At 46.3% G+C, this 72,089-nt stretch overlaps 3 protein-coding genes across 3 annotated transcripts in view; 1 reads left to right on the forward strand and 2 right to left on the reverse strand.

Annotated features, from left to right (window-relative positions):
• Positions 1 to 9,935: 9,935 nt before the first annotated feature.
• NIFK (nucleolar protein interacting with the FHA domain of MKI67) lies at positions 9,936 to 21,572 on the reverse strand. The gene is made up of 6 exons (XM_077449714.1): positions 21,403 to 21,572; positions 17,286 to 17,414; positions 16,960 to 17,068; positions 14,664 to 14,875; positions 13,926 to 13,988; positions 9,936 to 11,141 (listed from the first exon to the last, which is right to left on the reverse strand). The coding sequence occupies exons 1-6, from the start codon at positions 21,505 to 21,507 to the stop codon at positions 10,272 to 10,274; spliced, it is 1,488 nt and encodes a 495-aa protein (XP_077305840.1). The 5' UTR covers positions 21,508 to 21,572; the 3' UTR covers positions 9,936 to 10,271.
• A 2,055-nt stretch (positions 21,573 to 23,627) lies between these two features.
• Positions 23,628 to 38,073, forward strand: TSN (translin). Its single transcript, XM_077449715.1, has 6 exons — positions 23,628 to 23,791; positions 24,752 to 24,845; positions 25,222 to 25,318; positions 28,527 to 28,642; positions 33,833 to 33,912; positions 36,985 to 38,073. The coding sequence occupies exons 1-6, from the start codon at positions 23,726 to 23,728 to the stop codon at positions 37,231 to 37,233; spliced, it is 702 nt and encodes a 233-aa protein (XP_077305841.1). The 5' UTR covers positions 23,628 to 23,725; the 3' UTR covers positions 37,234 to 38,073.
• Positions 38,074 to 58,631: 20,558 nt separating this feature from the next.
• Positions 58,632 to 72,089, reverse strand: part of LOC143925105 (uncharacterized) — a 171,612-nt gene continuing 158,154 nt past the window's right edge. The window contains exon 7 of the mRNA XM_077449718.1: positions 58,632 to 62,046. Within this exon, the coding sequence (XP_077305844.1) occupies positions 61,242 to 62,046 (805 nt within the window). The 3' untranslated portion in view covers positions 58,632 to 61,241. The remainder of the gene's footprint in view (positions 62,047 to 72,089) is intronic.

Here is a 72,089-nt window from a genome sequence, read left to right on the forward strand (position 1 = left end):
ATGTAACACACCTCGGTGCTGTCGGTGTGTGTATAGCAGGGATATGCAATTAGCGGACCTCCAGCTGTTGCAGAACTACAATTCCCATGAAGCATAGCGAGACTCTGACAGCCGCAAGCATGACACCCAGAGGCAGAGGCATGATGGGACTTGTAGTTTTGCAGCAGCTGGAGGTTCACTAATTGCATATCCCTGGTGTATAGTATCGGAGGCCCCGGCCTCCCCTCTCCTGACCCATCATGGGGTGTCCTTGGATTGTGTGGAGCTTGTTGTCTATCTCTGGGTTGTCACAGTCTCGGGATGAACCCATCCATGAGGTGGTCAATGTTGGAGAAGAACAGACAATGGAAGACACTTTGTAGCAAACGTTTTATTACCGGTCGTGAAATCCGGCTGAACGAACTCACCTGTCAGATGTTTTTTCGGAGTGATCTCGCCGGGTGTAGAATATTAATGACTTGTCACTATAGATGCGGAGAATTCCTGAAATGAAACCCGGATTGTTTATGGAGCACTTTCATGACTTCTATGTTCTTTAATAGCACATTAATGCTCAAAGCGGGAAAGGTTGCGATCAAAGCCGCCTCCATCATTGGGGATTAAGGCCGCTGTTTATAAGTGGGTTTGGCCGGTCGTTCTGCAGGAAAAAAAAAACAAGGAAGGTGCGATCAGTGAGGAGAGCGTGGTGTAGATGTTCTGTTTTGTCCCATGCTGGGATTTGCATGTTGCTTGTTGATTTTTTTAATATTTGGACAGGACTTACTTCACCTTGCAAAAGTATTCACCCCCTTGGCATTTTTTGTGTTTTGTTGCCTCACAATCTGGAATTAACATGGATTGTTTGAGGATTTACATCATTTAATTTACAGAACATGAAGATTGAATATTTTTTTATTTTATTTTATTGTGAAGCAAACAAAAAATAGGAAAAAATAAAAGAAAAAGTCAATGTGCATAACTATTCACCCCCCTAAAGTCAATACTTTGTGGAGCACCTTTTACGGCTATCACAGCTCCAAGTCGCTTTGGATAAGTCTCTATGAGTCTTCCCACATCTTACCACTGGGATTTTTGCCCATTCCTCCTCCTTGCAAAACTTCTCCAGCTCCTTCAAGTTGGATGGTTTGCGCTTGTGAACAGCAATCTTTACACCTGACCACAGATTTTCTATTGGATTGAGGTCTGGGCTTTGACTAGGCCATTCCAACACATTTACATGTTTCCCCTTAAACCACTCAAGTGTTGCTCTAGCAGTGTGTTTGGGGTCATTGTCCTGCTGGAAGGTGAACCTCCGTCCTAGGCCTCAAATCACACACAGAGGGGTACAGGTTTTGCTCAAGAATATCCCTGTATTTATCACCATCCATCTTTCGCTCAACTCTGACCAGTTTCCCAGTCCCGACTTCTGAAAAACATCCCCACAGCATGATGCTGCCACCACCATGTTTCACAGTGGGGATGATTTTCTTTGGGTGATGTGATGTGTTGGGTTTGTGTTAGACATAGCATTTTCTTTGATGGCCAAAAAGTTAAATTTTAGTCTCATCAGAGCAGAGCCCCTTCCTCCATACATCAGACCAGATCACCTTCCTTCATACATCAGAGCAGAGCACCTTCCTCCATACATCAGACCAGATCACCTCCCTCCATACATCAGACCAGAGCACCTTCCTCCATACATCAGACCAGAGCACCTTCCTCCATACATCAGACCAGATCACCTTCCTCCATACATCAGAGCAGAGCCCCTTCCTCCATACATCAGAGCAGATCACCTTCCTCCATACATCAGACCAGATCACCTTCCTCCATACATCAGAGCAGATCACCTCCCTCCATACATCAGACCAGATCACCTTCCTCCATACATCAGACCAGATCACCTTCCTCCGTACATCAGACCAGATCACCTTCCTCCGTACATCAGACCAGATCACCTTCCTCCATACATCAGACCAGATCACCTCCCTCCATACATCAGACCAGAGCCCCTTCCTCCGTACATCAGAGCAGATCACCTTCCTCCATACATCAGAGCAGATCACCTTCCTCCATACATCAGAGCAGATCACCTTCCTCCATACATCAGACCAGATCACCTTCCTCCATACATCAGACCAGATCACCTTCCTCCATACATCAGAGCAGATCACCTTCCTCCATACATCAGAGCAGATCACCTTCCTCCATACATCAGAGCAGATCACCTTCCTCCATACATCAGAGCAGATCACCTTCCTCCGTACATCAGACCAGAGCCCCTTCCTCCATACATCAGACCAGATCACCTTCCTCCATACATCAGACCAGATCACCTTCCTCCATACATCAGAGCAGAGCACCTTCCTCCATACATCAGACCAGATCACCTTCCTCCATACATCAGAGCAGATCACCTTCCTCCATACATCAGAGCAGAGCACCTTCCTCCGTACATCAGAGCAGATCACCTTCCTCCATACATCAGAGCAGATCACCTTCCTCCATACATCAGAGCAGATCACCTTCCTCCATACATCAGACCAGAGCACCTTCCTCCATACATCAGAGCAGATCACCTTCCTCCGTACATCAGACCAGATCACCTTCCTCCATACATCAGACCAGATCACCTTCCTCCATACATCAGACCAGATCACCTTCCTCCGTACATCAGAGCAGATCACCTTCCTCCATACATCAGACCAGATCACCTTCCTCCATACATCAGAGCAGATCACCTTCCTCCATACATCAGACCAGAGCCCCTTCCTCCATACATCAGACCAGATCACCTTCCTCCATACATCAGACCAGATCACCTTCCTCCATACATCAGACCAGATCACCTTCCTCCATACATCAGACCAGATCACCTTCCTCCATACATCAGACCAGATCACCTTCCTCCATACATCAGAGCAGAGCCCCTTCCTCCATACATCAGAGCAGATCACCTTCCTCCATACATCAGACCAGATCACCTTCCTCCATACATCAGACCAGATCACCTTCCTCCGTACATCAGAGCAGATCACCTTCCTCCGTACATCAGAGCAGATCACCTTCCTCCATACATCAGACCAGATCACCTTCCTCCATACATCAGACCAGATCACCTTCCTCCATACATCAGACCAGATCACCTTCCTCCATACATCAGACCAGATCACCTTCCTCCATACATCAGAGCAGATCACCTTCCTCCATACATCAGACCAGAGCCCCTTCCTCCATACATCAGACCAGATCACCTTCCTCCATACATCAGACCAGATCACCTTCCTCCATACATCAGACCAGATCACCTTCCTCCATACATCAGACCAGATCACCTTCCTCCATACATCAGACCAGATCACCTTCCTCCATACATCAGAGCAGAGCCCCTTCCTCCATACATCAGAGCAGATCACCTTCCTCCATACATCAGACCAGATCACCTTCCTCCATACATCAGACCAGATCACCTTCCTCCATACATCAGACCAGATCACCTTCCTCCATACATCAGACCAGATCACCTTCCTCCATACATCAGAGCAGAGCCCCTTCCTCCATACATCAGACCAGATCACCTCCCTCCATACATCAGACCAGAGCACCTTCCTCCATACATCAGAGCAGATCACCTACCTCCATACATCAGAGCAGATCACCTTCCTCCGTACATCAGACCAGAGCACCTTCCTCCATACATCAGAGCACCTTCCTCCGTACATCAGAGCAGATCACCTTCCTCCATACATCAGACCAGATCACCTTCCTCCGTACATCAGACCAGAGCCCCTTCCTCCATACATCAGACCAGATCACCTTCCTCCATACATCAGACCAGATCACCTTCCTCCGTACATCAGACCAGATCACCTTCCTCCATACATCAGACCAGATCACCTTCCTCCATACATCAGAGCACCTTCCTCCGTACATCAGACCAGAGCACCTTCCTCCATACATCAGAGCACCTTCCTCCGTACATCAGAGCAGATCACCTTCCTCCATACATCAGACCAGATCACCTTCCTCCATACATCAGAGCACCTTCCTCCGTACATCAGACCAGAGCACCTTCCTCCATACATCAGAGCACCTTCCTCCGTACATCAGAGCAGATCACCTTCCTCCATACATCAGAGCTGATCACCTTCCTCCATACATCAGAGCTGATCACCTTCCTCCGTACATCAGAGCAGATCACCTTCCTCCATACATCAGACCAGATCACCTTCCTCCATACATCAGAGCTGATCACCTTCCTCCATACATCAGACCAGATCACCTTCCTCCATACATCAGACCAGATCACCTTCCTCCATACATCAGAGCTGATCACCTTCCTCCATACATCAGACCAGATCACCTTCCTCCATACATCAGGCCAGATCACCTTCCTCCATACATCAGAGCAGAGCACCTTCCTCCGTACATCAGACCAGATCACCTTCCTCCATACATCAGAGCAGATCACCTTCCTCCATACATCAGACCAGATCACCTTCCTCCATACATCAGACCAGATCACCTTCCTCCATACATCAGGCCAGATCACCTTCCTCCATACATCAGAGCAGAGCACCTTCCTCCGTACATCAGACCAGATCACCTTCCTCCATACATCAGAGCAGATCACCTTCCTCCATACATCAGACCAGAGCACCTTCCTCCATACATCAGACCAGAGCACCTTCCTCCATACATCAGAGCAGATCACCTTCCTCCATACATCAGACCAGATCACCTTCCTCCATACATCAGACCAGATCACCTTCCTCCATACATCAGACCAGAGCACCTTCCTCCATACATCAGACCAGAGACCCTTCCTCCATACATCAGAGCAGAGCACCTTCCTCCATACATCAGACCAGATCACCTTCCTCCGTACATCAGACCAGATCACCTTCCTCCATACATCAGAGCAGATCACCTTCCTCTATACATCATACCAGATCACCTTCCTCTGTACATCAGAGCTGATCACCTTCCTCCATACATCAGACCAGATCACCTTCCTCCATACATCAGACCAGATCACCTTCCTCCATACATCAGAGCTGATCACCTTCCTCCATACATCAGACCAGATCACCTTCCTCCGTACATCAGGCCAGATCACCTTCCTCCGTACATCAGAGCAGAGCACCTTCCTCCGTACATCAGACCAGATCACCTTCCTCCATACATCAGAGCAGATCACCTTCCTCCATACATCAGAGCAGATCACCTTCCTCCGTACATCAGACCAGATCACCTTCCTCCATACATCAGACCAGAGCACCTTCCTCCATACATCAGACCAGATCACCTTCCTCCATACATCAGACCAGAGCACCTTCCTCCATACATCAGACCAGATCACCTTCCTCCATACATCAGACCAGATCACCTTCCTCCATACATCAGACCAGATCACCTTCCTCCATACATCAGACCAGAGCACCTTCCTCCATACATCAGACCAGATCACCTTCCTCCATACATCAGACCAGATCACCTTCCTCCATACATCAGACCAGAGACCCTTCCTCCATACATCAGAGCAGAGCACCTTCCTCCATACATCAGACCAGATCACCTTCATCCATACATTTTGGGAATCTCCCACATGCCTTTTCACAAACTCAAAACGCGCCATTTTGTTTTTTGGTGAAAGTAATGTCTTTCTTCTGGCCACTCTGCCATAAAGCCCAACTCTATGGAGCGTACGGCTTATTGTCCTCCTATGTACAGATACTCCAGTCTCTGCTGTGGAACTCTGCGGCTCCTCCAGGGTTACCTTAGGTCTCTGTGCTCCTCTCTGATTAATGCCCTCCTTGCCCGCTCCGTGAGTTTTGGTGTGCCGCTGTCTCTTGGCAGGTTTGCGGTTGTGCCATATTCTTTCCATTTGGTTATGATAGATTTGATGGTGCTCCTAGGGATCATCAAAGATTTGGATATTTTTTTTTTTATAACCCAACCCTGACTTGTACTTCTCAGCAACATTGTCCCTGACTTGTTTGGAGAGTTCCTTGGTCTTCATGGCAGTGTTTGGTTAGTGGTGCCTCTTGCTTAGGTGTTGCAGCCTCTGGGGCCTTTCATAAAGGTGTGTCTATGTGATGACAGGTCATGTGACACTTAGATTGCACACAGGTGGGCACCATTTCACTAATTATGTGACTTCTGAAGGTAATTGGTGGCACCAGAGCTTTTTATTGGCTTCATAACAAAGGGGGTGAATACATACGGACATGGCAATTATCAGTTTTTTATTTCTGAAAAATTGTTTTATGTATAAATTTTTCTAATTTTACTTCACCAACTTAGACTATTGTGTTCTGATCCATCACATATAATTCACATAAAAAAACTAAAGGCTGTAATGTAACAAAATAGGTAAAAATCCAAGGGGGGGGGGGGAATTGCGTGAATACTTTTGCATGGCACTGTAGGCTGAGTGTGGCACAGGATCTGCCCAGGCCTTCTGTAGAGGCTTCGCTAGGATGATGAAGGGAATTGGGGACTCTTTGCCTTTTGCAGCAGGAGCCCTGAAGGTCTCTCTTTTATAAACTGAAAGCTCCTATTCAGGGAGGGGGGCCCAGGAGGAACAGACCATGCATTGGAGGGAGCCACATTGGACACTGCTCCTTAATGCTGGCTTTATATACTGGAGGGAGTCCACTATTCGTTGTTAGAATCATTTGTTTTCGTAATAAATTTCATATATTTGGATTCGGTAAGTATATTTGTTATTTCCCCAATCGATTGAAATTTCATAAAACAGCTATATTCATTCTGTTTTAATCTATTAGATTTTTTTTTCTATTCTTTTATTTTCTATTCAGTTTTATTTTATTCTATTCTTATTTTCTATTCAGTTTTATTCTTTTCTGTATTTTTTATTTAATTTTTTTTTAAATTTTTTATTTATATCAGGAAATGGGTCCACACAGACCAACAGAATACAAACTATCCACATCATTTACAGTTGTATTTTTTTCTATTCTATCCTTTTATTTTCTATTCTATTTGGTTTTATAAAAAAAAAAATTCTAATATTTTATTTTCCATTCTGTTCTTTTATTTTCTACGTTTTTTTTCTGTTCTTTTCTTTCCCTATCCTATTCTATTTTATTCTAATCTATTATTTTCTATCCAATTCTGTGCTGTTCTATTTTTTTTTTTCTCTGTTCTATTGATTTATTTTCTATTCTTTTCGATTCTATTTTTTTTATAGACTATTCTGTTATATTTTATTCTACTGTAATCTATTCTATCCTATTATATATATTTATTCTATTCTATCCAGTTATATTTAATTCTTTTGATTTCACTTTTACGCCTTACTGTATTTATTTAGATAAATAAAAAAGGGTGATCGGCGCAAACTATATACCAAATATTGCTACAAAGATGGAAAATCCTGGTTTGATATGTATTCTACCTCATAAAGTGCAATAAATCATGATATCAATACTAATGGTGAATCCTAATGCAAATTGCTGCTGTGCATGCAATTATTCTGTGCTGTTCTCTTTTTTTTCTCTGCTCTATTGATTTATTTTCTATTCTTTTCTGTTCTATTTTATTCTACTGTAATCTATTCTATTATATATTTTATTCTATTCTATCAAGAATAAGAACATTGTTTAGTCATCTGCTTGTTAGAGCTTACAATCTATAAAAATCAACCCCAATGTCCATAAGCTGTACTGTGCAGCTGTGTGCAAGAGGCCAAAAACAATAAAAAAAAAAAAGTAAACCTAATCAGTCTTAAGTAAGCTCAAACTGAAAATAAATAAATAAATAAATAAATAAATAAATATATATATATATATATATATATATATATATATATATATATATATATATATATATATACACACACACACACCTCTTAAAATTTTACATCATAAATGATCCATCATGAATGAATCTGAACCAGGTGAGGAGGACAAAGACAAGTGTGTCTTGTCTACAGTCAGGCATGGTGGTGGGGGTGTCATGGTCTGGGGCTGCATGAGTGCTGCCGGCACTGGGGGGGCTACAGATCATTGAGGGGACCATGAATGCCAACATGTACTGTGACATACTGAAGCAGAGCATGATCCCCTCCCTTCAGAGACTGGACCGCAGGGCAGTATTCCAACATGATAACCACCCCAAACACACCTCCAACACCACCACTGCCTTGCTAAAGAAGCTGAGGGTAAAGGTGATGGACTGGCCAAGCATGTCTCCAGACCTAAACCCTATTGATCATCTGTGGGACATCCTCACATGGAAGGTGGAGGAGGGGAAGGTCTCCAACATCCACCAGCTCTGTGATGTCATCATGGGGGAGGGGGAAGAGGACTCCAGTGCCAACCTGTGAAGCTCTGGTGACCTTCATGCCCAAGAGGGTGAAGGCAGTGTTGGAAAATAATGGCGGCCACAGAAAATATTGACACTTTGGGCCCAATTTGGACATTTTCACTTAGGGGTGTACTGACTTTTGTTGCCAGCGGTTTAGACATTAATGGCTGTGTGTTGAGTTATTTTGAGGGGACAGGAAATTTACACAAGGAAAATATATTTAAAAAAAAAAAAATCTATTATGGTTATTATTATTATCTGTCAAAAATACAGTCATCTGGGTACACGGGTCCAATATTTCAGAACCTCGGTATCTCTGCTTATACAACAAACTTCTAGTGTACATTTCACGTACAGAAGTCTTCTCTTTTCTCACTTGTGTTTCACATGTTGGGCTCTACAAATGTCAGCACTAAACCTGTACTGAGAGATAATGTTCTGTAGTCTTGTCTTATGGTGACAACACTGTTCCTCCATAGACAGCGTACAGTAAGTGAGCGTGGTCATCCTTCGGCCAAGGAAGTGTTACTGGCTGGATCACAAAGTGAAAAAGAAAAAGGAAAAAAAAAAAGAAGACAAATGCAGTCATCACATCTAAGGACTGGTAAGCAGCAATATAATAAAATTTTCTTCTATGGTTTAGATTCATACACTCATACCCCTTAGACCCCTTTCACACTGGGGCGCTTTGCAGATGCCACAGCTCTAAAAATAGCACCTGCAAAAGCGCCCTGGAAGAGCCTCTCCAGTGTGAAGGCCCCGAGGGCTCTCACACTGGAGCGGTGCGCTGGTAGGACGGTAAAAAAAAAGTCCTGCTAGCAGCATCTTTGGAGCGGTGTATGCACTGCTCCTGCCCATCGACATCCATGGGGCAGCGCGGCTATACCACTGGCAAAGCAACACTAAAACGACGGTAAAGCGGCGCTAAAAATAGCGCAGTTTTACCCCCGAGGCCGCTCTTGCCCCAGTGTGAAAGGGGCCTTACTGCTGGCTCTTAACATATAAATAAAAGGCAACATTTTTTTGTTTTGGATGGAGTGGAGAGGGATTAGCTTTCTGTTCCTCCGTTAGGGGGATTCCCCCTCTCTATTTGTCTCATTTACCATTATTAAAAAGAAAAAAACACTAAGTTTGGGGTTGTCCTCAGAAAAGTAATAGATGGAAAATCTTCCAATGGGGACAGTAGTTCTGGTGACCTAGGGGGCCTCCCAAGGAATTTCCTCAATTTTAAAGGATTTCCTTTCACTTCCTGTTTTGGCTGCAGGACAGGAAATGAAGGGAAATCTCTGCAACGGAGGCACAGATGGCGAAATAAAACCTTGCTCTAGCCAAAACAAAAAAAATATATATTTTTTGTGCCTAATTCTACTTTAAGAGACTTATTCATGGGCTTCCTGATCATGTAATCATTGCAAATGGCTGATCATGTAATCGGGAGTCCGATTGTCCCCGTTTTACCGGGAGCTGGTCGGTGACAACGCAGTCAGCGTGCCAATGAGCACGGAAATAGGGCCCACCTCTGAGCTGCACATGCATACAGGCAGGACAGAAATGGGTTAAGAGCGCATGCACACGATGGGGGGGGTCACAATAAAAGGAAAATAAAACAAACATTCTCTAAATATGTCAAAGGATTCCGGTTTATTAAAAATATCGCACATATCTGTACACCTTACAGACTCCATGCTAAGCAAAGTCCAGAGTGACAGATGGAATGACAGAGAGGAGTCTGGGTAATCCGCCGTCTCACAGATATTTTTCCTTTAGGAAATATTCTTTAGGTCCTGAAGGGAAAATGGTGAAGTGACCTATGAGAACTGATAGATGACATGACACTGGCTGCTGTGGTCCTGTATAGGACTACAAAAACGGGAGCAGAGTCCAAAGCAGCCATTAAGTTACCGATTGGCTCCCCGAACCGCTGTCTACAATCGTCTTTGCAGCTCTTGTTCTCACATCTAATTGGTCTGTAGTTTCAGTCTTTTGATCTTCATTCTCTGTTCTGATTTGCTGGGCTTTGGTTTCTTCTTTGACGTCGTTTTCACTTCCGGTAAATTCACATCGATCTCCTCATCACTGTCTTTGGGGGTTTCTGGAGGGACAGGCTTGCCGAGCTTGGATTTCTTCTTTGCCGATGATTTCGGTAAATTCACGGCGATCTCGTCATCACCGTTCTTGGGGGTTTTAAGAGGGGTGGACTTGGTGGGCTTCGATTTCCTCTTTGGTGTCGTTTTATCTTGCGGTAAATTCAGGACGATCTCGTCATCATCGCTCTCCCCGATGGTTTCCGGAGGGGAGGACTTGCTGGGCTTTGATATCTTCTTTGCAGACGTTTTCACTTCCGGTAACTTCACAACGATCTCCTCATCGCTGTCTTTGGGGGTTTCCGGAGGGGCGGGCTTGCTGAGCTTGGATTTCTTCTTTGCCGATGATTTCGGTAAATTCACGGCGATCTCATCATCATCGTCGTTCTTGGGGGTTTTAAGAGGGGTGGACTTGGTGGGCTTTGATTTCTTTGCCGATGATTTCACTTCTGGTACCTTTGTGGCGATCGCGTCATCGTCGCTCCTGGGGGTTTTAAGAGGGGTGGACTTGGTGGGCTTCGATTTCCTCTTTGGTGGCGTTTTATCTTCTGGTAAATTTAGGACGATCTCGTCATCATCGCTCTCCTCTGGGGTTTCTGGAGGGGCGGACTTGCTGGTCTTTGATGGCGTTTTATCTCCTGGCAAATTCAGAACGATCTCGTCGTCGTCGCTCTCTTCGTGGGCTTCCAGACGGGCGGACTTCCTTCTTTCCAAGATGTTGGGTGTACACACTGGGGTGGGGTCCTGAAAACAGAAAAGATTAGGATTACTTCACCAGGGAAAAAAAAAAAATTCAGGAAGTCAAGACAAAACCAAAATGCTTGTTCAAGGGTGCCAGGATAAGGAGAACTTATCATAAGTATGATTAATTATATAATAAAATAAAACAATAACAAAAAATAAAATAGTAAACAACAACAGCCCTCCAAATTTCCACTCGCCTGCCCACATTGGGCAAAAGGAAAGGAACTGAGGGCGAGTGTAGAGCTGAAGGGAGGGGGGGGGGGGGGGCAGGGTTGTACGGGAGCAGATTCTGCCCCAGCCTCTGATGTCCCTGTAAAAAACCTGCACTGCTTCTGCCAGGAAACTGTGGGGAAGGGAGAGGATAGGAGGAGGAGAGCCAGCCGGATCACAGAGGGGACCTCACCAGTGCCCATCAGTGCCGCCTCACCAGTGCCCTGGGATCACAGGGAGACATGGGGAAGAGAGTTGGCCATATTACACTGAGATGATTTATAAAAAAAAAAAAAAAAAAAAAAAAACACACACTTTTTTTTGTTTATAGCCGGCATGAAATGATAAAAAGAGTGGTCTTACCACAATATGGTACTATGCAAAAATGCTCCATAGAAGTATACCCAATGCAGGCTCAATCATCAAGCTGAATTGCAGCAGATGTGAGCCCAATGACGAAACGTGCAGGACGGGACCGAGTGACAGTTATGTTTTTTTCACTCATAACCACTTAAAGTGGAAGTAAACTCCCCTATGGTTTTCAGCCAAGGAAGCTGCCATCTTTGCCTCTGTTTAATCTTCAACTGCTATGGTGCTGCACATGTGATTCGTTATGACATCAGCCATTGGATGGTTTAATATTTTTTTTTTTTTTTTAACTGTTTAAAATCGGTGGGTTTACTTCCACTTTAAGCCCCGGACCAATTTGCAGCCAAAGGACCAAGCCCCTTTTTTGCGATTTGGCGCTGCGTCGTTTTAACTGACAATTGCGCGATCGTGCGATGTGGCTCCCAAACAAAATTGGCGTGCTTTTTTTCCCCCACAAATAGAGTTTTCTTTCGGTGGTATTTGATCACCTCTGCGGTTTTTATTTTTTGAGCTATAAACAAAAACAGAGCAACAATTTTGAAAAAAAAAGCAATATTTTTAACTTTTTGCTATAATAAATATCCCCCAAAAATATATACAATTTTTTTTCCCTCAGTTTAAGCCGATACGTATTCTTCTACATATTTTTGGTAAAAAAAAAAAAAAAATCCCAATTAGCGATTATGGATTGGTTTGCGCAAAATTTATAGCGTTTGCAAAATAGGGGATAGTTATAGTAATGGCGGCGATCAGCGATTTTTATTGTGACTGCGACATTATGACAGACACATCGGACATATTTTTGGAACCATTGGCATTTATACAGCAATCAGTGCTATTTAAATGCACCGATTCCTGTGTAAATGACACTGGCAGGCAAGGTTACCACTAGGGGGCAGTGTAGGGGTTATGTATGACATTTTTTTTTTTTTTATTGTAGGGGGGGGTGTGGCCTGGCATGTGACATCACTCATCGTCCTTCCCTATAAAAAGAGATGATCGGTAACAGCCACACAGGGAAGCACGGGGAGAGACACCAGCGGCAATCGGGTCCGCTAGTTCCACGGCCGCGGAGCACAGGACCAGCTCCCGACCCACGGCTGGGCACATAAAAAGCAACATACAGGTACGTGCTTGTGCCCAGTCGTGCCATTCTGCCGACGTACAGCAGTGTGAGGTGGTACTTAAGTGGTTAATCACTTCCCGACCGTCACATGTACATATACGCCATCAGGTTGGCAGCCCTGCGCAAAATGACGTACAGGTACATCGGCTCCTTTAAGAGTCTTAGCAGGTGAGTGCACAACGGGGGGGGGGGGTACCCGATGCACGTGGCCGGTGGTTGCGATGACGACACACAAATCCCAGTTCTGTCAGGAGAGGAGAGACAGATTGTGTGTTCCTGTTAGGAACAGCGATACGTCTCCTACTCTAGTCACACACACTGAGGGAACACACTTAACCCCTTGATCACCCCCTAGTGTTAGTCCCTTTGCTGGCAGTGACATTTATACAGTAATCAGTGGCTATTTTTTTTTTTAGGTGTGTGTGTGTGTGTGTGTGTGTGTGTGTGTGTGTGTGTGTGTGTGTGTGTGTGTGTGTATATATATATATATATATATATAAATATAATCACTGGGCCCAAAAAAAGCGTCCGATCTGTCCTCTGCAGCTGCTTATACTGGTAAACTAAATAAAAGCCATATCTATGCCCTATTTTGTAGGCACTATAACTTTTGTGCAAACCAATCAATATACGCTTATTGCGATTTTTTTACCAAATATATATATATATATATATATATATATATATATATATATATATATATATATATACACACACACACATATCGGCCTAAACTGATGAAGTAATGTGACTTTTAAAAAATTTGGGGGATACATATTATAGCAAAAACTAAAAAAAAAAAAAAAAAAAATTATTTCTTCAAAATTGTCGCTTTTTGTTTACAGCGCAAAAAATAAAAACCCCAGTAGGTGATAAAAAGAATGCTCTATTTGTGGAAAAAAAAAAATATATATTTTGTTTGGGTACAGCGTCACGCGACCGCACAATTGTCAGTTAAAGCAACGCAGAGCCGTATCGCGAAAAAATGGCCTGGTCATTGAGGGGGCAAATCCTTCCGGGGCTGAAGTGGTTAACATCGGACGCAATTCATGTTTCAACCTCTCCACGTTCTGCCTCACCTCACTGTTGAATGTATCATCGGCGTCCTCGGGGGGCGTCTTGGATTTCTTCATCTCAGCAGCCTGCAGAATAAGAGGGGAAAAATGGCAGTTAGTTACCAGTAACTGCTTTTCTAGGATATCTTCCATGACGGAAGGCCGACTTAGGTTTGCCATACCGGACGATGACCACAGAAAATACTTTGTTATCCAATATATATTATTATCCAATAATAATATAAATAATATATGTTATCCAATACTTGGATGGACAGAGAAGGGTCTGATGAGCCAATTGTCTACAAATCCTGATGTAGGAACGCTGCTAAATACCCGCATGGTGCCCCTCAATCAATACAGGGTCAGCCAAAGGGAACCTGTCATATCTCAGTTTATTAGAATAGGTGAATGTATCAGAATAGAAATACAGCTGATATCATTGCTGACATATACATGCAGGGCCCAGGGCTGTCATCTTTATCCTTTTACTACACGAGCTTCTGACCTGGAACAAGCATGAGCATATCAGACCAGTGAATGGCTGAGGAATGGAGGATAAAGAGGACCAGAACATGCACCTTGGAAAATAAGTCAGCACTGGAAGCGAACATATTTCCACCTTTGTCTTAAGGTAAGACACATCCCTAAAGTGGCCCCCCCCCCCCCTCACACACACACATTTGCGCTCTCAGCTGCTCAACCTGCAAAGTCATCATAAAGTGGAACTCCGCCACTCCCCAAGATCCATGAAACACTTACGAATCCCGGGAAGTCGTAGTCTATTCCTTTCTCTGCCAGTCGCTTCCTCAGTTTCCGCTCCTTCTCCAGCATGCCCTTCATCATCTTCCGCTGCTGCTTCTCGGTGCGTTCCATGTTGTAGCGTCCCACCGCCGGCAGACACGGTTTCTTGAACTTGGAGTTGCATCCAATAAACAGTTTTGGGTGAACTTTCTCCAGGGGTACAAATTCACCTGCCAAGAGAAAAGGGGGGGGGCTTATTTACCAATAGTGGAGGGCAATACCGCACCCAGCACCCCCAAATCATTACAGCAAAAGAGAATAGATACACCCTACCCCGATCCCTCCCCTCCTCCAACGCATCCCTATCGTCTACCTGTGTCCCCATCCTATTTGTTATGGTAGAACTACACTGGGAACCTCCGCCCTCTATTTCACACTCTTCTCTTTTAATGTTTCTCAATCGTCTTTCCGAGAACAGACTGGGGACAAAAAAACAAATCGGGCCCAGACATTTTAGACCAATTGCGGGGGCGATTAGTGACGGAATATTCACAGAGTCGGTCCTCCGCACTGTAATGTAAAGGGTCACAGTGACCCCTGTAGTCATGAACCCCTCCCCACTTCTCTCTTATCACATTGCCCCTTCCTGTACTCTCTGCCTCCCTTACACAGCCCTATCTTCGGCGAGGCAGGATTCAGCCTGCGTCACCTCCCCCGGGCTAGCCTATTCCGCCAACGACGTCCTCCTATCAGCAGGGCAGGAGGAGCTGGCAGATCTCCAGCTCCTCCCACCCCCTACTCTGCCAATATTGCTGCCGGGAGAGGCGACACATGCGTGGCTGGGTAGTGGCAAATGCAGTCTGTGTTGGCCCTGTCTGGAACACGGTCGCTGCTTTACTTCTACTGTGGCGGCCCGGCCATCCACAGGCCACGGACCAGTACCAGCCCTGAGGCCCAAGGGTTGAGGAATCCTGCATTAGCCAGTCCAGGCTTGCATCTCTCCATGTTACCGCCTATCCCAATCCTGAATGAGCGGGGCCAGGCAAGTTTGGGGGGGGGGGGGGGGGGGGTGTGGCTGGTGATCAGGACACAGGGTGATGCTTGTACTCGTGAGCAATCGGCGCGCCGCTTCCCGGGCCAACTCCGCCACTGGTGATGAATGGCAATCAAAACTCTGGTACCCGATAAATCTGGGTGACTGGAACACGGATTCTGGCTGACCCTGGTATGGGTGCTGGCTATCAAGACATGGGTTCCGGATGACACCGGTATCAGTGATGGCGACCAGTATATTAAAGAGGTGCTGCCACCAAAAAATCAAAAATAGTTTAAAATTCTTAAAAAAAATAATAATACTTGGAAAAAAAAAATAATTTTTTTTTACTCACCTCTAAATGCCTGTTGCTAGGGGGTCCCTTGTAGTCTGCCTTCTTCCTTGCCCGGGCTGGTGACATCACTTCCCCTCGCGCCGCACAGTCATCTGGGACCTGTCACGTGTCCCAGATGACTGTGTGCGGTGTATCACGGCGCCCTGCACCGCTAGCGCATGTGCAGTGGGTGCCCAGCTGTGAAGCCACAGCCGGGTGCCCACAGTAAGAATGATGGCGCCTCGAGCGGAGCGGGGAACGAGGGGGGGGGGGGGCTTTGTTCCCCCGCATCGCTGGACCCTGGGACAGGTAAGTGTCCGATTATTAAAAGTCAGCAGCTGCAGTATTTGTAGCTGCTGACTTTTAATTTTTATTTATTTTTTTAAGGGGCACCCCACTTGTGATCTGCACTGTCCAATAGATTACAGTGCAGTACCCATGCACACACACTAGGGGGTGCACAAGCAATTAAAAAAAAATATATATATATATATATATATATATATATATATATATATATATAATGTTTGAAAACATTGTTCTGGCCTGGGAAGTGCGCCATCCATCTGTTCAGTTGCAATAGGTGATCACCATATGGTTATAGAGGGTCTGGAACCCCCCCCCCCCACCCCCAGAAAGGTGCCAAATGTGGCCAAGGAGGGGGAGGAAAGCAAACAAGTGGAGTCTCCGCTTTTGGATGGAACTCGGCTTTGAAGAAAGGTTATTAGTATGGAGGGGGAAGGTATTTTCCCGACTTCCCTCATCTGGTGAGGGGCTGCACGCACGGGACCACTGAATCTATTGTGGTATAAAAGAACACGCCCCCCTCCAGGCTATCCTCCAATCCGCACCACTTTGTAGCTGGCTGCCCCTCCCCCACACCTCTTAGCGCCGCTCTGTGGGGGGAAACATTCAGATTCTGACACGCGGAGGAGCCGAGGACTTACATTTCAGGAGCCGCTCACAGAAGAGATAATTGTTCATGGTGTCCGCCACAATCTTGGCCACATCCTCACATTCGAACTCGATGTAGGCGTATCCTTTATGGTTCCCAGTCTGCCAATCACAAAAGACACACGTTACCCCCCAAATCATCATTTTATAATATTATAATCTACATTTAATAAAAGTGTCCCCACAAATGCTTTAATAAGATCGCCGGTGGGACATTCTTCTACAAGGCGCCGGTCTTTTTTCGGGGGATGGCGGTAACAGATAAATACGCTCTATGACGAGACGTTTTTCCCGCACTGCTGAGAATTGGGAGTCTTACCTTCTTACTCCTGGAGAGGCGGAGCCGAGTGACCGTCCCGAATTGGCTGAAATATTCCCTCAGCTGCGGCTCAAACAGCAGGCGGGGGATGTGTCCGATGTAGATTATGCCGGGGGTGAGCGTCTCAGTCTGAGGGGGAAGAAAAACAAACATCATCATCACATAGACAGCCACAAACCCAACACAGCCCCCGCAGAGCGCAGACAAGGAGCGTCTGTAGGACAACAAACCCCGCCCACATTTACCACCACCCACCTGAATTCCCAGGTGTGTCAGCTGACCTAACCCACCCCCAAAATGGTCATGTGACCTCTCCAGCCATCCCGGGGGTTGAGCCTGGAATTTATTTTATACTATTAAATGGCGGCAATTGGCGACTTATAGGAGGGACTGAGATATTGCGGCGGACAATCGGACACTAACTGACACTTTGTGGGAACCAACGACACTAATACAATGATCGGTGCTAAAAATATACACTGTCACTGTATTAACGACACTGGCTGGGAAGAGGTTATCAGGGGGTGAGCAAAGGGTTAAAGTGGAAGTAAACCCTTCTATCGTTTTCAGCCAAGGAAGCTGCCATCCTGACCTCTGTTTAATCTTCAACTGTCATGGTGCTGCACATGTGATCAGTTATGACACCAACCATTGGATGGTTTGACAGTTTGGTTGAGAGCACCACCAATGTGACAGTTAGTAGTTCTGGCATGCCGGGAATGCAACTGTTTTTTGAAACGATTAAATCGATGGGTTTACTTCCACTTTAACTGTGTGCCTAGCCAGTGTTTGTGTGTACTGAGTGGTGCTTTCACTAACGGAAGCAATGGATTCTATTAAATGGCTTTCCAGGGAAACAAAATCCATGACTTCCTCGCCGGCAGGACAGAGCTCTGCCTTGTTTGTCCTGTGCGTCTTCCCGATTGGCGGGTGCCGGCGGGCATCCATTAGTCGGTGTTCTGGCAGATAGTGTCCTGCCATCATATAGTGTCCGCCCCGTACTGCGAATGCGCAGTACGGAGCAGAAGAAGCTTTGGAAAATCTCCGAAGATGAACGGCGCCTGCGCCTTGAGTGGAGGTGGTGGCCCCACCATCCAAGCGGACATAGGGTTGGGAAAATTAGAGGGCCCCTCGCGGGCTCGCCACGCTTCGGGCTCGGCCTCGCTGCGCTTGGCTCTTTTATATTCCAACTCTATGTCCACTTGGATGGTGGGGATAGAACCTGGACTCGTGGCGCAGGCGCCGTTCATCTTCGGGTATTTTCGGAACCTGTGTGTGCTGTGTACTGCGCATGCGCAGTACACAGCGGACACTATCCGATGGGGGACTGTATATGATAGGACACCGGCACCCACTGATCTGCATCTGCCATGTCTAATCACAGCCGGGTTGCCGTTGCCACGCACGCCCCCCTACCTGGGAATGCCAGGTCACGTAGCTACTACACGATCTAGTGCCCCCATACATGTAAGTCATACAGTTCTCCGGCAGTAAAGGGCGAAGGTCCATTTTTATGATCAGCAACATTATAACCACCCACCCAATACTGAGCACATCCCCCCGTTTACCACCAAAACTGCCCTGACCCCTCAAGGCATGGGCACCACCAGACCTCCCCAACGTACGCTGTGGTGTCCGGCACCAAGCCGTCAGTCGTGGGGCCTCCATGGATCAGACTGGTTTTTCGGGCACAGTCTACAGACGCTCGGTTGGACTGAGATCTGGAGGTCAACTCAACCCCTCGGACACGTTGTGCCCCACAAACCATTCTTGAATAATGTTTGCAGTGTGGTGGGGCGCATTATTCTGCTGAAGGGGGCCACCACCAATGTTTAGGTAGGTGGTGCGTGTCCAGTAACCTCCATATGAAGGTTTCCCAGCAGAACAGCCAAAAGCATCATTATCGCCTCCACCGGCTTGTCTTCTTCCCATACACCAGGGATATGCAATTAGCGGACCTCCAGCTGTTGCAGAACTACAATTCCCATGAGGCATTGCAAGACTCTGACAGCCACAAGCATGACACCCAGAGGCTGAGGCATGATGGGACTTGTAGTTTTGCAACAGCTGGAGGTCCGCTAATTGCATATCCCTGCCATACTGCATCCTGGTGCCACCTCTTCCCCAGGTAAGTGACCCACCCACCCGACCATCCACATCATGGAAAAGAAACCGTCATTCATCAGACCAGCCCTCCTTCTTCATTGCTCCGTGATCCAGTTCCGACGCTCATTGAGGGCACTTGTGGCTGAGGACACGGGTCAGCGTGGACATCTTCACCGGTCTGCAGCTACACAGCCTCCATACAGGGCCTGGAAAAAGTATTCATACCCCATTGAGATTCCCCACATGTTGTCATGTTACACCCAAAGATGTAAATGTATTTTATTGGGATTTTATGTGATAGACCAACACAAAGTGTCACATAATTGTGAAGTGGAAGGAAAATAATAAATGATACAAATAAATATGTGAAAAGTGTGGGGGAGGGGGCATTTGTATGGCGCCCCCCGGAGTCAATACTTTGTAGAACCCCCTTTCTCTACAAGTTTTTTTGGGGGTGTCTCTACCAGCTTTGCCCATCTAGAGAGGACATTTCTGCCCATTCTTCTTCTTTGTAAAATCTCTCAAGCTCTGTCAGATTGGATGGAGAGCGTCTGTGATCAGCAATTTTCAAGTCTTGCCACAGATTCTCAATGGGATTTAGGTCTGGACTGTGACTGGGCCATTCTAACACATGAATATGCTTTGATGTAAACCATTCCATTGTAGCTCTGGCTGGATGTTTCGGGTCGTTGTCCTGCTGGAAGGGGAACCTCCGCCCCGGTCTCAAGTCTTTTGCCGACTCTAATAGGTTTTCTTCTAAGATTGTCCTGTATTTGTCTCCATCCATCTTCCTATCAACTCTGACCAGCTTCCCTGTCCCTGCTGAAGAAAACCATCCCCACCACATGATGCTGCCACCACCATGTCTCACGGTGGGGATGGTGTGTTCGGGGGATGGGCAGTGTTAGTTTTCCCCACACATAGCCTTTTGCTTTTAGGCCATAAAGTAGAATTTTGGTCTCCTCTGACCAGATCACCTTCTTCCACATGTTTGCTGCCCCCTCCCCCACATGGCTTCTCACAAACTACAAACAGGACTTCTTATGACTTTCTTTCTCCAATGTCTTTCTTCTTCTCACTCTTCCATAAAGGGCAGATTTGTGGAGAGACGACTAATAGTTGTCCTGTGGACAGATTCTCCCCCTGAGCTGTGGATCTCTGCAGCTCCTCCAGAGTTACCATGGACCTCTTGGCTCTTCTCTGATGAATGCTCTCCTTGCCCGGCCTGGTCAGTTTAGGTGGACGGCCATGTCTTGGTAGGTTTGCGGTAGTGCCCATACTCTTTCCATTTTCCGATGATGGATTGAACAGAGCTCCATGAGATGGTCAAAGCTTGGGAGATTTTTTTTTTTTATAACCTGACCCTGCTTTATACTTCTCCACAACTTTATCCCTGACCTGTCTGGTGTGTTCCTTGGCCTTCATGATGCTGTTTGTTCATTAAAACACCTCTGAGGGCTGGGGGGGGAGAGGAGTTGATGGCTCTGATGGGGACATGGAAATATGGGGGGAGGGGCCTCTATTGGGGGACACAGATTTGATTCTCCAGCTTTTAGGTGGCAGCAAAACAAATACGGGAGCTCCATCCACCCCGCTGTCTGCGGTCAAATTCCTTTCTATTCTTCTACTGCGGATTTATTTAGAGATGATTTTTCCAGCCTGCAGAAAGGAGGAGACCCCTCATCTATCACATAAAATACATTTACGTTTTTGGTTGTAACATGACAACATGGGGAACATTTCAAGGGGGTATGAATACTTTTTCCGAGGCCCTGTAGTCAAAACTGCGATGGGCATCAACTTCAGGGAGAACATGTTCACTCGCTGCCTAATATACCCACATTGTGATGTCATTGTACGGAGACAATAAAGATTATTCCCTTTACCTATCAGTGGTCATAATGTTATGGCCGATCAATAAGATATGAAAACAGAGGTCTGTATATATTATATATACACGTGTAGCTTCCCCTCCCCCATACACGGCCCGATCCCCTCCCCCCCCGGGTACCTGTCGGTTCTTCTTCCGGATATTCCTCACTCGCTCCTGGAACTCTCCCTGTAATTTGGGGTTCAGGGACAGAAGGGGCCCCACCGACTCCTTCTCCTCCGACATCTTCACCACTCAACACGTGGGATCACCCGGAACTGTCCGCACAGCGACCCCTTCCGGCACCTCCGATACAGGACATCCGCCACACACACATCATCGTATCGTCAGCGACACCTGCCGGCCACTTCAGGGAATTACATTCCCCATAGACGCTACATGAAGAGCGACACCTGCCGGCCACTTCAGGGAATTGCATTCCCCATAGACTCTACATGAAGAGCGACACCTGCCGGCCACTTCAGGGAATTACATTCCCCATAGACTCTACATGAAGAGCGACACCTGCCGGCCAATCTGATGAATTACATTCCCCATAGACTCTACATGAAGAGCGACACCTGCCAGCCACTCCGATGAATTACATTCCCCATAGACTCTACATGAAGAGCGACACCTGCCAGCCACTCCGATGAATTACATACCCCACAGACTGTATATGAAGAGCGACGCCTGCCGGCCATAATGAGGAATTACATCCCCCACAGACTCTATATGAAGAGCGACACCTGCTGGCCACTCCGAAGAATTACATCCTCCATAGACTATATGATGAGCGTCACCTACCGGCTATTCCGAGGAATTACACCCCCCATAGTCTTCTATATGATTAGCGCCACCTACCGGCCACTTTGAGGAATTACATCCCCCGTAGACTCTATATGAAGAGCGACGCCTACCGGCTATTCCGAGGAATTACATCCATTCTAGTTTACATGAGTGGAGTTTTAAAACAGAAATGTTTGTGAAATGTATTCATGTTTTAAAACTCCACTCATGTAAACTAGAATGGATGTAATTCCTCGGAATAGCCGGCAGGTGTCGCTCTTCATATAGAGTTTACGGGTGATGTAATTCCTAGAAGTGGCCAGCAGGTGGCGCTCATCATGTAGGAGTCTATGGGGGGGTGTAATTCCTCGGAAAAGCCGATGTCCTATCATATACTGTCCCCCATCAGATAGTGTCCGCTGTGTACTGCGCATGCGCAGTACACAGCAACACAGATTCCGAAAATAGCCGAGAATGAACGGCGCCTGCGCCGTGTGTCCAGGTTCTATCCCCACCATCCAAGTGGACATAGAGTAGGAATATAAAAGAGCCAAGCACAGCGAGGCCGAGCCCGAAGCGTGCCCACGAGGGGCCCTCAAATTTTCACAACCCGGTGTCCGCTTGGATGGTGGGGCTACCACCTCCACTCATGGCGCAGGCGCCGTTCAACTTCTGAGATTTTCTGAAGCTTCTTCTGCCCCGTACTGCGCATATATGGGGAGGACACTATATGATGGCAGAACACTATCTGCCAGAACACCGGTCATTAATGATAATAAAACATTTTTTTTATAACCTACAGGCGTCAAAAATGACTCTATACTATATTATTTGGTATTATTATATTATTTTTATTTGTTATTATTTTATTATATATTTGTTATTAACAATTATTATTACAATTACCATTTTACTATTATTATTGTTTAGAATTTCATAATGCTGAAGTTGTCTCCTTATTCAGCCAACTTCTTATTCAGGTTGTATCTGTATTTCCAAAGGTGATTATTTACTAAACAATCATCTGCAAAGTTTATAATGAAATCGTGAACTTTCACAACAATTCCGTCTCCCCCTGCCATGTATTTAAATGGGAAATTCTGAACAAATAACTTTTGCTACATGAGAACCATCTTGGCTCACCCAGATGTGACTTGTTTTCATATAATTTGGCATCCTTTCTATTATATTTTTATTATATTGTATTATTATTATATTATACAAATTATTTATTACATGTAATATAATGTATTTGATATTTAAATGAATGTATACTAATTATGAATTATATTAATTCATACTAAATTAACTTTTTTTTACTAAAACATGTATTACATTTTGTTATTTATTATATACTTACCATTAATTTTTATGTATTATTTATTTGTGTTATTTATAATGCTATTTCCTATTATTTGTTATTTCTTAATAGTATAATTTCAAAATATTTTTGTACTTATAATTTTTTATGCATTTTCATTACTTATTATTTTTATCATATTACATTTTATTGTTATCATTACAAATATTATGTATTATGCCTTCCGTCCCGGGCTGATGACGTCACCGGAAGTGCCGCTCTGTCTCTCCCGCTCTCGCTGGTAGAGGCCGCTCAGCCAACTCCCGCCCCTACGTGTGACGTCACCCCCTGAGTCTCCGGTGAAGCGTCTGCAATATGTCGGTGATAGAGATGTTCACCCAACTACAGTGCGGCCTGAGCGCCGACCAGGACATCCGGGAGGTGAGAGGGGGAGGAGGGAAGTACAGGTATGACACTGAGGTGGGTGATATTTGGGGGGAGAAGTTGAACATCCAGCAGGGGGAGGAGAGGTCAGTACAAGAAGGGGCTTATGATTTAGCATGGGAACTATATGGGGGGGGGGAATAACTAGATTATTGGGGAATGGAGGGGGGGGTGGGGTAGGTTATCTGTTGGGGGGGGGGGGGGTGAGGTAGGTTATTGGGGGTGGAGTAGGAATGGTGGGGGGGGGGGGGGGTAGGTTATCGGGGGGGATTGGAGGTGGAATGGGGCAGGTTATCGGGGGGGGGGGTGAGGTAGGTTATCCTGGGGAGTTTGGGGGGGGGGAGTGAGGTAGGTTATCTGTTGGGGGGTGAGGTAGGTTATTGGGTGGTGGAGTAGGAATGGTGGGGGGGGTAGGTTATCAGGAATTTGAGGGTGGATGGGGTAGGTTATCGGGGGGGGGGGGTTGGGTAGGTTATTGGGGGGGATTGGAGGGGGGTTGAGGTAGGTTATTGGGGGGGGATTGGATGGGGTAGGTTATTGGGGGGATTGGAGAGGGGATGGGGTAGGTTATTGGGGGGATGGGGTAGGTTATCGGGGGGATGGGAGGGGGGTGGGGTAGGTTATCGGGATGGGGTAGGTTATCGGGGGGGGGATTGGAGGGGGGATGGGGTAGGTTATCGGGGAGGGGGGATGGGGTAGGTTATCGGGGGGGGGTGGGGGTAGGTTATCGGGGGAGATTGGAGGGGGGATGGGGGTAGGTTATCGGGGGGGGGGATTGGAGAGGGGATGGGGTAGGTTATCGGGGGGGGGGGGGGATTAGAGGGGGGATGGGGTAGGTTATTGGGATATTGGAGGGGGGGTGGGGTAGGTTATTATGGGGTAGGTTATCGGGTGGGGTAGATATCAGTGTGTTCCCCCATCCGATGTATAAAGCTGTGGTGTTCTTCTTCTGTGTAGGAGATCCGGAAAGTGGTGCAGACTTTGGAGCAGACGGCTCGGGAGATCCTCATCCTTCTCCAGGGCGTCCACCAGGAGGCGGGAATTAATAACAGTGAGTGCGCCCCGCTGTCTGCTGACTCTGCCCTTCCCCCTCAGTCCTCAGAATCCTTCTCTAGTGAAGGGATCAGCCGGCAAGCGGCCTATCCAACGTATTGTGTGTGACAATGTGTGTGTATCCCCTCCCCCCCGCATTGTCATTCCGATCCTCCCCCCAGGGGTCATTTCTTTTCCTCTCTGGTCACAATTGGGCGGGTCAGTTCCGGGGGGGGGGGGGGGGGCGGAGATGAAATCGCCGGGAGATACAAAACTACAAAATATAAATCCGCTCGCCAAGTCTCTGCAGAAAGCAGGAAAATTCTGGGCGGAGTCTTTGTCATAATTAACGCCCCCCTCCCCCCCCCCCCTGATCTGTTTTCTTCTTTCCTCAGTTCCTGCGAAGAGCTTGAAAGCGCGAGAACACTTCAGCACCGTCCGGACTCAGCTCAAAGAACTGGCCACTAAGTTCCCCTCCGAACAGTATTACCGGTAAGGGGCCGATGCAGACCATTCACGGTGGGGCATCTCCCACTCTCCAGGGGTCAGTACTGGGAAGGTTTGGGCGGGGGGGGGGGGGGGGGGGCGGCTGTGTTACTTCTGGCTCTGTTGGGGTGACAACCAAGAGGCAATTTCCCCTCACCTTGAAGAGATTGTCTCTCACTTCCTGTTGTGTCACCGGGACAGGAAGTGCTGTGCTTTGGAAGAAGTGTTGCCGGCACTGCCTACAGGTGGCGCTGCTTCACCTCTGAATACACGGAGAGCTGAACTGACTTGACGTCCACATTGGGACATGGATGGTAGCCCGACGGACAGACATCCGTTCACAGGATCAGTAAATGGCTCAGGCTTCAAGTCCTTTGTAGCCACCTGTCTACCAAGGTACCTTTTATAAACATTGTGGTAGGCAAGTGGTTAACCCCTTCCCGCCTGGTCTATTGTAAAATGATGGCCCGGCAGGTGCCCTGCTATTCTGTAAGAATATCATATTATGTCCTCCCAGGATCACACCTAGCGCCCCCCACGGGCCGATATATCGAGATAAGAGACTTGTTTCCTCTCTGGGTAGTCGGCCAAGAAAACAGTAAAGAGATACAATGTTTACACTTATGAATGAGCTCAACTCTGTGTGTAGAAGTTCTCAGTTTAACCATTTAAAGACTAAATCTTTTCTGACACTTGTTGCTAACAAGTAAAAATCCTGTATTTTCTGCCAGAAATCACTTAGAACCCCCAACAATTATATATATATATATATATATATATATATATATATATATATATATATATATATATATATTTTTTTTTTAGCAGAGATCCTAGGGAATAAAATAGCGGTTGTTGCAATATTTTATGTCACACGGCATTTGCACAGCAGTCTTTCAAATGCAATTTTTTTGGGAAAAAAATACACTAATGATTTAAAAAAAAAAAAAAAAAAAAAAGCTAAAACCGTAAAGTTAGGCCATTTTTTTTTCGTCCAAAAGTTTTGACTACCTGTTTTTATTTAATATATAGTTTTTTTTTTTTTTTTTTTTTTTTAATTTTTTTAAATTTTTTTTTAATTTTTTTAAAATCTAAATCATACAAGTAAACTCATTGGAGGTTTGTTTTGTTTAATAAATGTTTTTAAATGTAAGAAATTTTCTGCATCACTTATGAAGGCTGCTTTCACACTGGAGCGGGGAGGCGTTGATGGTAAAACGCTGCTAGTTTTAGCGGCGCTTTGCCATCATTTTAGCGGTGCTATTCGGCTGCTAGTGGGGCGCATATAACCCAGCTAGCGGCCGAGGAAGAGGTTAAATGTGCCTGTGAAGCACTGCTGCCAAATCGCATTGCATGCACTTCGGCAGTGGTGCCCATTAATATCAATGGGCAGGAGTGGTGGAGGAGCGGTATACACCACTCCAAACGTGCTGCTTGCAGGACTTTTTTTTTTTTTTTTTTTTTTAACATCCTGCCAGCGCGTCGCCTCAGTGTGAAAGCACTCGGCTTCCGCACCGACTGCAGGGGAGCCGTTTTGCAGGCACTTTACAGGTGCTATTTTTATCCCAAAAGCTCCTTAAAAACGCCCCAGTGGGAAAGGTGTGTTTTGATTTTATGAGATGAAGGGGGATTGGAAAAAAAAAAAGGAAAAAAATCGACCTAACATATCGGCCCAAAAAAAAAATCGGCATCATATATCGGCCACCATGATTTCTAAATATCGGCCAGAGAAAAACCCATATCGGTCGACCTCTAATACTGTCACCAGTCAGTGTCCCTGATCACCGCCACACCAGTTATATGAGGATGCTGTACTGCACTGGTGACATTAAGTAAAAAAATAAAGACTAGTGAAAAAATATTTTTCATTTTTCTTCATTTTGCAAAAAAAAAAAATTAAAATTGTGACAAGAAAATAACAACTTCAAAAATCTCGCCATGCCTCTTACTAAATACCTCGGACTGTCTACTTTCCAAAAAGGGGCCATTTGGGGGGGTATCTGTACTCTCCTGGCATTTTTGGGTCTCAAGAAATTAGGTTTGGCTGTCAGTACATCGATTTTTTTTTTTTTTTTTTTTTTTTTTTTTTTTTTTTTTCAGATATATATCCCATAGTTTGTGGACTCTATAACTTTCCTACAGACTAAATAATATACACTGATTTGGGTTATTTTCACCAAATAAAATGTAGCAGAATAAATTGTGACCTAAATTTTATTAAGAAAGATTATTTTTTTGCAAAATTTTATTACAAATTATTTTTTTTTCCAAAATGTTTTTTTGCTTGTTCACAAAAAAAAAAAAAAAAAAACCCCAGTGGTGATTACATAGCACCAAAAGAAAGCTCTAAAATGTCATATGGGTACAGCGTTGCATGACCGCGCAATTATCAATCAAAGTGTGAGAGCGCGGAAAGCTGAAAATTGGCCTGGGCAGGAAGGGGGTGAAAGTGTGCGGTATTGAAGGGGTTAAATCAAGGTCATGGCTGCAGCTTGGTACCGGCTTCTGATGAAAGTGATCAGGCATTTTTAGATCACTTTTATGGGGCTCTCAAAGTGCAGCCCCCTCACAAGCGGCATCCGGTGCTTTCTGGGCTCTCCCGTTCAATAGACACGGGGGGGGGGGGGGCGGATGCTGATTGGCTCACCCCTCTGCCAGCCACCCGCGATGTTTCCTGAGCGAGGCAGAATACATGTAAACAAGGCAGATTGCCGTTCTGACAGGGGAGAAGTTAGAGATCTTGTGTTTCTGCTAAGCAGGAACACGGATCTCTGTGTTCCCCCAGTCAGTCCATCCCCCACACAGTTAGTAATCGATCCCTAGGGACACACTTACCCCTTTGCTCACCCTAGGTGTTAACCCCCTTCCCTGCCAGTGTCACTCGTACAGTGACAGTGCATATTTTTAGCACTGATCGCTGTAATAATGTCACTGATTCCCCAAAAAAAAGTGTCACTTGGTGTCAGATTTGTCCGCCGCAATGTCACAGTCCTGCTAAAAATTGCTGATCGCCACCATTACTAGTAAAAAATTTTTTAAATTGCAATAAAAATATCCCATAGTTTGTAGACATGATAACTTTTGCGCAAACCAATCAATATATGCTTATTGGGATTTTTTTTTTTTTTTTTACCAACAATGTGTAGCAGAATTCATATTGGCTTAAACTGATAAATTATCATGGTGACGCAGCTTTTTCTTTGTCTTTCCGCAGGTTTCATGATCAGTGGCGGTTTGTCCTGCAGCGTCTCGTGTTCCAGGCCGCGTTCCTGGTATACCTGGAGAGCGAGCAGCTGGTGACCCGGGAGGCCGTGTGTGAGATCCTAGGAAGTAAGTCGCTGCTGTCACACCCTGCGATAGAGCGCTCACCCTCTTTACTCCTCGGTACTTACCTTCCATCAACCACTCCAGAACCGCGCTAGAACAGAACGACGGCTACAGCGAGGCTCACTCATTCCAGAAGGGTGTCAATGGATCTCCTCCCAGAACCCTCCCCCCCAGCATGCGCATCCGGCACGCTCTGTGATCGCTGTGTCCTTTTGGAAACAGCTGATCACAGATTGAGGTACAGGACCAATCACAATGGCCATTTACCATGTGATCAGCTGTGTCCAATCACAGCTGATCACATGTAAACAAAATTGGCGGTTATTGGTATGCCTTTCCTCACGCGCTGTCACAGAGGCGGTAACAAGTGTGACAGGGGGACATCTACACTGAAAATCAGAGAGAGGCCTGGTCATCACCGCCTCCTGTCATCGCAGCCTCATCCACGCACATCAGTGAAAAAGAAAAATTACTTATTTGCTAAATTTTAGAACAGAAACTAAAATTTTTTTTTTATTTGTTTGGCAATAAATAGAAACCCAAGTGGTGATTAAACACATAAAAAAAAAAGCTCCATCTGTATCAAACAAATGATAGAAATGTCATATGGCCACAATGTTACATGACTGCGCAATTGTCGTTTAAAGTGTGACAGCGCTAAAAACTGAAAATTTACCTGGGCAGGAAAGGGGGGGGGGGGGGAGTGCCCGGTATTGAAGAGGTTAACAGAAACTTGTCATGAAAGAAAAATGAATGGTGGTCTTTGCTTGTAACGAAAACGTCCCACACTCCGCTTGAGTGCTTTCGTCATATACCGCTTCCTCCAGTCTGAATATAGATATTCCAAACCGTTGACAACCAATAACTAGACAGTACTCGTTTTGGCTGCTGAACATCAAACCGTTTATTAGAACACAGAATACAGGCTTTTAAACATTTTGAGTAGGAGGTTCCGCCTCCTGCTCATATTACTCTAACAATACACCTGTAACCAGAAAGCTAGATGAACATGAGCTAATTAAAGCGGAGTTCCAGTCAGAAAACTAATTTTAACATTATTAAGCTGCATTCAATACAAGGAACAACCTTTGGAAAAAAAAAAAAAAACATTTTTTTTTTTTTTTTTTTTACTCACCGTTTCACGTCTGTTGCTATGGGGTCCATTGTAATCTGCCTCTTCCTCTCTAAGGCGCCTGATGTCATTTCCCTCGCCACCTTCGCTCGCTAGTCCTCCTGGGAGATGTCTGTCCTCCTGGGAGATGTCTGTCCTCATTTCCCAGGAATCTCTGGGCAGCGCCGAGGGCATGTTATCGCGTTACGTTGTCATAACAACAGGGCGGGAACCTTCCTCCGTCGCCGCCAGTTGTTGTGGTAACGTTACAAACAATCGGCGCTGCGGCCACCGCTAAATCACGCATTGCGCAAGATCAAGAGGTGCATGCTGGTTACCCAGCATGCACCTCTCCATGCATATTCCAGGAAGCAATCGTGATTGGGCTTCTTATGCCCACATCAACGATGGAAATGGCCAGATACGGAGGAAAAAAATTAACAGTAAGGAATGTATTACAATAAGATGTATAGATCATTTGTATACTTTTTTTATTTAAATTTTGTTCCGGTAGCACTGAAAATATAGCATCCAAAAAATTATTTTTTGCTGGAACTCCACTTTAACGAATCATTTCCAGAGTAGGTGACTCCGAGATATGACCTTTCAGGTCCTAGCCTTTTCGTTTCCAGCTCCCTAACGACAATACACATTATAGCAGACAATCCAAGACAGGTGACTGGCTGATATCAGTATCTGGTACGAGTCCCAACGTTGTGAAGCAATCACTATTTACAATATGGCTTATAGGCCCTATGAAGGGTTCTTGGGGGGGACATGGACTTGAAGCCAAAGTAACATTACTTCTGGTTCAGTAAGTTTTTATTGCATAAGTAGTGTTAAACATAGAACAATGTCAAAGGCACCTAGATTGCCCACGTAGGGGCTAGATGTGGTGCATAAGAGACAAAAACATTCAAAAAACAAACGGAGGAGGGTAGCCTCTGATTTTAACGGTAACGGAGATCCTGAGTGCAACAAAAATGCATCAACTCTGCGTTAAGATCGTCTTGGGATAAGAGCCCTGTTAAGAGAAGGAAAGCAAGTGAAATATGAAAGGGAGGGGGAGAACAAGGAAATGGGGGGACAAGAGAGAAAGAGAAGGGGACCCTGGATCACCCAGCAAACCAGTCAGAGCCGATCCATACTACCCAGAGGGAGTTCGGGGATGGCATATGCCAGCCATGGCTCCCAAACTTTTAAGGAACTTGGCATGCGTGTCTTTGAGTATACTAGACATTTGTACAGTGACCATCCTAGACGTCAAGCAGTTTTTCACTTCCTGAAAGGGGTGTGTGTTGTGTGTGTTTTTTTTTTTTTTTTTTTTTTTTTTTCCATGCTTGAGCGACAAAGTAACATTACTCCTAGGTCCCCAGGCATACACCTCACAAAGAGTATTGTTACCTTAAAGAGGAAGTAAACCCTGATGAGTTTACTTCCTCTTTCATTCCCTGCAAAGGCAAAGCATAATGGACTACTATGCATCGCATCTCATCGCATAGTAGTCCATTATGTGTCACTTACCTGACACCGGAGCCAGCGAAGTCGCCGCTGTCCCCTGTAGTCCGCCGCATCCATCTTGTTGGTGGGGTCTCGCAGCCCCGCCGCTGTCATTCGGCGAAGCCGCGATGACGTCACTCCCGCGCATGCGCACGGGAGTCAACACGCGCGGCAGCTCCATTCTTGGAAATGCCGCGCTCAGTGCGCCTGCGGCATGCGCCGTAGACAGCGGTACCCGTTTTCGGGCAAATATCTCCTAAACCATATAGGTTTAGGAGATATTGCTTGGACCTACAGGTAAGCCTTAATCTAGGCTTACCTATAGGTCAAAGTGGTTTGTAAGGGTTTACAACCACTTTAAAACCCAGGGCCCATAGTTGTGTGTTGAGTTATTTTGAGGGGACGGGGAATTTACACTGTTATACAAGCTGTACACTCACTACTTTACATTGTAGACAAGTGTCATTTCTTCAGTGTTGTCACATGAAAAGACAGACGAAAAGATTTACACAAATGTGACTGAGGGGTGTACTAACTTTTTGTGAAATACTGTGTGTGTGTGTGTGTGTATGTGTGTGTATATGTATTATATATATATATATATATGACATTCCTTGTAATAGGAATAAAAGTGATAAAAAATAAATAAAGGGACAGTGTAAAAATAAAAAGTAAGGAAAAAAAAAATATAAGTGCTCCATCCCTCCGTGCTCACACGCAGAAGTGAACGCATACGTAAGTCGCACAAGCATATGCAAACGGTGTTAAACCACATGTGCGGAATCGATGCGAACGTTGGCGCAAGAGCAATAATTCTAGTGCAAGATTCTAAACTGGTAACCTGTAAAGTCGTTTAAAACGTCACCTATGGAGATTTTTAAGTACCGTGGTTTGTTGCTATTCCACGAGTGTGCACAACTTTAAAGCGTGACTTGTTAGGTATATATTCACTCAGCGTAACATCATCTTTCACATTTTACTAAAAAATTGGGGGGTAAATATTGTATGCTTTTTAATTTTAATTCCTTCATTTAAATTCGTTTGCAAAAAATATTGCGTTTTAACCACTTCAATACAGGGCACTTATACACCTTCCTGCCCAGACCATTTTTCAGCTATCGGCTGAAGTGCTGTTGCACTTTGAATGAAAATTGCGCAGTCATGCTACCCTGTACCCCGACTAAATTTTTATCATTTTGTTCCCACAAATATAGCTTTCTTTTGGTGTTTTCATCACCTCCTGAGATTTTTATTTTCTGCTAAACAATAAAAGACAGAAAATTTAGAAAAACAAAAAAGATTTTTTTTTTTTTTTTTCTGTTACAAAATGTTGTAAATAAGTACGTTTTCATCTTTACTGAAGGGCGCTGATGAGGTGACACTGATGGGTACACATAGGTGGCACGGATGTGGACTGAAAGGCGGCACGGATAGGCGCTGACCCCCCCCCCGGTCAGAAGAGCAGCCGATCGGCTCTCCTCGCATCTGACAGACGTGAGTGAGGAAAAGCCAATCAACGGCTCTTCCTGTTAACATTGTGATCAGCCGTGATTGGACATGACTGATCTTGTGGTAAAGACTCTTTGTCAGAGATTCTTTTACCTAGATTGGAGTTGCGGTGTGTCAGACTGACACACCGCAGCAACGATCGCTGTGATGTGCGCCCCCCGTCATATGACGTCCGGTCAGGATATCGCAACCACTTTGCCGACGTCATATGGCTATATGGTTAAGAAACCGCTGCACAAATAGCATTTTACATAAGAAAAATTGCACCAATCCCTAGGGAATAGGGGGGGGGGGGGGGGAAGTAATGTTTGGAGGCAAATTTTCTAGCAAAAAAATACTAATTTAAAACTGCAAGTGGTTAAAAAGGCTTCCCCCACAACCTCCCCCCCCCCCCAACACCTATGCTGACTAACCCATGTAAGAAAGATGTACGTGTGTGTGTGTGTGTATATGTATGTGTGTGTATATGTATGTATATGTGTATATATATATATATATATATATATATATATATATATATATATATATATATATATATATATATATATATATATATTCTATTATATTTTGCCTATTCTCAGCCCGGCCCAGTCATGTGATCCTGTGTCAGTCAGTGGCAGCTGTAGGGGAGAGAGGAGAGCATTCCAACAGTGGCTGGGAGTGGTGACGTCACCCATAAGCTTCAATGGCACATTTTGTATTTGGTGCTCCCGTCTCTCCCCTGCAGCAGCGCTGGTTGATACAGGGGAGCTGGATCACATCACTGGAGCGGAGCTGAAAATAGGCCAGTATCTACATAGTTTCTACACAGGTTAGTCAGCATAGGTGTTAGGAGGGGGGAAGGAGGCACTTTTAAGACTAGTAAGGTTTGAGCTGGAATTCTGCTTTAAAGAGTTGCCCGTGTCGGCTTTTGCAATCGCCAATTTATCAGATTCTCTAATCTGGTGATTACAGATAATCTCAGGACTGAGCTTCAAATAACAGCAATTTAATGACGTAGTTGTCGCCTTCATTACATAAGGGAGACCACAAGCAGCATTGCATCCTCTAATGATCTTCTTCTCTTGTTCTAGTTGAGTGTGGGCGGGAGAAAGGTTTTCATCTGGATATTGAAGATTACCTGTCCGGTGTACTGAATTTGGCCAGTGAGCTGGTAAGTATATGAGGCACAGCTGCCATATAGAATCTACAGGGTGTTCACCATAAGATCTGAAAGAGGGGCGCGGTGAGAATTCTGTGTGGTTGGGCTGGTAGTTCTCCAAGGCTGCAGGCTGTGGTGAGGTTGAGAGTGGTGGGAATTACTCTGACAATTTATTGCTGAGGTGAGAAGCATGGAGAGAGTCCAGCATTGTGAGGATGCAGGGGTGGGGGGGAGGGAGGGGTATTCCAGAGGTGATCTCTTGGCTCCCCCTATTCCCCCCCCCCCCCCCCCCAAAACTGATCACTGGCATTAGAAAACGAAAAAGTTTTTAAATTTTTTTATATATAATCTTTATTTAGGACAAAATTAACACGTTATAGCAGCTTCAGATAGTCATAGTGTGTGTGTGTATATGTGTGTGTATATATATATATATATATATATATATATATATATATATATATATATATATATATATATATATATATATATATATATATATATATATATATATATATATATATATATATATATATATATATATATATATATATATATTGTATATTATTGCTGTGACAAGCGCTACAGCCAGCACTAAGCCCGCCCATGTTGCTGTAAATTCTAAAAAGGGATATATGGCATCCTGTTGGCAGTGACACCGGGGCCTCCCAGCGCACCATCCGGTTCAGGAGTGCCCGTGGCAAACATATGGAACTGAAAGGGAAAAACTATGCCCTACCCTGGAAGGGAGGCTTCCCCTTCAGCAGCAAGGCACTATAGCTGTAAGTCCAGTTAGTACAATGTGAGTGAAGTAGAGGTCCAACCCCATGTAACAATTAGCTTTTCCATTGTTCTAAAGAATGAGGGGGAGAGAGAGGAGAGATTAGGGGGAAAAAAAAAAAGGAATCGGAAGCATACCTGTATTCTTATGTGGAATCTTCAGATCCTAATCGCACAGAGGCTGGACAACCTCCAGAGGGAATGGGGAATGCTTACAAGAGTATTTCTACCCTCGTGGGATCTAAGGGTCGGTTCTGCCAGCTCTAGCAGTGCTAAGTCTAGACTGGAGGCTACGTGCCCTGGGTTGGCCACATAGTCTATCCAGGGTGCCCATATTCCGTTGAAATGTTCACGAGTACCCCTACAGGTTGCTATCCAGTCCTCTGCCTCCTGAATGTCATTCACCTTGCCAATCCATTCCTCCCTTGTAGGAATTCATGGCTGTTTCCATTAAATTGGGAGTAAGCGTCTGGCCGCATTCAATAAATGTGGCAGTGCGCTTTTCTTATATCGACTAATCGGGATCTGAGGGACATGTAGGAGGAAGTGGATCAGGGATAGAGGGCTATCCAGGCCTAAGATATCTTTTATTTGGGATTTAATGTCTTCCCAATAGGGCTTGATCCGGGGGCACTCCCACCATATGTGTAGAAGTGTGCCTCGGTGTCCACAATCTCGCCAGCATAGGTCCCGATACAGAGGGGTAGATACACGCCAAGTCTGCTGGCACCCTATACCAGCGGGACAGAACTTTTATAGTTTGTTTCTTGTGTTTTGGACTCAATAGAACTTAAGTGAGTGAGCTGGTAAAAGTGGGCCAGCTGAGTTGCGGTAAATTCAAGCCCTAGGTCTCTCTCCCATTCCCGCGTGTATGTAGATCTAGGGTCATGTGTAGTGGAGCTTAGCAGGCAGTATAGTTCCAAGACCATGTGGGGTATTGGGTCGTCCTATAGGAAGAGGCGTTTGAAGGGTGTGAGAGAGGAAATTTCTCTTAGAGTGGCCATTGATCTCAAAAAAGTGGTGTAGCTGCCTGTACCTCCAACAATTCATCTGGGAGCCGCTATGTCTGGCCTGTAGGGTCTCAAAACTCGGTAGCTTAACATTCCTCATGAGTTTATCAGAACTGGCTTTGCCATCCTCCACCCAGGGGCAGAAAAAGGCCGTTTGTTCGTCCGGAGGCAACCACAGAAACCCACCAAAGGGAGCCAGCGGGGACAGGTTTGGGCCAGGTTCAGGATTGGGTTAATTCGGTCCCAGACTGAAAGAGTGTCGGCGGTCAGTGGGGAGGTGGTGTAAGACATTTCTCCAGGGAGACTGATAGCTTGGAATGAGTGCGGAAGCATCAATTGAGGATCCTCTGAAGAGCGATAGCCCTATAATAATTTTGTATGTTCGGGACTCCCAATCCACCTGCCTGTTTCAAGTGCTTTAGCACTCTCAATGCTATTCTGGGTTTCTGTGCGTTCCACACAAACCCAGACAGCATGCCATAGATCCGGGTAAAGAAGTCTCTATGGTTAAAAAACAAGACAAAAAATGTATATACGTTTTCCATTAAGTAAGCATCTGTATATGCACAAAAGTAGACACCGCAAGGTTTAAGCGTCCATGGGAAGGAAATGCGGCACAGCAATGGGGGAAAGAGCATTAATGGGCGCAGAAAAAAAGAGCACAGCAAAGAGAAGAGAGACCGGAGGGGGTTCAGGTGCTGGATGGTGGTTTCTGAGGGGTCTATGGAGGCAGGTCTCTGGGCAGGCATCCACTGAGTCTAGGGCGAGAGGGAGAGAAGCACTGGGCACCCTGGCAATGGATCGGCAGCATTGGAAAACAAAGGGCGTAGGCAGAGAAGGCAGTAAGGCAATGAGAAGCAGAGGCAGCTCCTGGAGGGGCGACCTCAGTCTGGGGTCCTCACAGGCACAGGGAGCATCCAGGGGGCCGGCAGGAGAAAAACATGTACTGGTTTCCCCAGCCCAGGTGGTTGTACCCAAGACGGGGATCAAACTCGTGACCCAGAAAATCTGATGCTTAGCAATAGTTTATCAATAATAAAAAAGACTCTGGCGTCTGCAGGGGAGGAAGTCTGTGGCTGGTGTGAGCAAATCAGTACTGGCACCTCCCACACAGGAGGTGTGGAGGGGCGGGAACTGAAGGCGAGGTGTTGCCTGCATGGCTCCTCAAATGTATGCAGAAGTGGGGGGTAATGGAGGGGGGAAGCCATGACAGATGGGCTTTAATATTACATTTTTGGTCCTGGTCAATGAGTTCTTTTTGACATTTAGATGCTCTTTTTATGTTCCTTCCTAGTCTAGGTTGGCGGTGAACAGTGTCACAGCCGGCGACTACGCCAGACCGCTCCGCATCGCCGCCTTCATCAACGAGCTGGACTTCGGCTTCCGGCTGCTGAACCTGAAAAACGACTCGCTGAGGAAGCGCTACGACGGCCTGAAATACGACGTGAAGAAGATCGAGGAGGTCGTGTACGATTTGTCTATCAGGGGACTCAACAAAACGCAGCCAATCTCAGAGAAACCATTGACGACCGCATTGGGGTGAACTCTGACTGGCTGTGCGCACTCTGGGGGCTGGCTGCTTTCTGCCCAGGCTGGAGCCAAAACATCACTCATTCCCGTTCTGGGGATTAAGTCCAGGTTCTATCTTTTCTGTTGGTTACAGTTTTTTGTTTTTCTATTTTCTCATGAAGAATCAGTCTGAAGCTTCTCGCGTTTCTGCTGGGTATCTGTGGATGCATTTCTCATTGAGTCATCATTGTTCTAATTTGTAATCTGCCTCGGTTTGGCTTGATGAGCCTTTAAGGAGGTAGATGATTTATGGGGGAGGGGGGAGGGGCATGATAACTAAACTATATTTTGTTAAAGAGGACCTTCCATCTTTATGGCAAGGTCTGCTTTTTCACGGTGCTCCCCCTCTCGTAAAACGATGCATAAACATTACCTGTGGGGAGGAAAATAGATGATATACTTGACTTCCCCTCCTGATTACTCATGGTAATGGGTGGGGGTGTGACATCATCCTCCTGCTTACATCCTGAGAATGCTGAGGAGCCAAAATCTTGCAAGAATACACCTCAGCAGAGTGCATGATCATCTTCAGGCTGGTCGGCATTCCCTGAGAGCTGGTCTGGAGGAGGTTGACGGCTCCCCTGTGGGCCGCGGGGAGGCAGTTGCGTATATTATCTATCCCTGCCCCGCTATAGGCACTTCTATAAGTGGACTTTGCCGCTGAGGTGAATAGTTCACTTTTAAACATTCCCTGTTTAAAAAAAAATTAAATAAAAATTATTAAAAAAAATGAAATGTTATCCCCTGTGGCAGTGTGTTTTTGCCTGGTGGCATCTTATGTTTACTGTTAATAAAGTTATCGGGTTTGCAAGTCTTTGTTGTATCTCACTTTTTTTTTTCTGCTCTTCTGTGATCGCCGTTTGTTTATTTAGCTAGTCAGTTTGTACAGTCTGGATTTTTTAACATTTAAGGAAGATCTGGGCCTGGCAGTTTGCTGATGCTGCTTCTTGTGCAACTGTCTTCACTAAAATTATATTGGTAAACGGTCAATTCGTTGACCATGCGAACAAGTCCTAAGAAATTAAAGCGGAACTTCAGTTTGCTTCAACCTCCACCCCCCCCCCCCCCCATGGTGCCGCCATAATAAGTTGTGTCGACTGGCTCTCCCCAGCCTTGGGATCGTGGGAGAGCCCACTGGAAACCTCTATACACATGCAGGTGATTTACCGGGAGACCACGCTCGCATGCAGGTGATTAGGAACTGGCGCATGCGCAGATGTGCTGCGGGGCTCTCCTGGGACTTGAAGCCTTGTGCCACATCTATGCAAGCGGCAGGGTGTTATGCTTACCCATAACACTGGCTTTTGTGTTCTTCACCTATAGCAGGCCTACCGGTACTCTGTTGTCTCCAGGACTTACACACAATGCACCAGCTTGGCTACCACAGCAAACAGCACTTACAGTTGGCATAAAAAAGAGGAAAGGAGGGCGCACCAACCTTGTGCATTACCAAAGGTACATTTTTTTTTTTATTAAACTGTAACAGCAGTAGACATACTCACAAACGAGCGTATACAAAAAAGCTTGTCAGTCCGCCAGCAAATAGAACTGCGTCTCTGGACACCTGCAAACCGGACCGGATATTGAATCACTGATTTGGCCCTGAGAAAGAGGGTAAGCCCTTGAAAAGCGTTAGCAGTTTGCGATGATATCTGGCCCCTCCAATATCCGGTCCGGGTTACAGGCGTCCAGAGCCGCAGTTCTATTTGCTGGCGGACTGAGAAGCTTTTTTGTTTACGCTCGTTTGTGAGTATGTCTGTCTACTGCTGTTAGTTTGTTGATGCATATTTTTTTTTTTTTTTTTTTTTTTACCATTGGTAATGCAGAAGGTCAGTGTGCCCTCTTTCCTCTTTTTATATTGCAGTTCTCAGGATACCCATTGTTCTGAGGAGGGCAGCAAGACCGCAGGCATTGTTCTATCCAGAGGGTTGGCTGCACCACTTGCCTATAGACCAGGGATCTCCAAACTATGGCTCTCCAGCTGTTGCAGAACTACACATCCCATGAGGCATTGTAAAACTCTGACATTTACAGATATGACTGGGCATGATGGGAATTGTAGTTCCTGAACAACTGGAGGGCCATAATTTGGAGACCCCTGCTATAGACTAAGCCCCCAAGCGCAGGAGATTGTTTTTGTTTGTTTACTTGCATTTGGCAGATTGGTTCAGTGACAGTCCAGATACAAGGCAGGCAAGGTTCAGAAGAGTCGGGGTCAAATCCGTAGTCAAAAGGCAGGTAGAGTTCAGAGGACAGTCGATAGCCGATCTGAGGTCATAAATGGGGGAATCCAAACAGTGCTTGGAACATGTGTCACAAACACAATATCTCAAGCATGAGACTGCAGGCTTGGCTGGCTTAAATCAGGTTTCGACTGACCGCATCAATCGCCTTGCAGGTGGACAAACAGGCAGGGAGAATGTATCGCAGCCAAAACCAGGATGCTGGAATGAGACCAGCAGCTATCCATGATTATAAGCACTACGCATGCCTGACACAGGGAGAACCAAAGACGATTCTCACCTACTCACCGCAGCCTATAAAAAAAAAAAACCCTTCCTGGAGCACCACTTTTAAAGTGCTAAGAAGAGTTGCTCAGGTGATCCACCGAAAGGGGTGCTGGAGCCTAAATTCTCATATCGGTGTCCCATGTAGAGGAGCCGCACACCGACGGCTCAATGTGCATCAAATCGTGATGAGCGGCCACATCCTCAATTCCTCCTGATATAACTCCCACTGATGCGTTTCGTCCCACCCCCCAGGGAATAAGCCTCAGGGGTAGAGTGAAATGCGTCAATGGGTGGGTGGTCTCAGGAGGAGCTGAGGCTCAGGCCGCTCTTCCTTATTTGATATACATTGAGCTGTTGGTGTGCAGCACCTCTGCATGGGATAACTCGTGCCTGGCTGGATGAGCGTGGCGTTGCTGCCTTTCTATATAAATGCTGTTGAGTGAGCGATCGATCAGCCAGCAAGGGAGCTACCTGTGCAAACGAATTAGTATTTTTTTCTGTCCCCTTTCATAGAAATCCCGTTGCTGGCCAATTGGCGTGTGGACAGGGTTGCAGTTGTGACATGGACGGGCCTTAGTGGGGGTGGGTTAAACTTGGGGAAAAAAAAAAGTACATTTGTTATGCCATAAAGGCCTGAGTTTGCCTGAGTCTATGTGTTTATGATAGGGATCAGGGGAGGAGGAAGAAGACTCTTGTAGATGCTCCGGTACTGGTTTGTTCAAGAGAAACCAAAGCGGCTGGATAAGAACTTTTTTTTTTTTACTTGCCTGACTCCTGTTTTCCCCTGCGAGCTCCCTAGCTGGTATTGTCCACAATGCCAGTAGAAATGACCTCTCTTCTGCCGGCCCTTTAAGAAAAGTGTAGTCTAGGAGACGTTCCTGGTTGTTACGCTGATCGCATGGTTAAGAGCCTATCCTAACCGGCTCCTGATCTTTGCTATGTGGCTGGGAGCTCTCAGTGACCAGTCACAGTGTTGGGTGTGCGCACTTCAGCGCAAAACGGGTACGCCTATAGGTGGCAGCACTGAATATTGCCCACCTCCCATGCTGCTAATAGGAGGTTAAGATCATCATCTGTTGTGGCCAAAAATCATCCCACATCGAAGGTTGTCTTTAGACCCCATAATGTGCAATAGGGCCGCCCGCCCAAAACCAGAAGTGCCGGGTATTTCACTCCTGAGCAGCATGGAAGGGGGGGGGGGGGTAAGGAAAGTAGTGTGTGCTGCTGGGGAGGCTGAGGTGACCATTGTACTTTGCATGGACATTGGAAAAGGTCCCTCTAAACTTTCTAAATAAAGGTCCTTCAGACTTTGAGGGGGCCAGACTGTTGTCAGTGGGAGTAGAAGATGCCCAGACATCAATGGGAGTAAACAATGCCCCAAAATTGGTATTGGTGGGAGGAATAGTGCCCCATCATTGGTGTCAGCTGGGAGAAATGGTGCCCCATCATTGGTGTCAGGGGTAAGAATAGCGCCCCATCAGTGGTGTCAGTGGGAAAAACGGTGTCCCATCATTGGTGTCAGTGGAAAAAATAGTGCCCCATTGTTGGTATCAGTGGGAGGAATAATGCCCCATCACTGGCGTCGGTGGAAGGAATAGTGCCTTGTCAGTGGGAGAAATAGTGTCTTGTCGCTGGAGTCAGTGGTAGGAAAAGTGCCCCATTGTTGGTATCAGGGGAAGGAATAGTACCCTATTACTGGTGTCAGTGGAAGGAATAGTGTCCCATCATTGGTGTCAGTGGTAAACATCGTGCCCCATCATTGGCGACAGAGGGAGAAATAGTTTCCCATCATTGGCATCAGTGGGAGGAATAGTGCCCCATCATTGGTGTCAGTGGTAGAAATAGTGCCCCATCATTGGTAGAAATAGTGCCCCATCATTGGTGTCAGTTGGAGGGATAGTGCCCCATCATTGGTGTCAGTTGGAGGGATAGGGACCCATCGTTGGTGTCAGTGGGAGGGATAGGGACCTATCGGTGTCAGTGGGAGGGATAGGGACCCATCGTTGGTGTCAGTGGTAGAAATAGTGCCTTATCATTTGTGTCAGAGGGAGAAATGGGGCCCTGTCTCTGGTGTCAGTGGGAGGAATAGTGCCCCATAATTGGTGACAGGTGAGAGAAATAGTGCCCCATCATTGGTGTTAGTGGGAGGAATGGTGCCCCAGTTTTGGTGTCAGAGGAAGGAATAGGGCGCGGGCCGCAGTTTGGGACCACTGCTCTAAACCAGCGGCCAAAGTGTCCGGCATGTGGTCGGCGTTCTTCATTATGTTTACTGTCTGTTATTGTTTTATTTAATAAAACATTTTCATAATACTAGAACACCCCTAAGCTGAGGTGGTGGGAGAATGTGGCATCATGGGGGGGGGGGAGGGGGCACATTTTGTACCATGATACAGGGGTGTAAGGTAACATGGTAGAAAGGATGGAGTTCTACTTTGAAGAAAAGTAATTAAAGGGCCGAGGTAGAGCTTGACCTTGAAGTGACGACTTTTCCAAGAATAGAACAGCAAGGATTAATGATGCGGATTCTCTATCTCCGTCGGGGAGATGTAAATTCCTGGAAGTTATTCCCGTAGGCGATGGGGGTGGAAATACATGCGGTTAAGTTATGACTTTGTAAACCATAGAGAAACGCGATGGATCCGTCCGAATTCTCTTACGACAGAATACAAATTCGGGAGTGACGTCACGTGTTGTATTGTAAGACCCCCTTCACACTGAGGCAGGTATCTGGCGTTTAAGGCTAGAAATAGCCTCTGAAAACCGCCTCCCATTAATTTCCAAGGGTACTTCCACATCCGGGGGGGGGGGGGGGGGTGCACTTGCAGGGCATTTAGAAAAAGTCCTGCAAGCGGAAACTTTGGGGCGGGGTTGGAGCTCTGTAAAAAGCGCTCCAAAAACACCCCTGCCCATTCATTTCATTGAAATGTATGGGTAGCGCTTCAGAAGCGCCTTAAAAGCATTTTGAAAGTGGCGCAAAACTGGTGTTTTTTGGATTTTTTTTACGGTCCCTTAAAGCGGGAGTTCGCGTTTTTTTTTTTTTTTAAAGCCAGTAGCTACAAATACTGCAGCTGCTGACTTTTAAAATAATGACACTTACCCGCCCAGCGCGCCCGCGATGTCGGCACCCGAAGCCGATCTCTCAATCGTCTCTCGGGTGCTGCCGCCGCCATCTTGGGTATGGGAATCAGGAAGTGGAGCCTTTCGGCTTCAATTCCCGGTTCCCTACTGTGCATGCGCGAGTCGCACTGCGCAATAAGGATGGTCCCCGCTGTCTCTGGGATCCGTGTGTTTCCCAGCAGGCAGCGGGGGACTTTCGGAAAGGGGCGTAGATTCTGCGGAAAGGGGCGTACCTTCTGCAGAATCTACGCCGGAAGTGGGTGCAGATACCTGTACTATACAGGTATCTGCACCCCCTTCCCCCTGAAAGGTGGCAATTGTGGCGCCGGAGGGGGGGAGGATTCCAATGAGTGGAAGGTCCACTTTAGGGTGGACCTCCGCTTTAAAAAAAAGAAAAGAAAAACGCCACCCGGTCTCACCAATCCGGCTTTTCTATCGCAAAAAAAACTCGCAGGGACTTCTGAGGGCCTCGCAGCACTTGCGACCGTCCGGTTGGATATCTTCAGAGACTTTGTTCTCTGGACGAGCCCCTCTTAAACCGGATCACTGGAGGACTTATTCAGTTATCGATCGTTGCCTGGCCCAGCTCTCTGTACTCGTAAGCTCCAGTCTTTCGGGGAGCTTTGTCTGGGAGAGGGCCCGATCCGGAGTTCCTTATCAACCTCGTATAAATCCTTCTTGGATCTCCATGCCACAGAAGACCCTCCGGACCTTAGCAAAATGGGAGAGAGAGAGACTTGCAAGTTACCTTTTACTGAACCCCCAAAAGGAGAAAATACTTTTTTTGGTGTAGAAATCCTCCCTATGCAGTAGGTACCAGGAAACCATGTACAAAATTTTGAAGCATTGGTATAGAGCCCCATCAGTTCTGGCGAAAAAATATTCCCTCTTCAGACGGATCGTTGCTGGCGTTGTGGCCTCCATGCCGGTACCCCTCTACATATTTTTTGGGAGTGTCCTACGCTTGCCACTTTCTGGCAACCAGTGCTTAAGCTCATACATGAGTTCACAGACATTTCATTACAAGATAGCCCAGCTGCGGTCCTGCTTACCCTCACCCCATTGTCAAGGAAACGTTACCACAAACCCCTTCTCAAACACCTCCTTAATGCTGCACGGGCTTGCATTCCGCCTCTGTGGAAGCAACAGTCTGCCCCAACGGTGGCCCAGTGGTTCGCAAGAGAGAAGGACATAGAGCAGATGGAAGATCTGACCGCAGCTTTGCGGGATAAGTCAGAGGAACACAAGTCCAGGTGGATTCACTGGGACCTCTTCCGCTTCTCAGATGAATTCCTCCAATATACATAATTAAGATTCTTAGTCGGAGGTTCTCACTGCCTGACTGGCGCTGTTGATGCCTTCTCCTGGGCGGTGATCCCTCCACCACCCTTCCCCCTTTATTTTTTTTCTTCCTCACGTCTTACTTCTCCCTTACTTTTTCTTCTGCTTCTTTTCTAATTCTTTTAAAACAAATACCATATATACTTGAGTATAGGCAGACCTGAATATAAGCCGAGGCACCTAATTTTACCACAAAAAACTGGGAAAACTTATTGACTTGAGTATAAGCCTAGGGTGGGAAATGCAGCAGCTACTGGGTAGACAATGCTCATCTGCAGCCTCACTATGCCCATCTGTATCATCAGTGCCCATCTGCAGCCTCACTGTGCCCATCTGTATCATCAGTGCCCATCTGCAGCCTCACTGTGCCCATCTGTATCATCAGTGCCCATCTGCAGCCTCACTGTGCCTATTTGCAGCCTCACTGTGCCCACCTGTATCATCAGTGCTCATCTGCAGCCTCACTGTGCCCATCTGCAGCCTCATTTTGCCCATTTGCAACATCACTGTGCCCACCTGTATCATCAGTGCCCATCTGCAGCCTCACTGTCCCATTTGCAGCCATACCATGCCCATCTGCAGCCTCACTGTGCCCATTTGCAGCCTCACTATGCCCATCTGTATCATCAGTGCCCATCTGCAGCCTCACTGTGCCCATCTGCAGCCTCATTTTGCCCATCTGCAACCTCACTGTGCCCACCTGTATCATCAGTGCCCATCTGCAGCCTCACTGTGCCCATCTGTAATATCAGTGCCCATCTGCAGCCTCACTGTGCTCATTTGCAGCCTCACTGTGCCCATCTGCAACCTCACTGTGCCCACCTGTATCAGTGCCCACATGCAGCCTCATTGTGCCCATCTGTATTATCAGTGCCCATCTGCAGCCTCACTGTGCCCATCTGCAACCTCACTGTGCCAACCTGTATCATTAGTGCCCATCTGCAGCCTCACTGTCCCATTTGCAGCCTTACCGTGCCCATCTGTATCAGTGCCCATCTGCAGCCTCACTGTGCCCATTTGCAGCCTCACCATGCCTATCTGTATCATCAGTGCCCTTCTGCAGCCTCATTTTGCCCATCTGCAGCCTCACTTTGCCCATCTGCAGCTGTACCTTTGATAACTAAAAAATCTCCCTCACTCGAGTATAAACCGGGGGGGGGGGGGGGGGGGGTTTCAGCCTAAAGATGATGCTGGAAAAACTCGGCTTATGCTCGAGTATATAGGGTAGATGAAAATGTATTTCTTATTGCCTTCAATATTGGTTTTGACCTTTCATAATACAGTACAAAGTATTGGTTGTACCTCACAAGCCTGACATTGATTGTTTGCTCTGAGAAGTTGCCTTTTTTATTGTACCCATGACTAATCTTTAAATAAAAAAGAAAAAAAATGCCCCGCTAGCTCCCAAAAAGCGCTGCAAAAATGACCAGAGCTTTAGCGGTTCTTCAGTGTGAAAAGGGTCTTATGTAACTCCTAACCCTTGAAAAATCAATGAATTAACCCCTAACTATAACCTTTAACCCCTTGCAAAAAAATAAATAAAAAAAACAAGTAAAAAAAATGAATAATAAATAATAGTGGATTTATAGCTGAAAAACTTAGCAACAAACGATGAAACGGATGATATTTTTCTCTATTGGCCAATAAAAAACACAAAAGCTCACAAACACTTTAAAAAAACGCTGTACAAAAACACTCAAAAAACCTGCATAGAAACGCCTGAAAAAAACAAAAGAAATTCTCAAAAACGTGACGCTCAGGAGTGAATGATCCAACTCAGAAATTTGAAAATTCGAAAGCCAATCCAAAAATTCTAAAGAATAACTAACAAATAATTATTAAATTATAGGTATTGGAATTTCCTTCCAAATTTGGCTCTGTTGGGGAACGTAGTGAATACAAATTATACAAAGTTACGAATTATCCAAAATAACGAATGCCGCTTCTAACCAAATGGAACTTAACAAATTAATAATAAAAACTTTTTTCTTATTATTTATTATTATTATTATTTATTATTCTTCGTTAAGCTGCATTAGTTTAGACACAGCGTTCATTATTACGGATAATTCGTAACTTCGGATAAATTCGTTACGTTCAGTAACAGCCATATTTTAAAGGAAATTCCAATACCTATAATTTAACAGTTATTATTTACTTCTATTTCAGATTTTCGAATTTACAAAAATTTGGAAAAATTGGTAGAACAAAATTGTGGAGAAGTGTGGCTAAGGGGGTCCGTTTCAGATATGGCACCTCATCCCCGAATATTTAGAGACAAAAAAGGTAGTTGGAGGGGAAGGGGATTATTACGGTGCCTAGATTCATCAAAGACAAGGAAATATATTTAAAAAAGAACAATTTTAATACATAATAAAACAAAATACAAAAGTTAAGAAGAGTCAAGTCAAAAGTCAAGAATTGAATTAAAAAATGTTTGCAATTAGACATGTGCAATTATTTCAGAATCCGTTTTTTTAACTATATATTCAACAAATTTGTTAATTCGATAATTATCCGAATTAACAAAAAACCCGTTTAACTAATTTTTCCAAATAAGGTAGTTGGAGGGGAAGGGGATTATTACGGTGCCTAGATTCATCAAAGACAAGGAAATATATTTAAAAAAGAACAATTTTAATACATAATAAAACAAAATACAAAAGTTACAATGGTATCAAAAAGATTTTGTACAATCATAAATAGACAAAAGCACATCCAATGAGGTAGGGCCAAGATGATATAGGCCTGGGTGTGCAGATGGGTCAAAATCCTCCCTACTTGTTTCGCCGTACAAACGGCTTCATCAGGGGAAATGGAGTGAGACCACCATATGAAGACAAATTCTAAAATAAAAAGAAAAAGGGAAAAAAAAAACAATTCAATAAAAAATTAAATAATAAGCACCAGTAAGTACTATTGATTGATGCAGTACTTACTGGTGCTTATTATTTAATTTTTTATTGAATTGTTTTTTTTTTCCCTTTTTCTTTTAGAATTTGTCTTCATATGGTGGTCTCACTCCATTTCCCCTGATGAAGCCGTTTGTACGGCGAAACATGTAGGGAGGATTTTGACCCATCTGCACACCCAGGCCTATATCATCTTGGCCCTACCTCATTGGATGTGCTTTTGTCTATTTATGATTGTACAAATCTTTTTGATACCATTGTAACTTTTGTATTTTGTTTTATTATGTATTAAAATTGTTCTTTTTAAATATATTTCCTTGTCTTTGATGAATCTAGGCACCGTAATAATCCCCTTCCCCTCCAACTACCTTATTTGTAAAAATTAGTTAAACGGGTTTTTTGTTAATTCGGATAATTATCGAATTAACAAATTTGTTGAATATATAGTTAAAAAAACGGATTCTGAACTAATTGCACATGTCTAATTGCAAACATTTTTTAATTCAATTCTTTGATCATTGAGGCTGGGGTCCCACACTGGACAGCAGCTTTCCGTTCCTGGCTTGCGGTAGGGGGCAGCGTGGTATACAATTAAGCGCATTTCACATCCTTTTTTTTTTTATGTATTTGTACAAACTTTATTTGAAGTACAGCAGCAGGAAGCGCTGTTCCCCTGTACAGTGCCATGTGATTTTGTAGCGGTAGGGGGCAGCGTGGTATGCAATTCAGTGCATTTCACATCCTTTTTTTTTTGCTGTATTTGTACAAACTTTATTTAAAGTACAGCAGCACGAAGTGCTTTTCACTGTACAGTGCCATGTGATTTTGTACAGTGTGCTGCAATAAAATGCCGCATGGGACTCACAATTGGTTACATTCAGATACTTATCAATCATCAATTGCTCAATTTCTTTTTGTCACCCTGCTGGTGGTCTTGTTTTTTATCTGACATGTAGCGTGGACAGTGTAACTTTTTTGATTGTTGTTTACCTGCTGATCGCCCTGCGTACACAAGGTGGCCCCACCCACACACCAACCCACCCATGCTGTTTACCTGCTGATCGCCCTGTGTACAGAAGGTGGCCCCACCCACACACCAACCCACCCATGCTGTTTACCTGCTGATCGCCCTGTGTACAGAAGGTGGCCCCACCCACACACCAACCCACCCATGCTGTTTACCTGCTGATCGCCCTGTGTACAGAAGGTGGCCCCACCCACTCACCAACCCACCCATGCTGTTTACCTGCTGATCGCCCTGTGTACAGAAGGTGGCCCCACCCACACATCAACCCACCCATGCTGTTTACCTGCTGATCGCCCTGTGTACAGAAGGTGGCCCCACCCACACACCAACCCACCCATGCTGTTTACCTGCTGATCGCCCTGTGTACAGAAGGTGGCCCCACCCACACACCAACCCACCCATGCTGTTTACCTCCTGATCGCCCTGTGTACAGAAGGTGGCCCCACCCACACACCAACCCACCCATGCTGTTTACCTCCTGATCGCCCTGTGTACAGAAGGTGGCCCCACCCACACATAGGGTTGCCACCTGTCCAGGATTGAGCCGGACAGTTCGGGTTTGGAATCCTGTGTCCGGGTTTCAGTCTGCCTGAAACCCGGACACATTATTTAGACTGGGCTGTGGCTCCCCAAGTAGCTTAGATAGTAACACAAAAATCTGTTGCCATTCAGGATCTGCTCTCTGAGGGTAGGTTTGGCATCACTGCGGGGGGGGGGGGGGGTGGCATGATGTTAGTAAGAGCAGTTTGGCCACACCCACTGTTTGCCGCAGCGCACTGCATTACCACTTTCCTTGGGGTGGGGGGGGGGGGCACCCAAAGGTGTCCCAGGTCTTTTATAATCCTATAGTGTAGACTACAAAAAAAATGTGCCCTGTGCCGCTAAAGTGTTCGGGTTTGGCTTGAAGAAAAGGTGGCCCCACCCACACACCAACCCGCCCATGCTGTTTACCTGCTGATCTCCCTGTGTACAGAAGGTGGCCCCACCCACACACCAACCCACCCAGGCTGTTTACCTGCTGATCACCCTATATACACAAGGTGGCCCCACCCACTCGCCAACCCATGCTGATCTCCCTGTGTACAGAAGGTGGCCCCACCCACACACCAGCCCACCCATGCTGTTTACCTGCTGATCTCCCTGTGTACAGAAGGTGGCCCCACCCACACACCAGCCCACCCATGCTGTTTACCTGCTGATCTCCCTGTGTACAGAAGGTGGCCCCACCCACTCGCCAACCCACCCATGCTGTTTACCTGCTGATCACCCTATATACACAAGGTGGCCCCACCCACTCGCCAACCCACCCACATCTGAGCAGCCCATGCATGTGACTATAGAGTCACACTTGTGAGCGTATACATAGTGGTAAATGACAGCCCCCTCCTTCTCTCCTCCTCCATGCCCACCAACAAGCTAAACACAATGGGGGCGGCCGCAATGTCCACCGGCCACCCACGATCGCGGGCACGAGGGCCAGAACGGGGATGTGTGTGTGTAAACGGACAGATCCTCCGGACACAACTTATCACAGGTCAGGATAAAGAGCCAATCAGCGGCTCCTTACCACGTGATCAGCTGTATCAAATCACAGCTGTTCATGGATGTAAACACACTTGCCGGTTATCGGCACTTCTTTCCTCACGCCGACAGCGTGAGAAGAGGAGACCCGATAACCTGCTTGTGTGAAAGGGGCATCTACAATGATAATCAGTGCAGTCCCAACAGTGCCCACCAGTGCTGCCAGTCAGTGCCTCCTCATTGTTGCCCATCAGTGGCGCCTCATCGGCACACATCAGTGAAGGAGAAAAATTACCTGTTTGCCAAATTGAACTATGAAAAACGTTTTTTTTTTTTTACCAAAAAAATAAAAACCCCAGTGGTGATTAAATACCACCAAAAGAAAGCTCTACTCACTAACCTACCCTCTCGTTCATTCACTCACTTATTCACCCACTCTCTCATGCATTCATTTTCTCACTCATTCACCCACTCTCATTCATTCACTCCTTTATTCGCCCATCCACACCCACTCCCTAATTCACCTAATCACCCACTCCCTCATTCACTAACCTACTCACTCTCTCACTTATTCACCCACTCTCTCATGCATTCATTTTCTCACTCATTCACAGACCCAATCTCTCATTCACCCAAACCTCCAGCTCATTTATTCATTCAGTCTCGCCCTCACAAACTCATTTACTCCTTCGTATTTACGCCCCCATTCATTCACTCCCTTAATTACCCACCCACTCATTCACTAACCTACTCCCTCTCTCACTTATTCACCCACCCTTTCATGCATTCATTTTCTCACTCATTCACACACTCACATGCTCACCCACCAAATCTCTCATTCACCCAAACCACTAGCTCATTTATTCATTCAGTCTCGCCCTCACCAACTAATTTACTCCTTCGTATTTACTCCCCCATTCATTCACTCCCTTATTCACCCACCCACTCACACTCACTTCCTCATTTACTAACCTACTCACTCTCATTCATTCACTCTCTCACTTATTAACCCACTCTCTCGTGCATTCATTTTCTCACTCATTCACCCACTCTCTCATTCACCCACTCACATGCTCCCCCACCCAACCTCTCATTCGCCCAAACCACTAGCTCATTTATTCATTCAGTCTCGCCCTCACCAACTAATTTACTCCTTCGTATTTACTCCCCCATTCATTCACTCCCTTAATTACCCACCCACTCATTCACTAACCTACTCACTCTCTCACTTATTCACCCACCCTTTCATGCATTCATTTTCTCACTCATTCACCCACTCACATGCTCACCCACCAAATCTCTCATTCACCCAAACCACTAGCTCATTTATTCATTCAGTCTCGCCCTCACCAACTAATCTACTCCTTCGTATTTACTCCCCCATTCATTCACTCCCTTATTCACCCACCCACTCACGCCCTCATTCACTAACCTACTCACTCTCATTCATTCACTAACCTACTCACTCTCATTCATTCACTTACTCTCTCACTTATTAACCCACTCTCTCATGCATTCATTTTCTCACTCATTCACCCACTCTCTCATTCACCCACTCACATGCTCACCCACCCAATCTCTCATTCACCCAAACCACTAGCTCATTTATTCATTCAGTCTCGCCCTCACCAACTCATTTACTCCTTCGTATTTACTCCCCCATTCATTCACTCCCTTATTCACCCACCCCCACTCCCTCATTCACTAACCTACTCACTTTCTCATTCACCCACTCTCACTTTCTCATTCACCCACTCTCTCATGCATTCATTTTCTCACTCATTCATTCGCGCTCCAATAAAAAAGACAATCCTGCGCAATGCAATTGTTGCGTATCTTTTATTCAGTGTGATTCCAGCGCTGAGTCTTCAGTTTCGCATTTACATAATAAGGATAATACTAACCAGCGAGAAGAGCGTCTGGGAGCGCCGGGTGGCCATGGAATAGTGCGCTGGTTTCAGGTCTGAAGAGGGGACTTACCAGCTGTGGTGTAAAGCAGTAAAAGTGAGGTAGGCAAACCTGTGACCGTTCCTATTTCTAACAGAGGGCCCTGCCCAGACTCCTGGGACTTGTAGTTCAGCAGTAGCAGAGCTCGGACCCCGATGTGGGGGAATCTGTAATGCAATGACCAGCCATGGAGAGGATCTTTACATTGAGGGTTTGCGTAATCACAGACTTCTGATACTCAATAAAACTTGTGTAAATTACGCTTGGAGATGTGATCTTCCTGGAAGTTTTTACCATTGGAATGTTTGCAGATGGTGGGAGGTTCTTCTTCTCGAGTTTTCTTTCTGCCATATTAATCCTCCACATGGGTAATGCTCCTGTTATTATTATTTTTTTTTATTTTTTTTATGGCAGTTTTCATTTTCTGGCAGAAAAAGGCAAAGAAACATTTGGAGGAAGTTTTCATTTTTTTTTTTAAGTAACTACAAAAACATTGGTTGGAAACCCACCAGAAAGGCCACCCAAAGACATAAGACGACGGTCAGAGGAAACCCCTCGGAATCATCGCTTGTATGAAAGTTTCTCTTGACAATCGTCCCTTAAAAATTTTATTATTTTTTATTTTTTATTAGTAATAGCGGCAGTCAGCAATTTTTATCATGACTGCAACATTATGGCGGACACGTCGGACAATTGTGGTGCAATTTCAGGACCATTCACATTTATACAGCGATCAGTGCGATTAAAATTGCATTGATTACTGTGTAAATGTGACTGGCAGTGAAGGGGTTAACACTAGGTGGCGCTGTAGGGGTTAAGTGTGTCCTGGGGAGTGATTCTAACTGTAGGGGGGATGGGTTAGCTGGGACACATCACTGATCATAGCTCCTGATTACAGGGAGAAGAGATGTTTTCTTCTATCATTTCATATGTCCATTTTTATATCTCAAGATAATTGAATTACCACACCATCGCCCTCTTGCACTCCCTCTACCCCGGAAGCATTGTTGTGATCTTGCTTTCTGTGAACAATTTTTCCAATTAATAAAAAAAAAAAAAAAAAAAAATTGTAACTATATATAAATAAATCTCTTGATTGAGTCTGGTGAGCATGTACATCTGCGGCAGCCTACAACTCGTTTCAGCCCCGGGAAGATTTTACCCCCTTCCTGACCAGAGCACTTGTTGCGATTCGGCACTGCGTCGCTTTAACTGACCGTTGCGCGGTCGTGCGACGTGGCACCCAAACAAAATTGACATCCTTTTTTCCCCACACAAATAAAGCTTTCTTTTGGTGGTATTTGATCACCTCTACGGGTTTTATTTTTTTGCGCTATAAACAAAAAAGGAGCGACAATTTTGGGAAAAAAAATCAACATTTTTTACTTTTTGTCCACAAAAATATAAAAAAAAACGTTTTTTCCTCAGTTTAGGCCGATACGTATTCTTCTACATATTTTTGTTAAAAAAAAAATCACAATAGGCGTATATTGATTGGTTTGTGCAAAAGTTAGAGCTACAAAATAGGAGGTAGTTTTATGGCATTTTTATTATTATTTTTTTTTTTATATTAGTAATGGCGGCGAGCTGCAATTTTTATCATGACTGCAACATTATGGCGGACACATCGGACACCTTTGACACTATTTTTGGACCATTTTCATTTATACAGCGATCAGTGCTATAGAAATGTACTGATTACTGTGTAAATGACACTGGCAGGGAAGGGGTTAAACACTAGGGGGCAATCAAGAGGTTAAGTGTGTCCTAGGGAGTGATGGGGGGAGGGGGGGGTGGGCTTCCACTCACATGACAGCGATCACTGCTCCCGATGACAGGGAGCGGTGATCTCTGTCATGTCATTAGGCAGAATGGGGAAATGCCTTGCTTACATAGTCATCTCCCCGTTCCGCGGCTCTGTGACACGATCGCCGGGAGACCGGCAGACATTGAGTCCGCCGGTCCCACGGACACGGTCACGCTGTATGCGGCGGGCATGCGCGCACCCGCTAGCGCCGCCAATTAAAGGGGTCGTACATGTACGCCCGTTTGCCCACCGCTGCCATTGTGCCGATGTATATTAGTCGGCAGGGGCCGGCAAGTGGTTAATCTTGTGTTTAAACGAAAAGATGGTGGCATCTGTTCATTTATAATCATAGGCCACCTTAATATAACTAAAGGCAAAACTTTTTTTTTTTTTTAGCTTTGGACAGTGAAGAGGGATTAGAGCCCCTGTCAGTTTTTACTGGAGCCTGTGCCACCCCCCCCCCCTCCCCCCCAATTAAGGAGATTCACCAGCTCTGTTTGTCCTGTTTACCATTAATATGGAAAGTGAAAGTAAATATAAAACCCCAATTTTTGGGTTGTCCCCAGAAAAGTAATAGATGGGAAACCTTTCAAATACATTGGTAATTATGTGAGATATCCACACTTTGTATACAATTATTTATATATTATACTTTTAAAATTTGATATGCTAAATGCAATTTCTCTGCAGCAAACCTGAGGAAGACCCCCACCTGCATGGGTCGAAACGCGTCAAGAATTGTTATACACTAGACATTCTGTTATGTAATATTTTGTATAACTTTGTGTTTGCGCCTTTTGTGCTTGGAATGGTTATACTTCCCACTAGAGCTCCTATTTTAACCACCATGAGAATTTTGTATGCCATTTTTTTCAATAAAGAATGCATTTTTCTCAATCTATTTACCTTGCTGCTAAAAAAAACAAACCCTCTGGGGGAATTTTTCCCACAGAGATGGGAAATCTTCCAATGGGGACACTAGTTCTGGTGAGCTGAGGGGAGGGGGTCCCTAAAAAAAATTCCTTTAATTTGCAGGGATTTCCTCTCACTTCCTGTTTGGCCATGGGACAGGAAGTGAAGACTCTGCAATGGGACAGAGATGGTAAAAAAAAAAATATGACCCTATTCTATCCGAAATGAAAAAAAAAAGTTTTGCCCATAGTTCTATTTTAATAAAGGGGAACCAAACTCTTCCAACATTAACTATTTTTTTTAATTCTTATGCTGCTAGCATTAGTAAATAGATAGGAAGGTATGTTTATATTTACTTGTTCTAAAATTTTTTTTTTTTTTTTTTAGCTTCCTGGTTTCTGGCCTAGACCAAAATGATGTCATACATCACAGGAGTCTTCATGGGCATTTTTGTTTCTTTCATCAGGAAGAGGAGGAGGGGCTAAGCACACCCTCCTGTCTGCATGCCTGAAGTAAAGGCAGATGATTCCCAGGAAGTAAATGCTACAGGAATCATTGTACCTTACTCACTATGGCTGCGGCTAGAAACATGAGGTGGTGGGGGGGGGGGGGGGGGGGGGAGAGGGGGGATCTGCATTTTTAAACAAAAGGCGATTCCCTGTTCTGCCAGATTACATGACCGAGATGTACTTTTCCCAGCAATCTCTGTCATGTTAAGCCCATCCCTCCTACAGTTAGAACACACCCAGGGAACACAGTTAACCTATGATCGCCCCCTAGTGTTAACCCCTTTTCCTGCCAGTGTCATTTATACATTGATCAGTGCCTTTTTTTTTTAAACACTGATCACTGTAATAATGTCACTGGTCCCCAAAAAGTGTAATTTGGGGTCAGATCCATCCCCTGCAATGTCGCAGTCCCGCTAAAAATCACAGATCGCTGCCATTACCAGTAAAAAAAAAATTTGAAAAAAATCCATAAATCTTTCCCGTAGTTTGTAGACGCGATAACTTATGCGCAAACCAATCAATATACACTTATTGCTTTTTGTTGTTTTTTTTTTTTTTTTACCAAAAATATGTAGAAGAATACATATTGGCCTAAATTTATAAAGAAATTTATTTTTTTACCTTTTTTTTTGGGGGGATATGTATTATACCAAAAAGTAAAAAACAATTTTTTTCAAAATTGTCGCACTTTTTTTGTTTACAGTGCAAAAAATAAAACCAGCGGAGGTGATCAAATACCATCAAAAGAAAGCTCTATTTGTGGAAAAAAAAGGACATAAATTTTGAGTACAGCTTCGCACGACCGCGACCTAGAGATCGGCTTCGGGTGCCGACATCGCGGGCGCGCTGGACAGGTAAGTGTCACTATTTTAAAAGTCAGCAGCTGCAGTATTTGTAGCTGCTGGCTTTTTAAAAAAAAAAAAAACGCGGAGTCCCGGTGGACTCCCGCTTTAAGGGAGCAAATCTTTCTGGGGCTGAAGTGGTTAAAAGCAGGGGCTGCTGTTAGAAATCAAGGAGCCCCATACAGCCTACCTGACAGGCCCCCCCCCCGGTTGAAATTGAATGAGGACATTTATTATACCCTTTCTCTACAGCCTCAGCTGCACAGATAAATGAATCAGAGATGCTCTGAGGTTTTCTGCTCTCATTCACAAACTGAAGCATAGTGAACACAGTTTACTACGCTTCAGCGGTGAATGGACACAGGAGTGATTGGTACCGATCGCTTACTGTATTCATTCAGAAGAGGAAGGGGGCCATATTTACTGGCCTCTTCCCTTGCTTTCCATCTTGAAACATCCCCCATGTCCCCGCAGCAGCTGCCGGTAGGAGAGGAGGGAAGCCGGCAGCACTGCAGGAGAAAGGGACAAACAGGGGGGGCCCAGGCAGCAGAAGGAAGGGGTGCATGTGCTATAACCAATCCCACTGCAGTGCTGCAGAGGGAGGCAGAAGAGGATCGGGATCTGTAATAAGACAGTACAGTCAGCCCTCCTGCTCGGTAGGTACCCCCCTTTTGAACTGATGGGGCCCGGGCCCAGTACAGGAGGGCCAGCTGTATTGCATTTTTGGCAGCCCTGGTTAAAAGCAAATGCAATTTTGAAATACTTTTAATCAACATTTGTCAAGTCATTGAATGTATTAAATTAGAATTTTCATACAAACTTTTTGTTTGAAATTCTACTAGTGTATGGCCGGCTTTATGAGGCTGGAGGAAGGAAACAATGGACAACAAGTGCGGTGATGTTGCTTAAAGTGCAGTTTGCTCCCTGCTGGAGGCAGATGGGTCTTGTAGTCTTTCCATGCGCAGATCCCCATGAATGGATGATGTGGCTGTGTGGGTGGAGCCACCCAAAGCTGCGCTGAATTCAAATAACAAAAACCCGGAGCAAAAATTCAGGTAAGTGGGTGGGAGGCTGGAGAATGCAACAATGTTTCAGGTTGCACCTTAAATATGGGAGTAGCCTAAAACATAGTATCAAAGGTGGACATTACTTTAATCCTTGTTACTCCATAATTAAGGAAAATATGATGGAAAATCCACTGAAATGCCACTTCTACTTTAGCCGAACTTTTAGAATAAGGTGTTAAGGCCGCCCAAAGACATCACTCACCAGACTTCATGATAGTACAGATTTTTCATACCAACAATCAATTGCATATAATACAATTGACCCTCCATAGCAGGAGTCTCCAGACTTTCTAAGCAAAGGGCCAGGTTACCGTCATTCAGACTTTAGGGGAGCTAAACTATGCCCAGTGAGAGTAAACAATGTTACAATGTCTTTGGTGTCAGTGGAAGGAATCGTGCCCAATCGTTGGTGTCAGTGGAAGGAAATATGTCCCATTATTGGGGTCAAAAGGAGGAAAAATGTCCCATTGTTGGGGTCAGTGAAAGGAAATATGTCCCAATTGTTGGTGTCAGTGGAAGGAAATATGTCTCATTGTTGGTGTCAGTGGAAGGAAATATGTGACATTGTTGGTGTCAGTGGGAGGAAATATGTCCCATTGTTGGGGTCAAAAGGAGGAAAAATGTCCCATTGTTGGGGTCAGTGAAAGGAAATATGTCCCAATTGTTGGTGTCAGTGGAAGGAAATATGTCTCATTGTTGGTGTCAGTGGAAGGAAATATGTGACATTGTTGGTGTCAGTGGGAGGAAATATGTCCCATTGTTGGGGTCAAAAGGAGGAAACATTTCCCATTGTTGGGGTCAGTGGAAGGAAATATGTCTCATTGTTGGTGTCAGTGGAAGGAAATATGTCTCATTGTTGGTGTCAGAGGGAGGAAATACGTCGCATTGTTGGTGTCAGTGGGAGGAAATGTGTCCCATTGTTGGAGTCAATGGAAGGTAAAATGTCCCCTTGTTGGTGTCAGTGGGAGGAAGTATGTCCTGTCCCATTGTTGGTGTCAGCGGGAGGAAATATGTCCCATTGTTGGTGTTAGCGGGAGGAAATATGTCCCATTGTTGGTGTCAATTGGAGGATAGATGTCCTATTGTTTGTTTCAGTGGGAAGAGAAGTGTCCTATTGTTGGTGTCAGTGGCAGGGATTTTCCCCTATTGTTGGTGTCCATGGCAGGAATAATGCCTCAAGGGCCGGATAAAAGCAAGCAAAGGGCCCCTGCTCTATAGTAATAATAGTACGATGGCAAACTAGGAATATGGCAGTGCCAGATAACAATGCTTCCGTGTACTACAAAAGTGCATGTGTATTTTATACAATTAGAGCAGAACTCCATCACACAACCCAGCTAGACGGATGACACTTGGGGAATACATTGTTGGTCTCTCTCCACCCTCATGAATAAATATAAACTATGGCGCAATATTGAGCCTGAAGGTGTAAGATAGGACTGGCGGGTGAGGGGCGGGAATGATACAAGTAAGGCTAAAAGTCAGTGGGAAAGCACTGGAGAAGGTAGATCTCTGGATACCATGGCCGCTCCAATGAGGGTCCCCGTTATGGAATTGGAAATATGCTGACTCTGTCCTTCTGCGTCACACATTTGTTTTTTTAATCTTTATTTTAATATGCAGTCTGCACTTAGAAGGTGGCGCCCTCTCCTGTTTTATTTTACTCTCTCCACCCTTAGCCTGCTGATTGAAAAATGAAAGAGCAGCAGGAGAGTGATGAGGTCATCCCTCTGTTCTAGCCATCTATCAACGTATTGATGTCAACACATTTGCATCAATCACATTAGATTGCCTGACCCCCCCAGTCCTGTAATAAAAGCATGCTGGAATTAAAAAAGAAATGCCATGATATATTCATGATTGCAGAGCTGTATTCATTTGTAGCTTTTATATCAGCCGGCAGTTGAACTTTAAGTTTGAAAATACCAACAGAAAACAAATGACAGCTCTGGAGATTTTTCTGGCAGCGTTGGTCTGGATCGCTTCATTGGAAACGACCTGAACCTTCAGGTTTCCACTGACCCCCATTATGTGCCTGTGGGTGGCCTCATGTTTCCAGCACCCAGTGACTGAAAAATGTGACTCTGCGCCTCCCTTGTGTCGTGCCGGAGTCCTCGGCTCAGGTTTGGTCCGGCATCAGGAAACACTGAAATGACTCTTTATACTCAGAAACCAAACAGGTTCTCCGTCCTCTCCTCAGCAAACTGTAATCTACATGGGTCAATTTAATAGCTTAGTCATGTTAAGTGCAGGTAGGTAATGCCCACATGTGATGCTGAGCCTCCAACACTGAAAGGCGGCCCAGGGACAGGCAAGCTAGAGAGGAAAGTTTCAAATGATGCTGGAGGTCCTCCAGCCACGAAATGAGGTGAGCTCTGACTTACTGCAGCTTCTAATGCACATTGTGAGACACTCACAGTGTGCAGTGAAACCAGAGTAAGCCATTTCAGTACAGTAGAGGAGCCGGTACAACTGTGGAAGACTGAAGGGGAGGCCGGAGGTCAGATTTATTCACTACTGCAAGCTACGTGTGTAGCTTATACCACGGGGAGCCATTTGTTGTAGATGCTGCTGCTCTAAGGGAATAATCACATTTTGACTTTAGGAGCCCAGCCTCTGGTTCAGTCTGGAGGAGCCCGGGCCTCTGGTTCAGTCTGGAGGAGCCCGGCCTCTGGTTCAGTCTGGAGAAGCCCAGCCTCTGGTACAGTCTGCAGGAGCCCGGCCTCTGGTTCAGTCTGGAGGAGCCCAGCCTCTGATTCAGTCTGGAGGAGCCCAGCCTCTGATTCAGTCTGGAGGAGCCCAGCCTCTGATTCAGTCTGGAGGAGCCCAGCCTCTGATTCAGTCTGAAGGAGCCCAGCCTCTGATTCAGTCTGGAGGAGCCCAGCCTCTGATTCAGACTGGAGGAGCCCAGCCTCTGATTCAGTCTGGAGGAGCCCAGCCTCTGATTCAGTCTGGAGGAGCCCAGCCTCTGATTCAGTCTGGAGGAGCCCAGCCTCTGATTCAGTCTGGAGGAGCCCAGCGTCTGATTCAGTCTGGAGGAGCCCGGCCTCTGATTCAGTCTGGAGGAGCCCAGCCTCTGATTCAGTCTGAAGGAGCCCAGCCTCTGATTCAGACTGGAGGAGCCCAGCCTCTGATTCAGTCTGGAGGAGCCCAGCCTCTGATTCAGTCTGGAGGAGCCCAGCCTCTGATTCAGTCTGAAGGAGCCCAGCCTATGATTCAGACTGGAGGAGCCCAGCCTCTGATTCAGTCTGGAGGAGCCCAGCCTCTGATTCAGTCTGGAGGAGCCCAGCCTCTGATTCAGTCTGGAGGAGCCCAGCCTCTGATTCAGTCTGGAGGAGCCCAGCGTCTGATTCAGTCTGGAGGAGCCCAGCCTCTGATTCAGTCTGAAGGAAGGCATCCTCAGATTCATTCTGGGGGAGCCCAGCCTCTGATTCAGTCTGGAGGAGCCCAGCCTCTGATTCAGTCTGGAGGAGCCCAGCCTCTGATTCAGTTTGACGGAAGGCATCCTCAGATTCATTCTGGGGGAGCCCAGCCTCTGAGAGACTGAGCTCTTCCAGACTGAATCAGATGCTGAGCTTCTCCAGACAGAATGAGAGACTGAGCTCTTCCAGACTGAATCATTCTGTCTGGAGAAGCCCAGTTTCTCATTCAGTCTGGAAGAGCTCAGCATCTGATTCAGTCTGGAGGAGCTCAGCCTCTGATTTAGTTATGAGGAACTCAGCCTCTGATTCAGTCTGAAAGAGCTCAGCATCTGACTCAGTCTGGAAGAGCCCAGCCTCCAATTAGGTCTAGAGAAGCTCAGCCTCTGATTCAGTCTAAAGGAGCCCAGCCTCTGTTTTAGCATGGAGGAGCCAAGCCTCTGTTTTAGCGTGGAGGAGCCAAGCCTCTGTTTTAGTGTGGAGAAGCCAAGCCTCTGTTTTAGTGTGGAGAAGCCAAGCCTCTGTTTTAGTGTGGAGGAGCCAAGCCTCTGTTTTAGTGTGGAGAAGCCAAGCCTCTGTTTTAGTGTGGAGGAGCCAAGCCTCTGTTTTAGCGTGGAGGAGCCAAGCCTCTGTTTTAGCATGGAGGAGCCAAGCCTCTGTTTTAGCGTGGAGGAGCCAAGCCTCTGTTTTAGTGTGGAGAAGCCAAGCCTCTGTTTTAGTGTGGAGGAGCCAAGCCTCTGTTTTAGTGTGGAGGAGCCAAGCCTCTGTTTTAGTGTGGAGGAGCCCAGCTTTTAAATCAGTCTGGAGGAGCCCAGCCTTTGAATCTAGCTGGAGGAGCCCAGTTGTCAGATTAGTTTAACATAATAACACATTGTTTTAGGATTGGCTGAGAAGAGGACGGATAACCTGAATGTTCTGGAATGTTAACAGCTGAGATCTGCTTATATAGAACCTGTGCTTAAATAACAACCCCTTATTTGACCCAAGACAGACATGGTCCAGTGTTGTCTACACGTGTGCAGATGGGTGGGATAGAAGCACCACCCCAATGTCAGTTTGAGGATCTGTTTTGCACTGTGCTTATCATTATATTTGGGAGAGCGTTGCGGCGTCTTTGCCATGACCCAAGTTCCTGGGAGAAGCTTTTAATCTGCCGGAACCAGTGTTGCGTTCGGGAGCTGTCACTGTCCCGAAACACATAACCTTCTTTCCTGATCTCCAAGAGTTCAAATATTTCCTCACAGTCTGGCTCGATGGACGCCACACATTGTCCCAACCTCAGGGGGTCCCTGAGGACTGCAAACTTCCCATTACTTTTGTCCTTTATAAGAACCAAAACAGCGTCTTTCACAGTTTTCTCCAAAGAGGTACCCTCCAACCCGGAGTCAGAGGTCCTCTTCGCATTGACCATCAGCAGTGTGTGCACGTTCTGGAACTTCAGAGATTTGCAACCTTTCTTGACCCACTGCCCATCCGTCGGCTGTGCCAACTGTAAAGGTCCCTCCTTTATAAAGCGGGTCTCCTCTCTGGGCCAACCGACCAGCTTGATGGCCATCTCCCTCATCTCGATGTTGGTCACCTCTCGGTTCTTCCTGCTCTCCCTCCGGAAGGAACGCAGGGTCCACGTGTTGCCCTCCTGTTTGGTTTTCATATTGATGTGTTCTAAGTGCGATTCGATTCGGCTTTTGGCCTCCCACAGGCTGCCGTGGTCCGGGTGGAACTCTGTGGTACTTTTTAGGATCCGGCTCAGAAGGAGGGGGTACTTGGTGACCCTTTGCAGTGGAGCCATTAGGAATGAGCGCAAGTTCATGCGACGAAGAGCGGTGTTGTCATTCTGAGACACGTCTAGGAATATCCTAGAAGAAATAATGCAAAAGGTAATTATCACTGCAACAAACTTTTTATAAACAAGGCTATATTACATATTTATGTCCCGTATTTGTGAGTACTAACATGCATGCAGCATACAGGACCATTAACATTAATCGATGTCCCTGAAGAAGCTAATAATCAAATGTCCCAACCATGCACACTCTGGGGCCAGTTTGTTTGGATCTCTTTCAACCAGTATTCTAACTACTGTAGCATATAAGTCAGATCCATTGCAACCCTTACTTACATTTTCTAAGATACTTGCCTTGATTTTGGGGTATTGAAAAATCTGAGCTTCTCCAGAGTCAGAGGCTGGACACCTCCAGAGTGAATAAGAATCAGAGACGGGGCTCGTCCCGACTGAATCAGAGACGGGGCTCGTCCCGACTGAATCAGAGACGGGGCTCGTCCCGACTGAATCAGAGACGGGGCTCGTCCAGACTGAATCAGAGACGGGGCTCGTCCCGACTGAATCAGAGACGGGGCTCGTCCAGACTGAATCAGAGGCTGGACTTTTCCAGACTGAATCAGAGACGGGGCTCGTCCCGACTGAATCAGAGACGGGGCTCGTCCAGACTGAATCAGAGACGGGGCTCGTCCAGACTGAATCAGAGACGGGGCTCGTCCAGACTGAATCAGAGACGGGGCTCGTCCAGACTGAATCAGAGGCTGGACTTTTCCAGACTGAATCAGAGACGGGGCTCCGCAGGACTGAATCAGAGCCTGGGCTACTCTAGTCTGAATCAGAAGCTGGGCTCCTCCAGACTGTGTGAGAGGCTTTGCTCCCCCAGGCTAAATCAGAGGTGGGGCTCCTCCAGACTGAATCAGAGGCTGGGCTCCTCCAGACTGAATCAGAGACGGGGCTCCTCCAGACTGAATCAGAGGCTGGGCTCCTCCAGACTGAATCAGAGGCGGGGCTCCTCCAGACTGAATCAGAGGCTGGGCTCCTCCAGACTGAATCAGAGGCTGGGCTCCTCCAGACTGAATCAGAGGCTGGGCTCCTCCAGACTGAATCAAAGGCTGAGTTTCTCCAGACTGAGTCAGAGTTCTCTCCTAAGTTTGTTTAGATCTTATTCAACCAGTATGCTAACTACTGCAGCATCTTGTTTAGTTCAATTGCAACCATTACTTTCATTTTCTATAACATTTGCCTTGATTTTTGGGTATTGAATGTCTTGCCTTGGCCTCTTCCCGTTATTTGCATATTTGTAGATTATAGGAGCATCCAAAAAAAAAAACACAACCATCTAGACACCACCATACCTCCCAACTTTAGAAATTGAGAAGGAGAGACACGTAACAGAAATGTGGTACTGCGGCACACTATAATTGCTGCTGTGAAAAGTGGTATGGCCTAAATTACGCTGAATTTGGGTGAGCCTACTTGATTATACACCACACACATACTGTATGCCACAGTCCCGGTACTCACAAAATACTTCTTAATTACAGTGGCACAAATACAGACACACATAAACCTCAGCACAAAAGAATATTTTTTTGTAAATTGAAGTGCACTGCAAATTGCATAATTTGTGCACACCCATATATTTACTGCAAATTATAATCAACAAAGTCTGCTGATTAAAATATCGCATCACTTTTGTGTAACATAGTGGATTAATAAAGCTGAAATTGTTAGCAGAATATTAACATAAGATTAACTGGGGTTGGTGAGGGCAATAAATGACCATGGCAGCTAATTTGTTAAAGGTTTGTAATCGCTAAAAATGTTAATGTTAATGTTAATGATATTGTGCTCACTTGTGTGATATACATTAGTTTATTTTTTTACATGGATTTTACACACTTTTCATGGGGGGGGGCTGGATATGGTCAGTGGAAACCAGATATAGACCTCCCATTTGCATGCAGCCAGCCTGTAATAGGTTACTATAGCAGTGATCTATTGCTGTAGGGAGAGACTGGGCAGAGCTGGAACAGTTCTGTGTGACCACTACACATAATGCAGAAATGGGGCATCACATCCCAGAAGAAAGGGCATTGGATGCCACCCCTGGTATGGCTGTCAGGGATTGCTAACTCCTAATTTATGTACTCTATAATAATTGATGCAGATGTTTGGATGTATGTGTGGACCTGTATGTCTTAAATCTTTAAAACTAGAAATAAAAACATTGAGAAAAAACTGTATTAAGTATGCATTTGTGTTATATTTTTGTATATAGGAAGCACTTGCAAACGTTGCTTAGGAAAAACCTCTTCTGCAGTACCACTAATGGCCAAGAGGTGGAGACAAATCCACATTTTTGTTTTTTTTACCCCCATTGCACTGCTTGCTGAAATCTGCCTGCCCCTGCTGAGTATAATGCCGCATACACACGATCGAATTGTCTGGCGTACTTAGTCCGCCAAAATGCATTTCACCGGACAATTCGATTGTGTGTGGGCTTCAGCGGACTTTCTCAGCGTAAAGTCTGGCGGACTTAGAAAGTATTTTTGCAGTCCAATCTTTCCGCCAGACTTGGGTTTCAGCGGACAATACGTTCATCAATATGCTAGTCCGGCGGACTAAGAATGACGCATGCTCAGAAGCAAGTATGAAAAAGGAAGCAATTGGCTACTGGCTATTGAACTTCCTTTTTCTAGTCCCGTCGTACGTGCTGTACGTCATCGCGCTAGCAAACGCCGGACTTTCTGTGTGTCCGTGTGTGGCCAAGTCCGTTCGGTAGAAAGTCCGCCGGACTATTCGCCGGATCATTTGCCGGACTAAGTACGCCGGACAATTCGATCGTGTGTACGCGGCATTAGGATTATTTTTCACTCATGTTTACCACTAAAAATATTTATTTACAATGTATTTTTTACTTAACCGCTTCAGCCCTGGATGATTTTACCCCCTTCCTGACCAGAGTGCTTTTTTGAGATTCGGCACCCGCTAGCCCACCAATTAAAGGGGGCGTACAGATACGCCCATTTTCCCACCGCTGCCATTGTGCCAAAAACAGTCCCCCCCATCGGATAGTGTCCGCCCCGTACTGCGCAGGCGCAGCGCTTGTGCAGTACGGAGGACAAGGAGACTTTGAAAGTCTCCGAAGATGAACAGGATCAAGCCCCACCATCCAAGCGGATATACGGTAGCACTTAGACGGCCCCCTCGCGAGATCGCTTCGCTCGCCACGCTTCGGGCTCGGCCTCGCTACGCTTGGCAATTTTTTATTCCGACTCTATGTCCACTTGGATGGTGGGGCTTGAACCTGGACTCAGTGCGCTGGTGCTGTTCATCTTCGGAGGCCTTTGGCATCTCCTTGTCCTCCGTAGTACAGAGCGGACACTATCCGACGGGGGACAGTATTCGACACAACACCGGCCTATACGTAAATGTGAAATGTCACATACGAGCCTTTCTTAGAGCCAAACTCCAGACAAACAGCTAAATAAACAGATGAAATATACTATAGATATATAGCAGCTGTTGTACCTGTGTTTCTGTCCATACAGTCCTGCTGACCTGCCTTTTCTCTGCTGCAGTTAGGGCCGGTTCACACTGCAGGCGAGGCGAGGCGACTCCGACTTGCCTCGCCGCGACCTGCCGCAACCTCAGCGGCAACTTGCAGATGACTTCTGTATAGAAGTCAATGCAAGTCGCCCCGAGGTCGCCCAAAAGTAGTACAGGAACCTTTTTTCTGAGTCGGAGCGACTCGAGTCGCTCCTCTCAGAACGGTTCCATTGTACAGAACGGGGGCGACTTGCGAGAGCGAGGCGAGTCGCGTCGCCTTGCCTCGCATCGCCCGCTGTGTGAACCGGCTCTTAGGCAATACAGCTTGGCCAATGTAAACAGACAGATCTCCAATCTGACAGGGGAGGAGAGTGAGAGAGAGATCGCTCTCCTCCTCCAGTCAGTCCCCTCCCCCCACAGTTAGAAACACCTCCCAGGAAATACATTTAACACCTTGATCACCCCCCCCCCCCCTAGTGTTAACCCCTTCCCTGCCAGTGACATTTACACAGTAATCAGTGCATTTTTATAGCACTAAAAGTGTCAAAAGTGTCCGATCTGTCTGCTACAATGTCACAGTCCCGATAAAAATCGCAGATCGCCGCCATTACTAGTAAAAAGTAATAATAATAATAAAAATGACATCAATTTATCCCCTATTTTGTAGACGCGAACGTTTTCCCAAACCAATCAATATACGCTTATCAAATATGTAGAAGAATAGATATTGGCCTAAACTGATGAAGAAATTAGTTTTATATATTTTATTGGGGGATATTTATTATAGCAAAAAAATATTGTTTTTTTTTTTTCAAAATTGTCACTGTTTTTTTTGTTTACAACCCTGGCAAACTGACAACACTAGAAAATGTCAAGAGACATTGCCGCGCTCTTGAACGAGTGTGGCGTAAAACCAAAAGCCTGCAAGACTTCACCCTCTATAAATCTGCCCTTCTAAAATACAATTCCTGCCTCCATTCTGCTGAACAAGCCCACTTTGTCTCTCTTATTAATACTTTGTCATCCAGTCCCCGTCGGCTCTTCTCAACCTTTAACTCTCTGCTTCGTCCCCCACCCCCCTCTACCGACTAACTGACTTACTGCCCAAGAGATTGCCAATCACTTCAAAGACAAGATTGATGCAATTCGTGAGGACACCTCCGCTGTGCGTACATCTTCCCCACCCAACATACCTGGCCTAACAGCACAATCAACACTCTCTTCTTTTGAACTGGCTACTACTGAAGAGGTTGCAAAACTTTTCTCAGATGCCCACCTAACCAATTGTCCCCTGGATCCTCTTCCCTCACAACTACTATGGTCACCCTCTTCTTCTATCCTATGCTCCCTCATTCACATCTTCAATCTCTCCCTCTCTAGAGGCACCTTCCCCTCCCCTCTAAAACATGAGCAGATCCAGGGCCGGTGCTACCACTAGGCAAACTAGGCAGCCGCCTAGGGCGCACTGCTGCCTAGGGCACCCGGCCACTGGTGTTCCTACTCTCTTCTCTTTGCAGCAAGCAACTAAGTCTCAGCATCAGCAGCTGCCACTCCGTTCGCACATAGTGCCAGAGGCGCAGCAGCAGTGGAGGACTGTGTCTGTGTCCTGACTCCTGTTCGGATGGAAGCAAGGAAACATTCATTGATGGGCACTGGTAGGCTGCATTTGATGGGCACTGGTAGGCTGCATTTGATGGTTGCTGGTGAGGCTGCATTTGATGGGCACTGGTAGGCTGCATTTGATGGGTGCTAGTGAGGCTGCATTTGATGGGCACTGGTAGGCTGCATTTGATGGGCACTGGTAGGCTGCATTTGATGGGCGCTGGTAGGCTGCATTTGATGGGCACTGGTAGGCTGCATTTGATGGGCGCTGGTGAGGCTGCATTTGATGGGTGCTGGTAGGCTGCATTTGATGGGCGCTGGTGAGGCTGAATTTGATGGGTGCTTCATTAAAAAGGTGGGGTATACATGGGCAGGGCAAAGGGGGTGGAGTCAGGGGGGCAGCAAAATTTGGTTTTGCCTAGGGTGTCAAAAATCTTGCACCAGCCCTGAGTAGATCACTCCCATACTTAAAAAGCCCACACTGGACCCCACCAACCTGAACAACTTAAGACCCATCTCATTGCTCCCATTCGCCTCTAAACTTCTAGAACACTTAATCTACAACCATCTTAGCTCCTACCTCAGTGAAAATAACTGACTGACATATCAGCATGGATGTCACACCAATTCCTTAAAGCGGGAGTCCGCCGGGACTCCGCGTTTTTTTTTTTTTTTAAAAGCCAGCAGCTACAAATACTGCAGCTGCTGACTTTTAAAATAGTGACACTTACCCGCCCAGCGCGCCCGCGATGTCGGCACCCGAAGCCGATCTCTCGATTGTCTCTCGGTTGCTGCCGCCGCCATCTTGGGTATGGGAATCAGGAAATGGAGCCTTTCGGCTTCATTTCCCGGTTCCCTACTGCGCATGCGCGAGTCGCGCTGCGCAATAAGGATGGACCCGCTGCCTCTGGGATCCGTGTGTTTCCCAGCAGGCAGCGGGGGACTTTCGGAAAGGGGCGTAATCTACGCCCCTTTCCGCAGGGCGCTATCCCGGAAGTGGGTGCAGATACCTGTACTGTACAGGTATCTGCACCCCCCTCCCCCCTGAAAGGTGCCAATTGTGGCGCCGGAGGGGGGGAGGGTTCCAATGAGTGGAAGGTCCACTTTAGGGTGGACCTCCGCTTTAAACAAAATCTCTCTAAAATGGAGCTATTAAAATTCTCCCCCCCCCCGTGCCCCCCTCCATGACTTTTCCTTCATAATCAACAATGCGACTATCAAGTCCCTCCCCTCACGCCAGGGTACTCGCTGTAACCCTAGACTCTGACTTGTCCTTTCAGCCTCAAATCCAATCATTGCCAAATGTTTGTAGACTTCCCCTCCGTAACATCTCTAAAATTCACCCCTTTTTAACAAATGAAACCACCAAGTTCCTCATTCACTCCCTTGTTATCTCTCGCCTTGACTATTGCAACTTCCTTCTCATTGGCCGGCCTCTCCATAGGCTCCTCCCCTCTTCAGTCTATCATGAATGCTGCTGCCAGACTTATCCACCTTACCAACTGCTCAGTGTCTGCCAACCCTCTCCTCCAATCCCTACACTGACCTCCATTCAGTGTCTGCCAACCCTCTTCTCCAATCCCTACACTGACCTCCATTCAGTGTCTGCTGACCCTCTCCTCCCAATCCCTACACTGACCTCCATTCAGTGTCTGCCAACCCTCTCCTCCAATCCCTACACTGACCTCCATTCAGTGTCTGCCAACCCTCTCCTCCAATCCCTACACTGACCTCCATTCAGTGTCTGCCGACCCTCTCCTCCAATCCCTACACTGACCTCCATTCAGTGTCTGCCAACCCTCTCCTCCAATCCCTACACTGACCTCCATTCAGTGTCTGCCAACCCTCTCCTCCAATCCCTACACTGACCTCCATTCAGTGTCTGCCAACCCTCTTCTCCAATCCCTACACTGACCTCCATTCAGTGTCTGCTGACCCTCTCCTCCCAATCCCTACACTGACCTCCATTCAGTGTCTGCCAACCCTCTCCTCCAATCCCTACACTGACCTCCATTCAGTGTCTGCCAACCCTCTCCTCCAATCCCTACACTGACCTCCATTCAGTGTCTGCCGACCCTCTCCTCCAATCCCTACACTGACCTCCATTCAGTGTCTGCCAACCCTCTCCTCCAATCCCTACACTGACCTCCATTCAGTGTCTGCCAACCCTCTCCTCCAATCCCTACACTGACCTCCATTCAGTGTCTGCCAACCCTCTTCTCCAATCCCTACACTGACCTCCATTCAGTGTCTGCTGACCCTCTCCTCCCAATCCCTACACTGACCTCCATTCAGTGTCTGCCAACCCTCTCCTCCAATCCCTACACTGACCTCCATTCAGTGTCTGCCAACCCTCTCCTCCAATCCCTACACTGACCTCCATTCAGTGTCTGCCGACCCTCTCCTCCAATCCCTACACTGACCTCCATTCAGTGTCTGCCAACCCTCTCCTCCAATCCCTACACTGACCTCCATTCAGTGTCTGCCAACCCTCTCCTCCAATCCCTACACTGACCTCCATTCAGTGTCTGCCAACCCTCTTCTCCAATCCCTACACTGACCTCCATTCAGTGTCTGCTGACCCTCTCCTCCCAATCCCTACACTGACCTCCATTCAGTGTCTGCCAACCCTCTCCTCCAATCCCTACACTGACCTCCATTCAGTGTCTGCCAACCCTCTTCTCCAATCCCTACACTGACCTCCATTCAGTGTCTGCTGACCCTCTCCTCCCAATCCCTACACTGACCTCCATTCAGTGTCTGCCAACCCTCTCCTCCAATCCCTACACTGACCTCCATTCAGTGTCTGCCAACCCTCTCCTCCAATCCCTACACTGACCTCCATTCAGTGTCTGCCGACCCTCTCCTCCAATCCCTACACTGACCTCCATTCAGTGTCTGCCAACCCTCTCCTCCAATCCCTACACTGACCTCCATTCAGTGTCTGCCGACCCTCTCCTCCAATCCCTACACTGACCTCCATTCAGTGTCTGCCAACCCTCTTCTCCAATCCCTACACTGACCTCCATTCAGTGTCTGCTGACCCTCTCCTCCAATCCCTACACTGACCTCCATTCAGTGTCTGCCGACCCTCTCCTCCAATTCCTACACTGACCTCCATTCAGTGTCTGCCAACCCTCTTCTCCAATCCCTACACTGACCTCCATTCAGTGTCTACCGACCCTCTCCTCCAATTCCTACACTGACCTCCATTCAGTGTCTGCCGACCCTCTCCTCCAATTCCTACACTGACCTCCATTCAGTGTCTGCCAACCCTCTTCTCCAATCCCTACACTGACCTCCATTCAGTGTCTGCTGACCCTCTCCTCCAATCCCTACACTGACCTCCATTCAGTGTCTGCCAACCCTCTCCTCCAATCCCTACACTGACCTCCATTCAGTGTCTGCCAACCCTCTCCTCCAATCCCTACACTGACCTCCATTCAGTGTCTGCCAACCCTCTTCTCCAATCCCTACACTGACCTCCATTCAGTGTCTGCCGACCCTCTCCTCCAATTCCTACACTGACCTCCATTCAGTGTCTGCTGACCCTCTCCTCCAATTCCTACACTGACCTCCATTCAGTGTCTGCCAACCCTCTTCTCCAATCCCTACACTGACCTCCATTCAGTGTCTGCCGACCCTCTCCTCCAATTCCTACACTGACCTCCATTCAGTGTCTGCCAACCCTCTTCTCCAATCCCTACACTGACCTCCATTCAGTGTCTGCTGACCCTCTCCTCCCAATCCCTACACTGACCTCCATTCAGTGTCTGCCAACCCTCTCCTCCAATCCCTACACTGACCTCCATTCAGTGTCTGCCAACCCTCTTCTCCAATCCCTACACTGACCTCCATTCATTGTCTGCTGACCCTCTCCTCCCAATCCCTACACTGACCTCCATTCAGTGTCTGCCAACCCTCTCCTCCAATCCCTACACTGACCTCCATTCAGTGTCTGCCAACCCTCTTCTCCAATCCCTACACTGACCTCCATTCAGTGTCTGCTGACCCTCTCCTCCAATTCCTACACTGACCTCCATTCAGTGTCTGCCAACCCTCTTCTCCAATCCCTACACTGACCTCCATTCAGTGTCTGCCAACCCTCTCCTCCAATCCCTACACTGACCTCCATTCAGTGTCTGCCAACCCTCTCCTCCAATCCCTACACTGACCTCCATTCAGTGTCTGCCGACCCTCTTCTCCAATCCCTACACTGACCTCCATTCAGTGTCTGCCAACCCTCTCCTCCAATCCCTACACTGACCTCCATTCAGTGTCTGCCAACCCTCTTCTCCAATCCCTACACTGACCTCCATTCATTGTCTGCTGACCCTCTCCTCCCAATCCCTACACTGACCTCCATTCAGTGTCTGCCGACCCTCTCCTCCAATCCCTACACTGACCTCCATTCAGTGTCTGCCAACCCTCTCCTCCAATCCCTACACTGACCTCCATTCAGTGTCTGCCAACCCTCTCCTCCAATCCCTACACTGACCTCCATTCAGTGTCTGCCAACCCTCTCCTCCAATTCCTACACTGACCTCCATTCAGTGTCTGCCAACCCTCTCCTCCAATCCCTACACTGACCTCCATTCAGTGTCTGCCGACCCTCTCCTCCAATCCCTACACTGACCTCCATTCAGTGTCTGCCGACCCTCTCCTCCAATTCCTAAACTGACTTCCAATCACCCAGCAAATTAAATTCAAAATACTAACTAACCACAACATACAAAACCATTCACAACTCTGCCCCGAGACACATCACCAATCTTGTCTCCAAATATCACTCAAATCGTCCTCTCCGCTCCTCTCAAGACCTCCTCCTCTCAAGCTCCCTCGTCTCCTCCTCCCGTGCTTGTCTCCAGGATTTCTCCAGAGCCTCTCCCATCCTCTGGAACTCGCTACCTCAACCTCTCCGGCTAACTCCTACTCTTGCTACCTTCAGGCGATCCCTGAAAACTC

The sequence above is a fragment of the Lithobates pipiens genome, unplaced genomic scaffold (genome assembly GCF_037356315.1).
Source record: "Lithobates pipiens isolate NorthernLeopardFrog02 unplaced genomic scaffold, aLitPip1_a1.2 Scaffold_22, whole genome shotgun sequence".
NCBI lineage: Eukaryota > Metazoa > Chordata > Amphibia > Anura > Ranidae > Lithobates > Lithobates pipiens.

What these genes read in the sequence shown, in the direction of transcription:
- NIFK (XM_077449714.1), bottom strand. Translation starts at nt 21,507, where the DNA reads ATGTCGGAGGAGAAGGAGTCGGTGGGGCCCCTTCTGTCCCTGAACCCC. An exon ending in CTGTGAGCGGCTCCTGAAAT is followed by an intron (nt 14,876 to 16,959) that starts GTAAGTCCTCGG and finishes TTCTCTTGGCAG; the next exon opens with GTGAATTTGTACCCCTGGAG. An exon ending in ACTACGACTTCCCGGGATTC is followed by an intron (nt 13,989 to 14,663) that starts GTAAGTGTTTCA and finishes CTTATTCTGCAG; the next exon opens with GCTGCTGAGATGAAGAAATC.
- TSN (XM_077449715.1), top strand. Translation starts at nt 23,726, where the DNA reads ATGTCGGTGATAGAGATGTTCACCCAACTACAGTGCGGCCTGAGCGCC. An exon ending in GGAGGCGGGAATTAATAACA is followed by an intron (nt 24,846 to 25,221) that starts GTGAGTGCGCCC and finishes TTCTTTCCTCAG; the next exon opens with TTCCTGCGAAGAGCTTGAAA. An exon ending in CGTGTGTGAGATCCTAGGAA is followed by an intron (nt 28,643 to 33,832) that starts GTAAGTCGCTGC and finishes CTCTTGTTCTAG; the next exon opens with TTGAGTGTGGGCGGGAGAAA.